The following is a 72,089-nucleotide window of genomic DNA, read 5'->3' as shown; positions in this document are numbered from 1 at the left end:
TTTGCAGAAAGATCTATGAGGGGGGGATATGTTTTTCACGGGGATTGCGACAACTGATCCAACTGGGCAGAACTCTGCTGATGGTGTAAAGTCCAATTCTCTATTTCTGGACATGAGCACACTGTAGCCCTCGATAATGTCTCACTATAGTTTACCACGTGGCTTTTAAAAATAGATTAAAAGTCCTCTCTCTCTAGAAATCCCCGACATTTATACTGTTGAGGAAAATAGTCCCCAAGGATGGGTTTTTGAAATTGACGGTCACATATCATTGGAAGTCCACGAAAATGTAAAAGATTTTGCTTTTCCGTGCGTAAACAGACCGGTGGCCAAGGATTCTTTGAGCCCATACAATCGGTCTTTGGTTGAGAATATGGGAATGCATTGGACCCCCTCCAAGTAGAAACTAATTGCAGATTTTGACCCTAATCAGAATTTATGTTTTTCACCACGTGTTATTGCGGTGGATGGTGACCAATGGTTTCAGGGACACAAACATACACAGGGTCCTTAAATTTGATCAGAAAACCAACTTAAAAAAATTTACTGACACCTTTCTCGGTAAACGCTCACTGGTAAAAAGTAAAGTTGAACCAGAAATTAATAAGCTCAATTTAAATCCAGCTTTTGGAAAAACGAGGGAAAGTATGCGAAATAGATTGCGTTGTGACGTTGTAACATGCCCCGAAGAATGTGCACGAATTGTCGCTGACCCTAACTTTACAAATTTCACGACCATAGACTCGAATATGGTTCTGCTACACAGAAAAAAGAGAAATGTTGTTCTGAATAAGAAAATCGCGGGGAGGGGGTTCAGTACTTGAAATTTCCAAGACACTCATGTTGTCCTTCTTTTACAATGTATGCAAGGTACAATGGCCAAGGGAGGGGGAGGTTCAAGTTTACAATGGGGACATAGATTCTCTGTTGTTAAAAGTTAAAACTGAGAATTTATTGGACGATTTGGAAAATGATGTTCACATTGCCCCGCTGATGTATTACACGAATTGGAGTGAGAGCATCTATCCCGAGTTGGTGAAACGCCAGGCCCCCAATCAACTATTAATTTTAAAGTCGGAGACGGGGAGCGATTTAATATCCACTGGGGTGTTCCCCGGCCCAAAAGTATAATGTGTGGAAATACACGGTAAGGATGTAAAACAAGCGTGGAAAGGGGTGCCTACACACTTTGTAAAAAATAATTTCCACATGAGTGTCTACAGAAACTGTGCGGAGAACTGTCTAGTGCCAAAAGCAAAGGTACTGGCAATTCGCTCTCTACAATACAGGAAATATACTGTTAGAGTGAAAAAAATGCCATGTCTTGCATATACGACAATGTCTATGTACTCAAGGATGGTTTAAGGGTACTCCCCCATGGACTCTATCGAACTTCAGATCGAGTTGAATGATGGACTATCGAAAACAACTCGGTTTAGATAAATTAACTTAAATTAAAAAAAAAACAGTACTTGGTGGGTGGGAGAAAACAACAATTTCTGAATATAATCTTCATTCCATTGCCATCATCATCTTCATCGTCATCATTTACTGCAGCAGCAGCTATTGTACACAGAGTTGGTTTCCTGCCGCAGCGGGCAACCCTTTCCGGCCCCGCAGCCACCGACCTTTGCCCCCGGGGGGTGGGGGGTCCCGCCAACGGTCGGCCTTCGGCCCCGGCCCAGCCTTCGGCCCGGGAGGAGGGGGGCCGTGGGGGGGGGGCTCTCATCTTTTAAATGTTGTAAATTGTGTTTTTTCATATTTTAGTCTACAAATATGTTCAACTGTGCTGCTGCTATTGTCGCCTGTTCTTGCTGTATTTTAAGTTGCTTTTTTGTCAATTAATGAAAAAATATTGTTCTTGTTGTTGTTCTGTTATTGTTGCTGATGTTGTCGTTGCACAAAAAGTTTTGTTAATAAAAGAAAAAAAATGTTTTTGTTGTTGCCATTGAATAACGTACTAGGTAGATCTAAGGGAAAATTATTATTATTATTTATGCATTAGACAAGTATGGTTTACATTTGGTTGTAGTCCGACTGTTGTCTACAGCAGTAGTAGTATGTATCAATGTAAGGCACCATTCAAATCGTTTCTCTGTGGCCCGTCAATGTCGGGGAAAACGACACTTTTAGCTAAAATAATTAAAAACTGTAATAAAATGTTTTTTGAAAAACCAAAGAAAACTTGCTATTGCAAATATCAAAATAGTATTTGGCAGGAGTACTATGATCAAATAAAAGCTATTGCCACTGCCACGTCCATGCCAATACAATTAATACGGGGACTTGACGTTTTCAATAGTATTGAGCCAAACTCATGGCTGGTTATTGATGATTTAGCTGAATCGATTGAACAGTTCTCACAGGAACGGCTACAGCTGTTTACTGTTCGCTCTCATCATAATCAGATTTTCATAACCCTAGTTCTACAAAATCTGTTTCATCAGAGCAAGTGTATGAGGACCCTTACTTTGAACTGCACCATCTATATTATCTGCCGAGTTGTTCGTGACTCAAGTTCTGTAATAACTCTCAATAAACAAACATATCCCGGTGCCCCCAAATTTCTAATTTCAGCGTACAGTCAGGCGACAAATAAGCCCTACGGTTAAATTTTGCTAGATCTTTATCAGAATATACCCGAGGATTTGCGTGCAGTCACAGATATTTTCGACAAAGAAATTACTATATATATTCCAGTGAACAGTAGAAAGGCTATTAGTTGCCATCATGACACAGAACAAACTACACGAAAATAGACACTTTCCGTTCTAAGCACTTCCAAACCCCCACTCAGGAAGGCCATACTCAAACATGGTGTTAACAAAGAATTTATTAATCTAATATCTTAACTTTGTCTAAATTTAACTGAGGGCTATGTACACTTGCCAGAAGGTTTTAGATAACAGACAAAGCAACATCGTTCCACTGTACATGCCTTAGCTTGCAAAAACAAAGGAAAAAATTTTGAAAGGAAAACGACCGCTTCAAGCAGGTTGTAGCTTTTTTACACTTTTACTACTGATAGTCACGGGAATTATAAACAGTGTTATCGAGATTGGCACACTCTACAAATTGATTCCAATAGAACTTGTCCTTTCACCAGTTGAACACTTTGAAGACAATCTAAGCAAATTCATTATTGATGAAAATATTGCCAATGGTAAAAAGCTAGTTTTACTTCAAGATTCACTGCGTCGTGTGGACAAATATAGACCTTATCGTGAGAGACCCGTCGTCGTCACAGATCCCCACCCCCCAAACAGGAAACATCTCCTCAAGATTTTCCAGCAATAGCAACACAATCAAAGGAGAAGGAATTGAATTCAACAGGGACATTAATTGGAAACCTATTGCCATTGACCTATCGGGAACAGAGTAAAAGAGTATTAACATATCTCATGTTGGAGAGTGATGATTATGAACAAGTTCAAGTCGATAGCACTGGGAAACGAATTATAATTCAGGGAAAAAGTAATAATCTACTCGATTTAATTTGTGATATGGTTACAAATCGTAAAGGACTTTTATCATTTGACAATAATCTATACAACTCTCTAAATACATCAAACTTCCCCAAAAGTTTTATTGGAAATAAGCAAATTTTAAAGAAATTAAGGAAATATAGTAGAGGTGCCAGCCCTCTAAAAACACTAAGATTTAAAAAAGAAGAAGAAGAAGAAGAAAAAGAGGAATTTAAATCAATCTTGGAAAATACTAGCACTCCTAGCAGCAGCAGCAGCAATGATTTGACCACACCAATGATGACGGCTAGACAAAAGTAAAGACGTATTGATATCAACTCACCGTCACAAGCACCACCCTCCAGTGTGCAAAAGGGGAGTGGGCATTACACTACGTGTTTGCGTTCAAAATGGATGAAATTTTAAAACATTAATATCAAAATATTGGTGAAGTGGGAAATCTAAGTACCCCTACAACAGTTTCTAAAGCTACCTCTGACGTTGGTGGTAGCACTTAAAAATGCAAAAGAGTATCTAGAAAATGATCCGAGTTACACTCTGCATCGGAATCGTAGGCTTCGTGGCAAACAATATCGACAAACTAAAGCCTTTTTCCCTCTGCATATAATGCAAACAGATATTTTAACTCTAGATGTGATTCAAAGACGTCACAATACACCCTACAAATATATTCTAGTAGCAGTCAGTGTCTTTAGTCGCTATGCATATGCCATTCCATTGCAATCAAAGAGAGGTGTTGAAGTTGCTAGGCTTTTTAAAGTATTCTTGAACAAGATTGCTATAGAAAAACTCAAAGTGACCGCGGTAGCGAATTTGTTAATCCTCATGTGCAAAAGTTTCTATTGAAATATAATACATAGCTCTATCATAGTCACAGTCCGATAAAGGCTGCATTGGCTGAACGATTGATAATAACGATTCGTCTATTAATTTCAAGATATTGCACGCTGAAAAATACTGCTACTTTTATTCATGATTTAGAAAAAATCATGCAAATATATAACCAACAACCACATCGATCTCTGTCCGGTGTTAGCCCTCCGGCAGTTCATTGCAGTCAAAATAGATTTGACGCTTTTCTTAAACAATATTCCAGTGAAAAAACAACATAAAAAATGTGAAGAAAAAATTCAATGATGGCGATACCGTTCGAATTGATAGAACCACCAATTTTTTGAGAAGGGGAATTATTTATGGAGCACTGAACTTTTTAAAGTGTCCAAAATCCTAGACACAGAACCCACGACATATCGGTTGCGAGACAACAAAGATGATGAGATCCCCGGCAGTTTTTATGAATATGAACTTCAAAAAGTTAGAAACAGTATTGAAATTTATCAAATAGCAAAGTTATTAATGAGCCGTACTTACAGGGGCAAGAGACAGTTGCTTGTTCGTTGGCTTGGATACAACTCTGATTTTGATTCTTGGGTTGCAGTTGAAGACATTAACAATGCCCAATGATTTGAATAAAACAAGTGATTTTTGGACGAAACTCTCTCCCACTATCAAATTCGATGGCACGTATGAAGTGGCTCTTGTCGACTGTATTCTCAAAAATACCTATGATATCCTGAGAAAATATCGCAAATATGATATAAAAATTAGACCCTATGATTGGCCACCACCACCCGATAGCATAAAATTCAAATGACCAATTGAATGGATTATCCTTATGTTGAATTACGATATTAAGAACTCACTTGTATGAATTATATATTTCCTTTTATTAATAAAACAATCTCCGCTCGCAAGAAAGGGAGCCTTTTATTTTAACTAGACAAAGATACAGAAGAAGTTCTACATTAGTTCACCCATCGTCAGTTGACACGTTTTTTTCAATGATAATCTAAAAGATGTTCTTGGCTTTGAACTCAATATAATCAATGGTAAAAGTGCCGGGAACACTAACGATATTTTGCTGACTACCCGCCAGCCATCTCAACGGACACTTGTATATTTCTCTATGCTTCATTTGTTGAAACATCCAGAGTTGGCAATAGCAATGTCCCCCTCCTACGAGTTCTTGAACGAAAAACCAGTCAAGATCATATTCATCATTACAATATAAAGCATATTCAGTACATTCTCGTAAACACTTCCAATTTGGAACTCTGCCAGTTAACACTAAGAACTGACTTAGGTGATCCCCTAGAAATATCAAGGTTTGGCTGTGATTACATGCCATTTTTGACCCATCGTTGTCAGTGTTCAAAACAAACAAGATGTCTAATAGAAAAGTGTTATTCATTTGTACCCATATTGACTGCTATGTTAATACTCTTGGGCCAAGACAACTGGGCAATGGAATGGACTATTACATAGGTCGTTCATCAATGTCTGGTTATGGTCTTGTCAGTTGGTTGGCTAAGCTCTTTTGCTCTGCACTACCTCTGGCTAGAAAATATATTGTACCGGCTGCGACAGATTTGCATCCTCTACACTATACGGTTGGAGCTATGGCAAGGATTTTAAAAAAAATGCTTCGGACAATCTTAGGTACAGTGTGCGAACCCTTGGCGACCAATTGGAATCTCAACAAAATGGAAAAGGTTTAAAAAGGTCGAGAAACAGTGCACCACTCACCAGTCTCTACTCAGGTCAGAAAAGAAAGACATCGCCCCTGTCAAAGAAAAGAAGTAAAATGACGTCACGTACAGTACACAGAAGAAGAAGCCCCAGGAAGAGAATTGTTAGATCGAAACTGGATTTCTTTTCATAGACTGAACAATGGCATACCTGCCACAAAGGAATTACCATCCTTGAAGAACTTCATCTTTAAATCTATTCAATGCAAAAAATGTTGATGTGAGTGTAAAACATGGATACTATGAACAACACCCCTCCCCGATAATATCCACTTTCAAATTTATTCCAATGAGGAGTACCTTATAGACATGTCTTCAACATTTATAGATTTACATATGAAAGGACAAAAATCCGACAATGGAATGCCAATTCGAGCTGATGGAATATCCTATGAAAATTGTATATTACATAATTTATTTCGTCAAATTAGTGTCTACATAAATGGCAGAAGCAACAATCTCTCAAATTATACAAGCTATATGCAGTTCTTGCTGATGACACCCAAGTCATACAAGGAATTGAGAGGCACATCCAATGGATATGAATATATTACAGATACTAATAGTACAGATGCACTTAAAATGGTACAACTAGTGAATTGCATCTAGTTGGAAAAATATATCATGGAATATTTAATATACCCCAATGGCTACCACCCAATATAAACGTGGATATAAAATTGACGCTTGCTCCATCCAATTTGATTTTACGAAAAGAACTTGCTGCCAATCCTGATGTAAATCTCTCACTCACCTCGGAAATACTACAAGTACGCAAACAGCAGGTTATGAGTTCTGTTGCTTAGGCAGTGAAAAAACTGAGAGCCAGTGGAAATAATATTAAACTACTTGTTCCTCATATAATCACCAATCAACGTCATATTGCCACAGGCTCACGTACCTTCACCGACTCATCCTTTATCCGTGGCGAAATTCCGTCAAAATTAGCCTTGGCATTTGTAAAAAGCGCTAGTGCAATAGGATCGTGGACTGGATGCCCACATAAATTCGAGATGTTTGGGATTTCATCTCTTGTCTGCAATGTAAAAGGTATACCACTCTACAACCTGTCTTTTGATAAATCCTGTAGGAAATTGTATGAGTTGACAATGCAAACCCTAGATCATGATTTACAACTATTTGAAAATGGTATAACCGAAGAAATGTTCACTAAAACACATGGTCTTATTGTACTAGACCTGTCTGGCACTCAAGATATGAGTATAGTACGAACGCGGAGTTTGCGTTTAGAGTGTACATTTGCCGACCCATTACCTAAGAGTATTGCACTAATCTCATTAAATAAATTTGAAACCTATTGGGAAATCACTCCCGAAGGCAGTGTTCTACTAGACCTTGCACCTTGAACACCAGTCAAATAATCAATGTATTTAATATAGATCCCTACATGTCCAAATACAGATCCTATTGTCTACCCTCGGACTTCCTTGGAAAAATTCAAAGTGCAAACAACTCCCTAATCATTGTTAATAGCAGTCCGTCGACTGTGAATGCTGGTCATTGGTTGTGCATCTTTCAAACAATGAAGACGATTGAATTGTTTTGATCCTCTCGGCCTACCCTATATATTCTACACTCCACACATCAACAACTATTTGAAAGCAGTGAGAAAACTATTATTCAAAATCGAAAGAGAGTGAATCTGACGACTAACAGTTGCGGTTTCCATGCGCTACTATATTCCGTGTTGAGATGTCGCAGTTATACTTACAACTAGTTTCTCAACATTTACGTAGACAATCCACGTCTGAATGACTTTTTGGTATAAAAGATCCTCGCAGACCTGTATAATATTGATTTTAGTGCCATAAGAGTGAAGTGCTTTAAAAATGTACGTAAAATTGCTTATTAATAAAAAAAAATATATATACAACAACAATGTCTTTATTCTTCACTTTAGATTTCTTCTTCTTCGGTGTATAGGCAACTGTCAAGTACCACTAATCCTGGTAGATCATTTGAATTCACTGTATATTGATCTTTATTGGCTCCAAAGTTAGGGTCATATTTTCTACAGTACAATGTAACTTCACTCTTGTCATATCTTTTTGTTATAGTCAATGATACTGTTTGCATTAATATTGTAAAATTTACGTGTTTCAATTTGTCTATTTAAAGCAATATCACATATAGTGTTTTCAAGTGGTGAATCACATTCGGTAACAGCTAAATAAATATCACTAGGCTTATAGTCATAATAGGCAGTGTTGTCACAACGATGACGTAGAAACCAAATTGTCTTTTTACCCCAACAGTTGAATCGTAGACCTGATTCTTCCTCCCAAAATACACGACGATACCAATCTCGTAGAAATAAACTAAAATCCCGTTTAGGGTTCTTTCCAATCATACCAGGATAAGTATTCTCCCACTGATCACATTTGTCATAATGGTATTTTGAGCATAGTTGCTCTCTAGGGTGACAGTCAAAAATCTCTTTAAGACATGAATTACAGTCTTTAATTTGTACTGCGTATCCTCTATGTAATTTACAGGGATTGTATAATTTGCACTTTTCATTATATTCATCAATAATGTTACAATTCTCTCATGATGACCAATTGCCAAGACCGTACATACATAGCGGACATATATAGAACATTTTTTTTTGGTTTCCGGAGTCAACTCTCTCACAGCTAAAAAGAAACTGATCCATGTTCGATAAATTAAGAGGGGGATAGGAAAGGAGTAACTGTGTGACGTTACGTAACCTGTTTTGATGGGAGAGTCGTCTACAAAGAATCTATGGCAATGTTTTCAAAAGTATATCCACGATATTATTCTGCTTTGTTTCAATTAATAGTTAAATAAATTGAGTAAATGAATTTGAGTTACATCTTAAAAGTTTTAAAAAGTAATCCAATGGGGAGAATCATTCCCCATATATTGTCAAGTGTTCCCTGAGAAAATACCTTCCGTTGAACAGACAACTCGAGACAATCGTCATCCAGAATCAAATGTTTTTCCATAATCACAAGATTCGACCTAATTCTCTCTTTCTTAAATTTATTCATTTTTCAATCCTAACACTATCACTGCTGACTCTAGACTAACCACGATTCGTTCTAATTCAAGAATATTCGATAAGCTAAAAAAAAATCTAACAAAAGAGAAAGGGGACATTTTTGATTTCAAAACAATTTTATTGTGCGTGATCATAAATACAACAATAATATATATTACACATATACAATTACCGATATAGCTTATTGTCCTCTATATATTTCACTATGCTAACATAACATTATGGCATTCCTCTGATAATATTATGGCTATACAACTTGGTCACCTTGTATTTATAAATGTATATCATCTCTGCGATCAGAAACGTCTAGCTTCACTTACCAAGTTTTCTAATACCCGCTCATCCCTTAAAACTCTGTTATGCAATATTGAAAAGCGTGGATATTGTTGGCTATTGATAGGTGACTTCAATTGTGATGTTCATAGCTCCTCTACTCGTGCCAACTTAGTTTTAGATTCGTTGCCTATTGGTTACTGCATAGTACCCAAAGCTCTTAATTACAGTTATATTCATAATAGTGGTACTGTGACCAATGCTGATCATTGTATTCGCTCTACTGATGTTCCCTGTTCTGTCGTTAATGTTGACGAAGACCCCGTGATTTTGACCGCCTTCCCCTTTCCCTTCCTGTGACATTAACCGCTGATCCATCTAATCATCCTTGTGCTGCCAATAAAAAATGGTGAATGAAACGAGAGTGGAGCAAAGCCAATTGGCCTTTATATATTTCTACCCTAACAGCTCTGTTGTCCTGCGTCAAGATCCCTTTTAATCTATTGTGCACGAGTGTTATTTCGTCACAAGCCAGAGTACAACTGAATGTTTATTATCTTCACTTAGTTTAGTGCATGAAACAAGCTGAGAATGTGGCTGTTCTCCTTGTCCGGGTTAAACTCAAAACTCGAAGTCCAATTTGGAAAGAAGAACTGGGTCTTAAAGCCGTCAAAAATCGTGCTAAACTCTGGCTTCGCATCTGGATTGCGTGTGGGCAGCCCTTGTGAGGCCAAGTGTTTGATATAAAGAGTAAGACAAAAGTGGAGTTTAAACGATATCTTCGTTTGGTTCGAAATAATGGCGCTGAGTTCCCTAAAAGTGCAGCACAATGGAAAGAAATCATTAAAACGTTTAAATTTGATTCAATAGTGACCAGTGATGTTATCCCAGATTCGTCTTTGCTTAGGCATTATAAAAATATTTATTATCAGATTGAGTATAGTGTTCATTATCATTTTCAGTGCTTAATTTCTAAATTTTTCCCACCTAAAGTTTTGCAACGTCATGTTATTCCCGTCTCAACTAAAAGTATTGTTAATCGTTTGCTTAACCTTAAGTCTAAATCAAATGATCTTGATGGGATTAGCGCTCACCATTTACGTTGTGATTGTCCGGCACTAGTCGCTCAGCTCCAGTTACTTTTTCAGTTCTGTTTATCTTTGTCAGTGGTGCCTGATTCCTTCCCTTGCGGAACGGTAGCTTCGATTCTTAAACGCGGAAGAGACCCTTTTGATTGCAGTTCATATAGGTCCATCACTGTTGCTTGCAATATTAGTAAGGTTTTTGAATATGTTCTGCTCCCATATACTATTGAACGAACTGCGAAAGACTCTAACCAATTTGGATTTCAACCTCGTATTGGGTGTCAACATGCGCATAAGGTTATAGCTTCAACTCTTTATGATGCCCAGTCTAAAGGTTATCAATTACATGTTTGCGCTTTGGATTTATCTAAAGCCTTCGATAGTACTTGCCATGCACAAATATGACACTCTTTGTCAGAGTTTGGGATGAACCATTCTGTCATACATGTACTTAAATTTTGGTATAGTAATTCGTTTCTTCGTTTAAAATCTGGTACAGGGTACTGTAGTAATACACCAGTTCCTTCTAGGGTATGACGGTGTTGGATGTTATCCGCTTAGCTATTTAATGCTTGCATTCAAAATATGTTATTAGGAATCAAGCCTTCGTATTTTTATAATTTATTTGATGTGTCTTATATTGCGTATGCGGACGACCTGCTAGTTTTAAGCCGAACCAAGTCTATTTTGGCATTATTGGTGCAACGTATTTCTATGATGTTTCGGGATGTTGGTCTGTTTTTGAATTTTGATAAATGCGAATATTTAGTTTTCAATCCCAAATCATCAGCTCATAATTTGTCCTGTGGATCCTCAGTAATTCGCAATGTTACGAGTTTACGGTGGTTAGAAATTAGTATTTGTTCTACACTCACTTTTTTGCGACTTCAAGTTCTGAGAGATGTTAAAGAAAAGTTGAAGATCGGATATGCGAAAATTGTACCTAACCGTGGAAATTTTCACGCCGAGCTTTAGCTAAAAGTATTCCGCATATTGTGACCATTCTGTCTTGTTTTTAAGTGGAATGAATTCGTTATTGAACAAAAATGACTTGCGAAAGATCCGTATCGCTTATTTTAGATATTGTAAATTTTTATTGTACCTTCCCACTTCATATTGTAATAGACGTGTTATTGAGAAGTATGTTGCTACCGTCATTATCCGATCGTTTGAATTGCTTAGTAATAATTTGACAAGAAATGCCTTTGTGTCCCTAGGTCCAAACCATATTACTATCCATGTGTTTTTGTCAGTGATTAAGGTTTAAGTTATCTTTGTTTCTGTGTATTTGATTGATTCTTTTTCCTTTTTAGTGTGCTTTACTCCGCTTGTTTTGTATAAAAGTGGGTTATAAATAAATTAGTATTATTATTATTATTATGCATTTAAAGCACTTTGAAGTCGAAGCAGCGAAGCATAATTGGTCCTCCAATTTAAATTTGCTCAATGATAACACATATCTTGCATATACTTCATCCCATTCAAGACAAAGCCGTGATCCTCTCGTGATTTCTACCGCACTATTTGGTGCTCTTTTATCATTGCTGCTGCTACCAACTTCTAATAGTGTAAAAATTCCACTCATTATTAAAAATATATCTCAATGAATAAATATATGAGTAAAGTCAAATTGTTCTCTTCTCGAATTCTATTCTCACATTAATAACAACTATACTGAAAATCCATACTTATATTCGTTGTGTTACTCCCGTTAGCATTTTTGACTCTGTGATTGGTCTAGCAGAGGCACGTGATCTTGTTCGTACGCAGATTATAGTCCTCTGATTGGCTGTCATCTTGTACTGGTTGTATTCTAGCTCATTGGAGGTCAATGATCTTGTACTAGTAGCGGTAATACCTCTCCCCCTACTTTAGTGCTTAATTGAATGGTTGGTAGTGGTCAAGGCCGTACCTAGAGGGGGGCTAGAGGGGTTTGAACCCCTCCCGAAATGTTTTTTTTGACTCGTAAACACGTAAAAAAAATGGATATAAACAAACTTTGTATGCATTTGTTGAGTTTTTTTCTGTGTGTAAACCCCCCACCCCCCGGAAAAAAAATCTTTGAGTAAAACCCGCTCCGAAAAAAAAAATCCTGGGTAAGGCCTTGGTAGTGGTAGTAGCAGTAGCAGATAAGCAGTAAAACTACATTAAATGAAAAATGACTAATTTCAAATGGATCAATTGACAAAGTGAGGAAAATACGCAGAGGCCTAGGTCTCGAAGTAAAGATCTTTTTACCGTCTCTTTTTCACCCAGGAGAACACCATTGCAGTGCGTGGCACCGCCAATGCCTCAAGCCCTGACGAGAGTAACAGCTTTTTTTTCAGATGATGGCAACTTTCACCACAACTCATTTTAATCTCAGCTGTATGGCTTATAATACCGCAAGCCGCTGTTAAACGGTCTTGGTTCACAAACCGAAATCGATCGTCTCGGTCAGGCCAACGGTTTATTTTTATTTTATTCTCTTTTATTTTTTTTATCTTTTATTTATATTAAATTTGATCTACGGTTTATTTATATTTTAACAAATGCTAGCCAAAGATTCTTACAGCCAATTACGAAATGAGGATGTTTTCGTTGAAAAAAAAAACAAAAAACAACTTGTCCTATTCTTATCCTTGTCCTATAAATTTGTCATACGTTTACCTAAAAATGGGATTATGTCTGGAAGATTTAAAATGGGTAATGTCTGTAAGGGGGAATTTCACGCCTCTTGGAAAAGGAAGGAAATATTTAAGGGAGGCTAGATTGAGGGATGATCCATACAGTTCCCTGTGTATAGAGAGGATGAAACTTTGTATGATTTTTTAGGGGAATGTAACGAATGGAGGGAATTGCAGGTGGAAGTTTTCGGTAGGGAAGTCGGGGAGAGAGGTTGGATTTTGGAAATCTTGATAAGTAGGTGTTTTTTTAGATATAATATATTTTTGAAGATCCTTCCGGGCAGGTGTGAAGCATCGTGAAGATTTTCTTGAACATTAAATTCTAGTGTTTTTCCAGTTTATGTTTTGATGTTATATATTTTTTCTTGTTTGTTGTGTGTCACCATGTCCCAATAGGGTTTTCGTGTGAACAAAAATATAACAATCTATCTATACATGGGATAGATAAATAGCTTCTGAGTGTCTAAAAAGCTAAAGTGGTCATAGTTACTGCGAACGAATAAGACGGCCACTACGATAGGAGTGCTGGTATTAGTTTTGGCTTATCCATGATACGCATAAATGTACTTTTTTGTCTTTAAAAAAAGGTTTTTTTAATTTCTTTCTCTTGGTGCCTACTCGTGCTCTATTGATATAGATGGATAGATAGATATATTTCTCATTTATTGATAGATATATATATATATATATATATTTCTATATTTAGCAGAAGTTGACTTATCTACACATCAGAAGTTAGATGCATTTTATCCCTTAGGGAAAGCATGACTCAGTTGTAATCGTTATTTTCAAATTCATAGTGTTATTATTTATATGTTCCTTAAATATAATCAGTGAATTACATAGGATTGTTCACGTGGCCTGTTTTTCAGCGGCACTGCTAGTCTGCCCAAACGGGAAGTTGTGCGGTTGTAACTCCTGTCACCACAATTGTATAATCTTGTTGTTGAGTTGTTGCTGCTACTTTAGCAAATGTGATTGCTTGTTTAGGTGAATTTGATTCGCCGTCTTACGATATAAATAAATCTTTACAACCCAGTTGAAGACTGACGTTATAACTCATCACTTTTGACCATGTCTGTTTAAAATAAATTTTGCCGGCATAGAGCAGGACAGAGCGGCTCCGTCGCAAGTAAGTTAAGTACGTATAACAAAATATCCTCAACCTCTTTGGTATGACGTTTTAGGTGATGTAGTAAATTGTGTTTAGCGCCAAAGAAGGTCCAAATCCAGGGGAAAATTAAATTCGAATATATGTATGTTTGTCTTTAAATCAGTCATCTCAGGTACAAAATTAATGGAAACACACAACCAGACAAATTCCAGATTATTCTGTGAATCAGCTAAAAAAGAGATGCAGTAAACATTGTTTAATTTTAAACTGGACATTTCGTGTTTAGATGGGAAGTTTCATATTTCCTGGAAAAATGAATAAACTATCACTCAAAATTAAAAGAGAAAAAGTGTTCCAACGAAAAATGAATATTCCATTATGTTCTTAGATGTTGGAAAGCAAAATATCCAAGAATTAAAACTTGAAGACCCCACATTATGTTTGCTGGTGATTGGATGCCAAGTTTCTTCGCCTTTCTGTAAGCAAGCAAAGCTTCAATTATGTGGGCCATTACTGCGAATGCGGCACTGGAAATTGGAAAGAAGAAGAACTTTATTGAGTTGCCGGTAAACACCAACATGGTATTTAATACTAGAAAAGTCAGAAAAGCAGACAAAATAGTAGTTAATTCTCTTGTTCATAGTATAATCAGAAATGAAAGATCTGGTAAAATTCGAAAGAAACTGGTTTTGGGTGATCTAAATTAGAAAAAGTTGAAAATAGAAGCTGGTATTAAATACAACTATATGAAAAGATAACAGAATAAATTTAAATAAGTGCAGTTCCAAATTTGAATGGTGTCGCACAAGTACTACAGTTATATTTCACGTCATAGTAAATTAAAATCAATTCATAGACTTATTCCACCTAATCTTGGATTTTTTTAAAGCTTTAGACTTAAACCTTTCATCTCGGGTAATTTTTATGAGTAAAATCTTCTATATTTTCAATTCAGACATAATAAAGAGTATAATTAAAAAAGTAAAGAAAAAAAATAATAAAAAATAAACGGTAAAGATTATGATTTTCTTAAACTATATCAGCTACTATTTATATTTTTTTAACTACGCGCAACGTTGTTCGGCTAATATTGGGAAGAACTCATTCAAAGAAACACTACCTCAGATTAACAACATAATCACATCCCCCAAATACTTCGGTTAATTCTTTTGCTTCGTTTTTTGGAGGCACTGGTGTATAATCTACTCTAGGCCCTAAAGTAGCTGGTATAGAGCTCCGGGCCCCGTATTGCCACGCAGAGATCGATCCACTGTGCCACCACAGATATATGACGTCATGGTGGCATCAGTGTGAACTTTTCACAAGTTTTCCGAACCCAAACCAAGACTGCTAACAGGGCTGTGGAGGGGCCTTTAAGAGTGTTGCCCCTCGATAGAACTATAGCCTAGTAAACGGCACAGCATTTGCAAGGGATTCTTCCTAGCTAAGTTGCCTCGCCGTAGATAATAGGCTTGTGATTGTCTGTGCAGGATTTCCATTCTTGTTGATTGAAGAGGATCACCAAGTGAAGAATTCAATGTTGTGATCAAGATGAACCCAGAATTGCACAAAGCCTCCATTCAACTGGGGTTCCCAATGACTTCTTGCTGTTCGGTTCTAAGCCGGCTTAAGCGCTTAATGTAGATGTGTTAGTACCCGTTCTGCACAGGTTCTGGGACCATTGCTTATCCTGAGGCTACAATAATTTCAATGATTTAAAGAATATGAAAATCCCTGCAATTTGGAATGTTACAACATTAAAAAACAACTATCGTATCCAGGGCCGTATCCAGGATTTTTTTTTTTGGGGGGGAGGGGGTTAAAAGAAGATTTTTTCGGAGAGGAGGAAGGGTTACAAAAAAACTTAAAAAACGCATAAAAAGTTTGTTAATATTCACTTCTGTTCCGATTTTACGAGTCAGACAAACATTTCGGGGGGGGGGGGAGGTTAAAACCCCCTGACCCCTCTCCCTGGATACGGTCTTAATCGTACCGACATTTTAGCTGAGGAATTCAGACGGTTCGAACTGGACTTATTAGGAATTTCAGAAAATCCTATCCCAGGGGTAGGAAAAACATGAAATTAGGTAAAATAGAATATATTTACTCAGGTACGAAGGGTGGATTGCATAGGCAGGGACTAGGGCTTATGACGAATAAGAAAGCTGCTAAGTCTTGTTTAAATTGAGAAGGTAGATGCTAGTTGGTCATTTTATGACTATATAGTGTTAGGTATCAGTCATAGTAGTATATGGCCCTGCAGAACCGACTGAAGGAGATACTAGTGACTCAGATAAATTTTACTTACAGTTACAGGAGCAAATAGACAAGGTCCAAGGTAGAAATATGGTATTCTTATTAGGGTATTTTATTGCCCAGGTTGGTAGAAGTAGAGATAGATAGTATCCTAGGCTAGGTAAATTTGGTATAGAAAAAAAATAGTAACAGTTACAGACTGCTGTAATTTTGTAGGTATTACAATCTAGTTATAACCAATACTGTATCTGGTCATAAAATAGCCCATAAGTTAGTATGGTATTCACATGATGGTAAGACAGCTAACCTTATTGATTATGTTATTGTAAACCGAAGACTGGCATGATCAACACAAGATACGAGGGTACATAGGAGTGCTGTTAACAATGCTAAAAGTAAAAATCACCATCTAGTGGTGCCTAGAGTTAATCTAAAGTTGAAATTTAGGAAGGACAACTACCTTCCGGGGAGCTATGATTCCAGAATAAGAGTTTGAGAGACGCTTTCCAGGAACTGTTGAATACTAAACTTCAGAGCTTAAAATTTTACAATGTCAAATTTTGGAGAAGATGGATGGCATAATTTTAGGAAAATACTTTTTGAAGTTGCTGTTGATGTGCAAGGAAAATAAGGTTGAACGCAACTAGGAAAAGCTGAAATTTAGGAAGGGTAACTACCTTCCGGGAAGCTATGACTTCAGGATGAGAATTTGAGAGACACTTTCCAGGAACAATTGAATACTAAACTTCAGAGCTTAAAATTTTACATGTCAAATTTTGGAGAAGATGGATGGCATAATTTTAGGAAAATACTTTTTGAAGTTGCTGTTGATGTGCAAGGAAAATAAGGTTGAACGCAACTAGGAAAAGCTGAAATTTAGGAAGGGTAACTACCTTCCGGGAAGCTATGACTTCAGGATGAGAATTTGAGAGACACTTTCCAGGAACAATTGAATACTAAACTTCAGAGCTTAAAATTTTACAATGTCAAATTTTGGAGAAGATGGATGGCATAATTTTAGGAAAATACTTTTTGAAGTTGCTGTTGATGTGCAAGGAAAATAAGGTTGAACGCAACTAGGAAAAGCTGAAATTTAGGAAGGGTAACTACCTTCCGGGAAGCTATGACTTCAGGATGAGAATTTGAGAGACACTTTCCAGGAACAATTGAATACTAAACTTCAGAGCTTAAAATTTTACAATGTCAAATTTTGAAGAAGATGGATGGCATAATTTTAGGAAAATACTTTTTGAAGTTGCTGTTGATGTGCAAGGAAAATAAGGTTGAACGCAACTAGGAAAAGCAGAAATTTAGGAAGGGTAACTACCTTCCGGCAAGCTATGACTTCAGGATGAGAATTTGAGAGACACTTTCCAGGAACAATTGAATACTACACTTCAGAGCTTAAAATTTTACAATGTCAAATTTTGGAGAAGATGGATGGCATAATTTTAGGAAAATACTTTTTGAAGTTGCTGTTGATGTGCAAGGAAAATAAGGTTGAACGCAACTAGGAAAAGCCGAAATTTAAGAAGAGTAACTATCTTCCGGGAAGCTATGACTTCAGGATGAGAATTTGAGAGACACTTTCCAGGAACAATTGAATGCTAAACTTCAGAGCTTAAAATTTTACAATGTCAAATTTTGGAGAAGATAGATAGCATAATTTTAGGAAAATACTTTTTGAAGTTGCTGTTGATGTATAAGAGAAGAAAGGTAGAAACGCAGCTAGGAATATTAGTGAAAATGCTTTATGTTTAATAGAGAGTACGAGGGACTTGTAGAAGAATTATTTAAGTGATAGATCATATAAACATAAGAAGAATGTGAACAGTGGCGTAATTTCGTCAAAATCCTCAAGAGGGGGGAGGGGGCGACAAAGTTCGAGCCAATTTTCCCAAATCAAGTAAAAATGACAGTTAAAACTGAAAAATGATCCATTTATTACCATACAGGCAAAGATATAACTAAAGAAAACTTACCTGTTTCTCTGGATACTTGAATTATGCAGGCTTATCTTACTTTTGACAAGATTTTTTTGCAGAAACTAAATTTCAGCTGGAGGGCAATTTGAGGTGTGGGGGGGCTTAGGTCTGGAGGGAGCAGTTGCCCCCTGCCCCATAGTAAATTGCGCCCCTGAATGTGGAGAAAGTGGAGAAAGGGTTAAAACTTGAATTAAGGAGAAGTCAATTAGAGGTCATGGATAAAATTGCTGAAGATCTGGAAGATACAGCCATACGGCATAATAGTAAAATTTTGTACTGGCAGTTTTTTTTTTGGAGGAAGAATCAGTAAGAATACTAAAAAATAATAAGACCCCGTGGACTGATAGTATGGTAAATGAGATTTATAAATATGGTGGTTTTGAAGCTAGAGTTATGAAGTTACGTTGTTATGAAGATTATGAATATGATTTTTTTAAAAGGGGAAGTACTTAGTGATATTAGGAAAACTCTAATTAAACTCCTCCATAAGAACGGTGATAAGAGTGAGCGTGGTAACTATAGAGGTATAATCTTCGTTTCTGTAGGAAGTAAATTACTTATTATGATGATACTTTTTAGACTTAGAGATACTGTAGATAAAGTTTTAAGAGAATAACAATGCAGTTTTAGGAGGGAAGAGGATGTGCCGACAAAATTTTCCCTTTTGGATTAATAATTGAGAAGTGTCTGAGTCATCAAACCCCTTTAGTCCTCAGTTTTATAAATTAAACTGATAAAAGAGCTTTAGCGAGTTTCCTATTTTTGTATGCTATACAGGTAAATAGATTAAAGTAATAAGTGGCATGTACGAGAATAACATTGTTGCGGTTAAGGTTAGTAGCTGGTTTCGTATTAAATAAGAATTTAGGCCGGGTTGCGTCCTATCCTCATTGACATGGGTCGTTATGATGGACTTTATCCTAAGGAGCAGAGCAAATGCAATGCGAGAACATGTAACTAATTGGGGAAGTAAAACTCATAGACTTAGATTATGCTGATGATTTAATTATCCTAGATGAAAATTTTAGCAAAAAGAATTTATCTTTTAGAGGTTTTGCGAGTTCAGGATGCAAGAATAGGTATGAAAATTGATGTTAAGAAGACTAGACCGCTAAAACTATAGGAATAAATGAAGATGAAGGGGTGATTTTGGGTAATGAGAAGATCGACCAAGTGGACAGCTTCACTCACCTAGGTAGTATTGTTAGTGTTAAATGAAAAGAAACAAGTCTTTTCAACTAAAAGCAAGGAGCAACATTAAAATTTAAAAACAGCAAAAATTACCGTGTTACATACAAGGAGCTTGCCCATCAAAAGCATTGTTATTGCACCTTTGAACTATGCTGAAACAAAATAGTTGTCACGAACTTTTGATCTGACGAATTTGGGGGAGGGAGAGGGGGGCTAGCCTGCAATCATTTTCGTCACTTACAAACGGCACTAGCTTTAATTTCTGTTCATATAAGTCCTCTACCGATATTCTAGGACCATTAGTTCGATGTGTTCGTCCCTGGGAAAACACCCCAAAAAATATAAACACACATCCGTGATCTTTCTTTTGGCAAAAAAATGCAAATTCTTAAACAGTGCAAAAAAATGCTAGCCCTTAAACAGTTCTTGAAGATGGGAGCTTGAAACTTCTACAGCAGGATTCTCTAATTCACTTCATTTGATTGTGCGATTTTCATTAAGATTCCTTGACTTTTAGGGGGTGTTTCCCTCCACTTTTGGAAAATAGGCTACTATTCTCAGGCTCGTAGCCTTTGATGAATAAAATTAAACTTGATGAATCTCGCATATTTGGAATCAGCATAATAGGCTGATTCTTGTGATAAATCTATTGATATAAAAATTCTGTGTCTTAGATTTTCGGTTACTATTGAACCATGTCGCTCCTTCATTATAGTTCGTTACCACGAATTGTTTGAAAGACGGCGGGTGCAGTGAAGATGTTAAAAGTAGAGTAGCCATGGCCCAGGGTGTTTTTTTTACAGTTGAAGAAAGTTTGCAAGAATAGGAAGATGTGACTGCGACCCAAGATTAGATAAATATAGTAATGACAATGGTCAATCATGGTCCTGAAGCTTGGGCGTTCCGAAAAACGGGAGATGATTTGCTAAATGTTTGCCAGAGAAATCGGCTACGGTTTGTTTTAGATGTCCGTCGGACTGACCGTATCTCGAAGAGTAAGCTGTGCCAAAAATCTGGTTCGATCCCGCGTTCTTGGGCTATAATAAGAAAAAGGTCGATATGGCTAGGACCGGTTCTGTGTATGAAAGATATCAGATTGCCAAAGATCGTCCTTGTCGGCAAACCGTCTAGGGCCAAACGAAAAGTAGGTCGTTCCCGAATGAGGTGGGAGGGTGCCACAAGGAAAGATTCAAGGGAAACGTGACCTTTTTATAAGGGTGTAAAGAGGGGAGCTTTGATTAGATTGGCATGCAGTAGGAGTTGCAGTCAGTTGTTAGTAGTATTACCAGATAACATGCCCCGAAATTGTATTTATAATATAGTTGTATATTTTTTTTGCGGGGGGGGGGGTCTCTAGAACAATTCATGGAAGAGAATGCACAAACCCAACTTCAAACGAAGCCACGCTAGGGTTGGAGACCCACGTACTACCTTAAGGTAACAAGGACCATTTGTGAGGGCCAATTTATAAATAAAATATAAATTAAAACATAAGAATGTATAAAGAAAGACCATATTTGATGTGCGTCTTTTACGTAATATATTGCTACGGTAAAAGATATAAATAAGACTAAATAAGTTTTTAAAACTTATGTAAAACTAAATGAAACTTACATCAGTTTCATCGCTCCTCCAAAGTTTGTTCCAAGGTATGTTGTTAAATTGTTAAGCGGTAGATACCGTGGAACTGAAGTGGGCGCAAAACCAGCCATCTAAAATAAGAAAACGAAGCTGAAACTTAGAGGTATGATCCAAGGGTAAGGAAATTAGGTAATGGTACACGGACCTGATAGAAACAATACACAAGACGCAGAATAGAAACACGGTACTTTTGTTAGGGAGCTTTAATGCTTAGAATGACACAAATAAAGATAAATAATATTTTAACTAAGGTCTATATAGCCTTAGAAGAAAATTACTAATGATAGTTGACTGCCACAATTTTGTAGGCATGAAGATCTAAAAAAAACAAATACTGTAATTGGCCATAGAGTGGCCCATATTTCAACATTGTATTGCCGTGGTGATTAGTTATTAGAAATAGGCAAATAACAGGGTTATTACAGGATATTAAGGCATGCAGGGTTCCGCCAAAATTCTATAGGCATAAAGATTTAGTAAAAACAAATACTATGATTGGCCATACAGTGGCCACCGTTTCAACACCGTATTCACGTGGTGAGAGAAATAGGCGAATAATAAGTTAATACACGACATTAAGGCATGCAGGGATCCCCTATTGAACAAGAATTATTTGTGGCGGGCAGGGATGCCACCCAGTGAGAAACAAAACACTAGATTTTAGCGATTCTTTGGTTGATTTAGTGATTTTCTTCAATAGTTTAATGGTCTATGTGCAGATTCATTTTTATATTGCCTCAACCAAAAATCACTAGAAATAGCGATAAATTACTAAAGGTGACAGTCCTGGTGGCAGGGCAATAGAGGACGTCAATGCGCATCGATGTTTAGCTTTGTACGTACCCACTAGTCTTGGCAATTTAAAAGTTATTCAGCCTTAATTGTAAATTTAACCTCCAAGTTAAAGGGCTTGTTTCAGGTCAGGCTTTAAGTGAGCATCAATGAGTCAGCTCCCATTTTATGAGTTTCATACAAGAATAAAAGTTAGTACTTACTTTTTAATTTTAGTTCTTCCAATAAGCTTTCAAAATCAATCTCTATAGATTAATAAGGTCATCTATAATAACAGATATTATTAATGATATTAGCATTAATAGATATTTAGAAAAAATAACGTCATCATTGATAAGGTCGTAAAACAATCAGCATGTGGCGAGACTTGACATTTTTTCAAGCTTTGTAAACGTTTTTTTTTGTCAAGAACTGAGATCAGACACTTATCACTACACTAATTTTAGAACCCAAAATCAATTATTCATATTATTATATTGAAAAATTACAAGTGTCGCCCAACGTTAGATGGCGTTGATGATTATTTTTGCTGACGCTAGCGCCGCTTCCCATTTTTGTAAGTTATTCTTTGACGCTGAACTAATCTTTATTTATGATTTGGTAAATAGAACGTTCTTTATATTCAAAGCTAGAAACTTTTCGCAAAGTTTTATTTTCAAAACACAAGGAATAATTTTCTTTTTCCTTCGGATAAAGAGAGAGACCCCTTACTTTTGTTTTTAGAGTCTCTCTTCATTCTTTGCTTCATTGGACCCACAAAGCTGAAGTCCCCTAAGACATGTAAAGAACTTGGAATTGGTACTTTGCAAGTACGGTTATAAGCCATTTTTGTGAACCAGAATTAATTCTATAAAGTAATTTCTATAAGTCCCTCATCTATCCCTGCATCTATCTCTTAAAAGTCCCTGCATCTATCTCTTAAAAAGAAATTACAAGCAAAAGTGAATTGTAAATCATTTTTTTTTGTAAGCCAAAGGGTTCGTCTTACAGCAGGTTTTTAAGCGATATTTCCCGCTGATATTACTTTCCGTGAGTCTCCTGCTGGTCCACATGAACCTTGGTTGCAGTTTTTAACCCCCCCCCCCCAACCTTCACACGTAACCGGTATCGGCCATATTTTTCTGATACATTCCTCTAGTTAAGGGTGTTTTCTGGTTTAACGGTTTAAAATTATGATAGAACCTAACTTCTAATCCTTTGTTTAAGTTCGAAGTCTCGTAATTACTACGTATTGGCTGTTACTAGCACAATACTTCTATGCAATATAGTTGCTTTAGTGTAAACCTTACACTGATTTATAAGTTTCTTATATCTTAAAAAATCTTGAAAAATCTTTAAAAAAATCTTTAAAAATCTAAAAAATATTAAAATCTTAAAAAATCTTAATTATCTTGAAAAAAGGGTCCTTTAAAAAACGGTCCTTTTGCCTGCCTTTAAAAAAAGGGGAGAACCCCCAAAAAGTCAAGCTATCCTAAGGAGCATATCAAAGAGCCATACTTTACAGGCATCAAGCCATATATACAAAAATGTGGAAATAAAAAAAATTCCGTATAAGATTGGGAGAACTCACGCGAACGGAAATGAAAAGCTCCAGTTTTATTTTTAAGTGATACCACACACAGGAAAAAACCTTCAGATTTTTCTTAGCTAGATATAATAAAGAACAGACCCCAGTTGTAACTGACATCATCATATAGTTTTACTATAACATCATTTATGGTTGTAAGCTATGATTATGACGTTATTCATCATCTTGTACACGAAGATACAGTTAAAAATAATGTATTTGTTTTTTAACGTTGTGTTTTGTTAATTAGAAAAGTATGTAGATGTAAAATAAGCCCTTTAAAATGCGCCCTTAAACAGTTCTCTATGATGTTCCAGTGTCCCACTAGCAGTGAAGAAGGGAAGAAAGAGGACGCATATCAGTCTACCCATACAAAAACTGGTTTTCCTTGTTGTTCTTTACGATGTTTTGTAACTTTTAAAAATGTTTCTTATTCTAATTAAATAACCATTGTGTTTTAGGAATCATTCTTAAGGAATTAGAACAAAGAGTCAAACCTTACCATTAAGAGCGAGGTATTGAGGAGGGGCAACCCCCCTCATATACGAAACAGTTTTTGCTCGTTTCAATTTTTAATGTTGCACCTTACTTCAAGTCGAAAAAACTTGTAAAGCGCTAGTTATTCAGAATTCTACAGACATTTGAATTTATTTGAATTTTTAAAAACTGTCAAAGAATTTTCAATAATTTTCCAAAAATGTGTTGCATAAACTATGAGACTATAATTTTCGGCTCAACTTCGCTCTTTACTTTCATGAGAAAAATTTCGTTTTAAATAAACAATTTTTAATATTATATATTAATATTGGCTTATGAATTGATTCTTCCTCAAATTATTTACGAGTCAAAATCTTTTCTGTAAACCAAAGTCACTATTAAATCCGTCTCTAAAAAAATAAAATAAATTTATAAAGAAAAATATATTTTAAGCAATCTTTATTTTACTACAAAAAGTAAAAACTGCCAAAATATTTGCCAAATTCCCGACAGATTTATAAGAGAACATTAGTGAGTTTTCTGTTGGTTCACACGACCATTGGCTGTTATTTTCACATTTCAATTTTACTTTGTTATTCCAACAGTAGAGATTGCAATTGAGATGTAACTTCGTATATGGTTTACAAAAAAAAAATTAAATTTTGCTCCAATGGATGGACAGCAGCCCCCTTCCGCTGCTTTCTTTCCTAAGATTATTGTAATTATAAATCAATTATGATTTTAGTCTCCCCATAAATAGCAATCGAACCTATATGGATAAAGAAAAAAACATATGACTAAAACTATAAGAAATTCTTCATCTCCAAGTACACTAGAGTAAAAAAAAAAAAAATTGTGCTGCTACCTAGAAAATTTGAATTTTTATAAGACAAAAAAAAAAAAAACTGATTTTTCAATTTTGAATTTTTAATACATCTGGAGATAAAAACGTTTTGAAAAGCGTTTTGTTTTTAATAATGTCAATTTGCTCATTTGTAGTCTTTGGTAAATCTTTTACGGCAGAAAATTAGATCTCTTAGGGCAGGCGACTCGTTCTTTATACTAATAAAATCTAACTTGTAAAACTCCATGCCAAGACTGCGTTTATTGCTATTTCAACACACAGCGTTACTTTGTAACCGCGACAGTGTTACTTTTATAAGATGAATGCCAGCCATGTAAAAGGATAAATGAAGATTTGATCCTTGACGTGTCCACCTTTGAAGACTTGGTCCCCTGAACAGGTAAATCAAATACCAGCGTTTAAAGACAACAAGGGAAATGAAGGATCGTCCCTTCCAGGGGAAAACAACAGGTGGAATAAATTACACTAAAGGAAGATGGATAAAAGACAAAGTATAAATCCAGATTCTCCAGAATCATTGATGCATCCCCTAGAAGACTCCGGGAGTTGTCGAGAATTCATCAGATTTTTTGAACTTGTTGTACATGTCCTCAACGATTTTGACGATCTTGAGACACCGTAGTGTTTTAGAATATGCCAAAGACCTTTCCTCCATATTAGGTCAAAGACCTGTCAGATATTAATGAATAATTGATATGGCGCACAGGGCCTCCACAATTTGGACGTTTTAATTACCGTGTTGCAAGCCACCAGACCTTCAGATAGCAGGGATCAAACCCCAGACCCAGTGTTGCCAAGCAGTGACCAATCTACTATGCAGCCACAGGTTTAAAGGATGGTGAAACGAAAGGTGAAAGAAGGTGAAAACGAGGTGAAACGATAATATGAATCCATAGGCCCATTTGTTCTGAGCAATCAATGGGTATTTACACACAAACAAATACGCATTGTCAGGTAAAAACGATTATTCTAACCTGGGAAGAACTTGGCACTAAGAAGACAACTATTTTGCCATTGTACCACGAACTGACTAGAGATATAAAAAATTTTTGGAGACAGAAGGCAGTTAATTATATTGTTTTGTTCAATATATACACTTATTAATCTTGACCTGGCCTGACTTCAATTAATTTACGGATACTCTGTTGGCTTTTGGCTGCTTTCCAATTTTTTTTTTCAATCATGCAATGGTGCACCAAAGATCCTTTATTATTAGATTCCAAAAGCCGGTGAAATCAAATCAGGAAATAGAAACAGGTTAAATCTTCCGTGGATGACAAGTACAACAAAGAAAATATTGAAGAATTCACCCAAAAAGTAGATGGACAAAGATCACTTGATATAGCATAATCTGGTGTCTCTTAATTTGCTGTAACGAATAATATTGATTATATAAGACATTTTACCCTGACGAAGATAAACTAGGCATAAAAGACTGGAGCTGTTCCGGTGATGCTGAATGGATGTGAGTCGCTGCTCTATCATAAGCTTCATCTCTATAAACAAATCATGCTTACGTGGCGTTATAGAGGCGTTGGGGTGGACGTACCACGAGTTGGCCAAACACTAACCGTGATTGCAAAAAGCCATGCAAGGTGAATTTGAGGATATCGTGCCTCTTGAAGAAACTACAGCCTAAGTAACGACGCTGCATGGCATTATATTTGGATCAATGGATAGTTTGTTCGGGTTTGTTTTTGCTGTTATTGAGATTAAAACTAAAGATAGTCACCTAGTATTTTTTAGAGTCAATTTAAAGCTGAAATTTAGGAAGGGCAATTACTTACCAATTATTTATTTGTTGAAAATTTGAAAATATGTTGAAAATGTGAAAATTTGAGAGGCAGGATCCAAGGAAAATAGAGTATGGTATTGAAAGAATTTTGAAATTTCATAATGTACAAGGTGGGTGGAAGGATGTTTGAAAAGACATTTCACTAAGGCCAGTTAGGAAAACAGCTAGTAACTTTAGCGAAAAGGATGCAAGTTTAGTAGAAGAACAAATCTCCTATTCAGGGCATTTTAACAGTATTCATCCTAGCAATTTTGTCTTTAAACTGGTAAAATATTTTTTTAAATTGGTCTATGAGAATAGGTCAATTAACAGACCGCTTAACTGGTCTATGAAAATAGATATGCTAAGTTATTATCAATAATGCCTCTCCTAGCCTCCAAAAGTAACCTCCAAATGTAACCAACCAAGTACTTCTAAATGCAAAATTAGTGGTTATAATTTTAAAGTGCTTCTTCTTGTGATTTTGTTTGAAATACTTTTTTTTCCTGTTTTAGCCGCTTAATTCGTCTATTAGAATAATGTTACGAATTTATTATAAACACACCAAAGCAGAAGGTTGATTGCGCAATTTCCAGCAATACCTCTTTCGTCCAAAAAATTTATTTCAGTCTTTCACAGCAATCAAATTCTTTGCCAAACTATTTCGCAGCTGATCTCCAAAAATCAAAGATTGCTAAACTAACAAACCGTTGCAAAAAACCTACGTTCGTTCGATTGAGCAATATTAAAGATGAAGTAAAAATTCGGTCAAATAATTTGTCAATTATAAATAATATGTTTTTCAAGATTGATACCAGGCAAAAACACATATATCTATTTCGAAGATGAATTTTAACCACAATATCAATAAATAAGTGAAGTATAGGTACCGTGTAGAACATTTCAAACAGTTCGCGGTAACGAACTGTAAGTAAGGAGCGATGTGGCTCAATACTAACCGAAACTCTAAGAAAAACAGTTTTGATAACAATGGATACATGAAAAGAATTGAATTTTTATATTTATTACAAATATATAAAATTCATCAAGCTTAATGCTACCCATCAAAAGTTGCAATGCTCCCCCCCCCCCCCGTTTTTAACCATCAAAAAGGGGGGACACAACCATAACATCAAGTGATCTTAATGAAAATCACACCAGATTCAGCATATCAAAGAACCGTACTGTAGAAGTACGGTTCTTTCGAGCACCTTTATACAAAAATGTGGAATTTTGCATTTTTTGCCGGAAGCAAGATCACGGATGAGAGTTTATTTGTTTTTGTTTTTTCCCCAGGGATCATCATATCGAACCAATGATCCTGGAAAATCGGGAGTGGGCTCGTTGATCAGAAATCAAAATTTCTAGTCCCTGTTTTAAGTGACCAAGACTATTGGAGGGCAGCTAGCCCCCCTCCCTCGCCCTTTTTTCCCGAAGTCATCGGATCAAATTTTTCAGATAGTCATTTTGTTCAGCATAGTCAAAAGATCTAATAACTATGTCTTTGAGGATGACTTGACCCCCACAGGCCCCAAGGGAAGGGCTGCAAGCCCTGAACTTTGTCCATTGTTTACATATATCATTGACTGTTGGGAAGTATACATATATTTTTCCGGGTTTTTTTTTATGGCAGGGACGGGAGGGTATGTGGGAGGATCCTTCCATGGAGGAATTTTTCGTGGAGGAAGGGAATTTTCCATGGACGGGGATCTGATCACCCGTCATTATTTAAAAACGATCAGAAAAAACTGAAAGTAGGCTAAGGAGCAACATTAGAACTTAAAACCAACAGAAATAATGTATATGAGATGGGTTGCCCCCTCCTCAATACTTAACTCTTTGCGCTAATTTTTTTAAAGCTTTTAAAAAAGCTCATTATTCTAATTAAATGGACCTTGTGCAATAGCAGTCATTCTTAATTAATTGGAACAGAAAGTCAAACTTTAGCTTAAAGAGCGAGGTTTTGAGGAGGGGACACCCTCCTCATATACGTAATAATTTCTGTCTGTTTTAAGTTTTAATGTTTCTCCTTACTTTTAGTTGGAAAAACTAGTTTTTTTTATTTCATTATAAAAAAAAAATATGAAAGTCTTGAGGTCTCAAGAAGCGAGGCAGATCTTGAACTATTGCTCAATCCTCTAAGTATCCTCTTCGGTCCTCAGAAAAAAACTAAAATCTAACCTTTTGAAGTAATCCTCACAAGAGGAAAAACACACTGAATCAAAATAGCGAGGTTTACTTCAAAAGATTAGACTTTAGTTTTTTTATTTCTTTTTTTTTCTGAGCATCGAAGGCGACTTGGCGGAGGTCCTTGTCGAAATATCTGCTAATTTTCACTTCGTATTGTTCCACTGCCTGACAACTACCCTCTTTTTTTCGGCTATTCTATTTTATTTTTCATTTGTTATTTTTTCTTCATTCTTTCATACATCATATGACCAAGTCGTCCGGCCCAGATAACATCCAAAAATTTTTTTCTGAAATAGTGCTATACTGAGCTAGCCAGTTCGTCTTCGCTGGCACCTATAGTGAGCTAGCACCCTAGTTCGGACTGTGCCCTCCCTCTGGATCCCTTGCTGTTCATATTCTAAGCCTTGAGAGGGCTTAAACGATTATAGGCTCAGTTAGGGCTTTACGGTTTTTGTTCAATTGGAAAAGTGAATGAGAACTTTTGCAACACAAAACTTGATAAGCGTCTTGAATAAAACATGGTAAATGCTGGACTGCCTGATGGCTCAGCATCGGAATTGGAAGGAGTTTCTGGCACAAGGATATGACCTAACTTTAAGCATTACTATCTTCCACATTTCTACTGTCTGTCAACTGCCTTACTGTTGTGATCGCGATCTTTAAACATTTGAAGGGCTTTTGATGTAGTTTTTCATCGTAGTTTTTCCTTTTGTTCGACGTAATTCTCCATTGAGTCCCTCCTTTTGTATACAAGTCCAGTCGACATTGTCCGTCCAGGGCACAGTTTATAGACAGTAAGCTTATCGCAGATCATTTCTGGTCATCGTGAACAAAAAGCTCCTCCCACTTCTTTCTGCCTTAGCTTGTTTAGCCTGTTTCTGAATATACCAGTAAGCTTAACGCAGATCATTTCTGGTCATCGTGAACAAAAAGCTCCTCCCACTTCTTTCTGCCTTAGCTTGTTTAGCCTGTTTCTTTCCACTCGCACCCCTGTCCGGGTTTTTATAATGGGAGAGATAGAGAATGATCATACTGCTATATTCTGTCTACTGTGGTCCAGGGGCTGTCCCCTCCTCGCTCTTTACGCCAAAGTTTTTTATTGTTTAAAAAAATAAAGTTGCAAGACAGAGCCAAACTTTAGCGTAAGGAGCGAAGCGTTGAGGAGGGGACAGCCCCTTTCATATACGGAATAATTTCTGTTCGTTTTAAGTTTTAATGTCGCTCCTTACTTTCACTTAGAAAACTTGTTTTTTATTTATTTAATATACCTCAGGTACAATCTTTTGAGTGTCTGTTCTCCTCTAGTTAAGTATATTTCGAAAGGCTGGATTTTCTTGTTTTTTTTTTTCTTAGCACTAAGGACGACTTGGCGGAGGTCCTTGTCGAAATTAAATAAAAAAAACAAGTTTTTTTTAACTGAAAGTAAGGAGCGACATCAAAACTTAAAACGAACAGAAATTATTCCGTATATGAAAGGGGCTGTCCCCTCCTCAACGCCTCGCTCTTTACGTTTAAGTCTTTTATTGTTTAAAAAAATAAAGTTGTGTGACAGAGTCAAACTTTAGCGTAAAGAGCGAGGCGTTGAGGAGGGGACAGCCCCTTTCATATACGGAATAATTTCTGTTCGTTTTAAGTTTTAATGTCGCTCCTTACTTTCACTTAGAAAACTTGTTTTTTATTTATTTAATATACCTCAGGTACAATCTTTTGAGTGTCTGTTCTCCTCTAGTTAAGTATATTTCGAAAGGCTGGATTTTCTTGTTTTTTTTTTCTTAGCACTAAGGACGACTTGGCGGAGGTCCTTGTCGAAATTAAATAAAAAAACAAGTTTTTTTTAACTGAAAGTAAGGAGCGACATCAAAACTTAAAACGAACAGAAATTATTCCGTATATGAAAGGGGCTGTCCCCTCCTCAACGCCTCGCTCTTTACGTTTAAGTCTTTTATTGTTTAAAAAAATAAAGTTGTGTGACAGAGTCAAACTTTAGCGTAAAGAGCGAGGCGTTGAGGAGGGGACAGCCCCTTTCATATACGGAATAATTTCTGTTCGTTTTAAGTTTTAATGTCGCTCCTTACTTTCACTTAAAAAACTTGTTTTTTATTTATTTAATATACCTCAGGTACAATCTTTTGAGTGTCTGTTCTCCTCTAGTTAAGTATATTTCGAAAGGCTGGATTTTCTTGTTTTTTTTTTATTATCACTAAGGACGACTTGGCGGAGGTCCTTGTCGAAATTAAATAAAAAAAAACAAGTTTTTTTTAACTGAAAGTAAGGAGCGACATCAAAACTTAAAACGAACAGAAATTATTCCGTATATGAAAGGGGCTGTCCCCTCCTCAACGCCTCGCTCTTTACGTTTAAGTCTTTTATTGTTTAAAAAAATAAAGTTGTGTGACAGAGTCAAACTTTAGCGTAAAGAGCGAAGCGTTGAGGAGGGGACAGCCCCTTTCATATACGGAATAATTTCTGTTCGTTTTAAGTTTTAATGTCGCTCCTTACTTTCACTTAGAAAACTTGTTTTTTATTTATTTAATATACCTCAGGTACAATCTTTTGAGTGTCTGTTCTCCTCTAGTTAAGTATATTTCGAAAGGCTGGATTTTCTTGTTTTTTTTTCTTAGCACTAAGGACGACTTGGCGGAGGTCCTTGTCGAAATTAAATAAAAAAAACAAGTTTTTTTAACTGAAAGTAAGGAGCGACATCAAAACTTAAAACGAACAGAAATTATTCCGTATATGAAAGGGGCTGTCCCCTCCTCAACGCCTCGCTCTTTACGTTTAAGTCTTTTATTGTTTAAAAAAATAAAGTTGTGTGACAGAGTCAAACTTTAGCGTAAAGAGCGAGGCGTTGAGGAGGGGACAGCCCCTTTCATATACGGAATAATTTCTGTTCGTTTTAAGTTTTAATGTCGCTCCTTACTTTCACTTAAAAAACTTGTTTTTTATTTATTTAATATACCTCAGGTACAATCTTTTGAGTGTCTGTTCTCCTCTAGTTAAGTATATTTCGAAAGGCTGGATTTTCTTGTTTTTTTTTTTCTTAGCACTAAGGACGACTTGGCGGAGGTCCTTGTCGAAATTAAATAAAAAAAACAAGTTTTTTTTAACTGAAAGTAAGGAGCGACATCAAAACTTAAAACGAACAGAAATTATTCCGTATATGAAAGGGGCTGTCCCCTCCTCAACGCCTCGCTCTTTACGTTTAAGTCTTTTATTGTTTAAAAAAATAAAGTTGTGTGACAGAGTCAAACTTTAGCGTAAAGAGCGAGGCGTTGAGGAGGGGACAGCCCCTTTCATATACGGAATAATTTCTGTTCGTTTTAAGTTTTAATGTCGCTCCTTACTTTCACTTAAAAAACTTGTTTTTTATTTATTTAATATACCTCAGGTACAATCTTTTGAGTGTCTGTTCTCCTCTAGTTAAGTATATTTCGAAAGGCTGGATTTTCTTTTTTTTTTTTTTTTATTAGCACTAAGGACGACTTGGCGGTGGTCCTTGTCGAAATTAAATAAAAAAAAAAAAGTTTTTTTTAACTGAAAGTAAGGAGCGACATCAAAACTTAAAACGAACAGAAATTATTCCGTATATGAAAGGGCTGTCCCCTCCTCAACGCCTCGCTCTTTACGTTTAAGTCTTTTATTGTTTAAAAAAATAAAGTTGTGTGACAGAGTCAAACTTTAGCGTAAAGAGCGAGGCGTTGAGGAGGGGACAGCCCCTTACATATATGGAATAATTTCAGTTCGTTTTAAGTTTTAATGTCGCTCCTTACTTTCACTTAGAAAACTTGTTTTTTATTTATTTAATATACCTCAGGTACAATCTTTTGAGTGTCTGTTCTCCTCTAGTTAAGTATATTTCGAAAGGCTGGATTTTCTTGTTTTTTTTTTCTTAGCACTAAGGACGACTTGGCGGAAGTCCTTGTCGAAATTAAATAAAAAAAACAAGTTTTTTTTAACTGAAAGTAAGGAGCGACATCAAAACTTAAAACGAACAGAAATTATTCCGTATATGAAAAGGGCTGTCCCCTCCTCAACGCCTCGCTCTTTACGTTTAAGTCTTTTATTGTTTAAAAAAATAAAGTTGTGTGACAGAGTCAAACTTTAGCGTAAAGAGCGAGGCGTTGAGGAGGGGACAGCCCCTTTCATATACGGAATAATTTCTGTTCGTTTTAAGTTTTAATGTCGCTCCTTACTTTCACTTAAAAAACTTGTTTTTTATTTATTTAATATACCTCAGGTACAATCTTTTGAGTGTCTGTTCTCCTCTAGTTAAGTATATTTCGAAAGGCTGGATTTTCTTGTTTTTTTTTCTTAGCACTAAGGACGACTTGGCGGAGGTCCTTGTCGAAATTAAATAAACAAAGCAAGTTTTTTTTAACTGAAAGTAAGGAGCGACATCAAAACTTAAGACGAGCAGAAATTATTCCGTATATTAAAGGGCCTGTGCCCTCCTCAACGCCTCGCTCTTTACGCTAAAGTTTTTTATTGTTTTAAAAAATAAAGTTGTGTGACAGAGTCAAACTTTAGCGTAAAGAGCGAGGCATTGAGGAGGGAACAGCCCCTTTTATATACGGAATAATTTCTGTTCGTTTTAAGTTTTAATGTCGCTCCTTATTTTCAGTTAAAAAAATTGTTTTTTATTTATTTAATATACCTCAGGTACAATCTTTTGAGTGTCTGTTCTCCTCTAGTTAAGTATATTTCGAAAGGCTGGATTTTCTTGTTTTTTTTTTTCTTAGCACTAAGGACGACTTGGCGGAGGTCCTTGTCGAAATTAAATAAAAAAACAAGTTTTTTTTAACTGAAAGTAAGGAGCGACATCAAAACTTAAAACGAACAGAAATTATTCCGTATATGAAAGGGGCTGTCCCCTCCTCAACGCCTCGCTCTTTACGTTTAAGTCTTTTATTGTTTAAAAAAATAAAGTTGTGTGACAGAGTCAAACTTTAGCGTAAAGAGCGAGGCGTTGAGGAGGGGACAGCCCCTTTCATATACAGAATAATTTCTGTTCGTTTTAAGTTTTAATGTCGCTCCTTACTTTCACTTAGAAAACTTGTTTTTTATTTATTTAATATACCTCAGGTACAATCTTTTGAGTGTCTGTTCTCCTCTAGTTAAGTATATTTCGAAAGGCTGGATTTTCTTGTTTTTTTTTTTCTTAGCACTAAGGACGACTTGGCGGAGGTCCTTGTCGAAATTAAATAAAAAAAACAAGTTTTTTTAACTGAAAGTAAGGAGCGACATCAAAATTTAAAACGAACAGAAATTATTCCGTATATGAAAGGGGCTGTCCCCTCCTCAACGCCTCGCTCTTTACGTTTAAGTCTTTTATTGTTTAAAAAAATAAAGTTGTGTGACAGAGTCAAACTTTAGCGTAAAGAGCGAGGCGTTGAGGAGGGGACAGCCCCTTTCATATACGGAATAATTTCTGTTCGTTTTAAGTTTTAATGTCGCTCCTTACTTTCACTTAAAAAACTTGTTTTTTATTTATTTAATATACCTCAGGTACAATCTTTTGAGTGTCTGTTCTCCTCTAGTTAAGTATATTTCGAAAGGCTGGATTTTCTTGTTTTTTTTTTTCTTAGCACTAAGGACGACTTGGCGGAGGTCCTTGTCGAAATTAAATAAAAAAAACAAGTTTTTTTTAACTGAAAGTAAGGAGCGACATCAAAACTTAAAACGAACAGAAATTATTCCGTATATGAAAGGGGCTGTCCCCTCCTCAACGCCTCGCTCTTTACGTTTAAGTCTTTTATTGTTTAAAAAAATAAAGTTGTGTGACAGAGTCAAACTTTAGCGTAAAGAGCGAGGCGTTGAGGAGGGGACAGCCCCTTTCATATACGGAATAATTTCAGTTCGTTTTAAGTTTTAATGTCGCTCCTTACTTTCACTTAAAAAACTTGTTTTTTATTTATTTAATATACCTCAGGTACAATCTTTTGAGTGTCTGTTCTCCTCTAGTTAAGTATATTTCGAAAGGCTGGATTTTCTTGTTTTTTTTTCTTAGCACTAAGGACGACTTGGCGGAGGTCCTTGTCGAAATTAAATAAAAAAAACAAGTTTTTTTAACTGAAAGTAAGGAGCGACATCAAAACTTAAAACGAACAGAAATTATTCCGTATATGAAAGGGGCTGTCCCCTCCTCAACGCCTCGCTCTTTACGTTTAAGTCTTTTATTGTTTAAAAAAATAAAGTTGTGTGACAGAGTCAAACTTTAGCGTAAAGAGCGAGGCGTTGAGGAGGGGACAGCCCCTTACATATATGGAATAATTTCAGTTCGTTTTAAGTTTTAATGTCGCTCCTTACTTTCACTTAAAAAACTTGTTTTTTATTTATTTAATATACCTCAGGTACAATCTTTTGAGTGTCTGTTCTCCTCTAGTTAAGTATATTTCGAAAGGCTGGATTTTCTTGTTTTTTTTTTTTCTTAGCACTAAGGACGACTTGGCGGAAGTCCTTGTCGAAATTAAATAAAAAAAACAAGTTTTTTTTAACTGAAAGTAAGGAGCGACATCAAAACTTAAAACGAACAGAAATTATTCCGTATATGAAAGGGGCTGTCCCCTCCTCAACGCCTCGCTCTTTACGTTTAAGTCTTTTATTGTTTAAAAAAATAAAGTTGTGTGACAGAGTCAAACTTTAGCGTAAAGAGCGGGGCGTTGAGGAGGGGAAAGCGCCTTTCTTATACGGAATAATTTCTGTTCATTTTAAGTTTTAATGTCGCTCCTTACTTTAACTTAAAAATCTTGTTTTTTATTTATTTAATTTCTGAGCATTTTTGAATTAATGCAGCTTTGATTTTGGCTCACCGTACATGAATAATTAGATGTTTGGTTTCTTGGTTTCTTACGTTTTCTACCTTAGTTTTGCCCTATATATGAGATTGTCCTGTGAATAGCTGAAAATTTTGAGATTTAAGACTATGAAAAAAATATATATTGAGCTTTCCAGTTATATTGGAAGTAATGCCGCACGGTGGCACATTCGTTCCTGAAAAGTTACGAAGTCTATACAAAATAAATGCTCAAAATGGAAATTTATATTAATGCTTGATTTAACATAGTTGATTCCGTTGATTTTTCATGGAATTATGTTTAGTGACGTACAATTGCGCATCAGCTATTATGAAGGAGAGGTCGTGGATAATTGTGTATGCGGGGGAGGGGCTTTAATGCCTCAACGAGTGAATTTTACAGCCCCAAAGTCCTAATTATCATTGAACCCTCATTTAAATAAAGAATGAGTTTTGGAGAAGAGTAGAAATTGATATCTAATCCCTCTTGATTCCCGGGAATACTTTTGGTCTATGCTTTTATTATTGGTTTTGAGGAGTGGGGGGAGTATTGGTGTAACTCTAATTGCGACAATATTTTTCTATGTAGCATATAATATTAACTTCACGTGCCTACGGGCACCAAGGGGGGAAAAAGCCAGGAAAGGGTATCATAAGCATCACCGGAATTTTTTTTTGCTGGCGGGGGGGGGGGGGAGGGCGGACAAGAATTACCAGGATATTTATTTTCAGCAATTTTAAATGGTTATATTTTTATTTTCCTATTTATATAACGTTTCAATGTATTTAAATATATACGTAATATTTATTCAAATATAAAAGAACCCTATTGTAGAGGTCACCATGGTTTCAGCAGCGCAGAAGAATACCCCTTTCTATACGCCCGAAAATTCTGCAGTGGAAACATTGTTAAGAACTTATTCAATAAAAGTACTTTTGATCCAAAATTTTGACCCAATATTCAAATTTTGACCAAAATTTTAAATACAATCCAGCATTTTAATTCCCAATGAGAAAAACTGAAAAAGCTTGACGCTACCAATCAATTTACAATTATTGATATTTACAATTTACCAGCCAGAAATCAGGGGTTAATGAGGCCGGTACCGCATATTATACCTTAGTTAGGCCTGGGCAGGATTTGAAAAACACTCATAAATTAAATAAAAAAGCATTTTTACAACTGAAAGAAAAGAGCAACATTAAAAATTAAAACGGAGAGAAATTATTCCATGTATGAGGGAGGCTACCCCCTCATATACCCCTCGCTCTTTACGATGAAGTTGTAATTTTGTGTCCCAATTCTTTAAGAACGATTTCTGAAACACGATGGTCGTTGAATTGAAATAAGAATTAACTGAAATTTTTTTAAAGGACTAAAGAAGTTTAGCGTGACGAGCGAGAGGCTGAGGAGGGACAGCCTCCTCATATACGGAATAATTTCCGGCAGTCTTAAGTTTTAATGTTCCTCCTTACTTCCAGTAGACGAAACTTGTTTGTGTTTTTTATTATTCAATTTTAAGACATAAAAAGGTCTAGTGATATTTTAAGGTAAAAAAAAGAATCCATGCTACAAAAAAGTCGTTGAGATTTTTACCAAAAAATTTGGCCAGGATTGTCAATTTTTTTTGGGGGGGGGGGACATGGAAGGGATAGTTGGTCCCCTTAAGTTTTATCATCCTATATTTTGAAAAATACAACCCCACCCCTGTATTTTCGTGAATTGACACCCCTGAAGTTTGCCTAAATAGGACCAAAAGGTTATTGAGCGAGTATGCTAATAGCCAACCGATTAGTACTATAAAAAAAAAATTGTATGGAGCCTGCAAGTTTCTGGGCACATGGTATCAATTTCACAGAATGTTATTTGTAAACTTCTTTTGTCATATTTTTTAAACTTAATTCATTTACGCGCAGCATTGCCGATCACTCACTATTAAGTGAGGGAGGGGGTCAGAAGGATTTCGCTGTTGGTGGAGTTGTTTCAAGCGTAACAATTTTAAGCGGATCATTTTACGCAATATTCTACAACTTTCGAAGAGAAATACTTCATATTAATATGGAGGGGTGAGAGGCAATTTACCCAATAAACTCCCTTCACTGAAGGAATATATTGTTAAAAAGCTCACAATATTAATTGTTGATTATTTAGGTGGTAGCAGCTCCCACCGTGTTGGATAAAGATTTCAACCTTAAAAAGAAGACAAAAAGCAGAGAGTTGATGAGTATTATCAGTATCCTGGTTGCAGCGGTAGCTAGCAACCTAGTAAGAGACGATCACGTCCAATACTAAGAAACGTAATAACCCTTAGCTCCTGAGAATAGTGCCAGATCAAAACAAGAAGTACACTATTAGAACCGCCTTGTCCGAAACCCCTGTTTAGGAAACTTTGCGTCCCTTGGCTTGAACAACAAGGAAAATCTATCGGCTTGGAAAAACAAGAAAACTACGATACTCTGTATTAAAGGCATCTTTTTTATTTCCGATATTTCTGCTTGTTCATATATAGAATGGTTCCTATTCGTTATTGGTTTGAACAATGCTCTTTATTTTCACGTCAAAATAACCAATTGTTTGTCATGAAAATGTTATAAATATTTCGTGCGGCTCAATAGTAACCGAAACTGTAAGAAACAGAGTCTTAATAATAACGGATATATCAAAAGAATTGAATTTTGATGCTTATTCAAAATATATAAAATTCATGAAATTTAATGTTGCCCATTAAGAGCCTGAGAAATATTGCCCAATTTTTGAAAAAGGGGGTAAATGTTATAAATGCCCGTATTTCATGTAAATATTACTCACTTTCTTCCTAAGCAAAGGAAAAGACAACTAAGGTTATGACTTACGATAACAAGAAACATCCCATATGGAATCAAAATCCACCATGTGATGTGAGGTGTAACAAAATAATCTGGTTTGACTTTCCTAGACTTTTCGCTTTCTACCTTCATTCCAAAACGAGCTTTCTTTTATCTGCAAAAAAGACTTTGTTTCTGAACTTAAATAACTGCCTAGGTTAAATATAGTCAATAAAAACAAACATAAAGCTATATGTTTATAGACATAAAGCTTTAAACATAATGCTTTAAACATAGACATATAGCTTTAAACATAAAGCTATATATATATATATAAACGCCCACGTTACCAAAACTTTACAATCAAGGGACGACAAGTTATCTCTTGTAAATGTAAGCAACTGTATCTCTGAAGCTGCAACTAGTTTAGTATCCTTGCCTCCAGTCAAGCGTACATACAACGAAAGTTCATGAAATAGTGAAACACAAACATTCTACTTTAATAAACTTTAAAAGCAATCAGCAAAGAGTCCAGGTGGTATCCAGCACCAAATTTGAAACGATCTGAGGAAAAGTGGTAAGCAAAATGGCTTTAAACATGAACAATTTTAAGCTGGAAATTCCTTGAAACTGGAAGAGTTTGTTCTCGCTAAGGAGTGAGAATGGGACACATCTTAATAAACGTGGCTTGCATTCACGGCTACCAAGAATCTAGTTGAGACAAACATTTGAGACACTTTGCTCTATGAAGGCCGTTCCTATCGTTGGTGGTGCCCGGGGAAAAATTAATCACAACCACCCTCCCAACTCAAATATAAGCAAAAAAGCCGAATCAAAGTGAAAAATTTGATCAAAGTGGACAGCCCCCAGCCTTGGTACCCAAGCCAGCTGCCCGATTGCCCCCCCCCCCCTCTTTGAACGGCTGTGGCCCCATACACCCTTCCGCTGGATCTATACCTGCCCTTAAGTCTAAAGAACATCTATTGAAACACATACGCACAGAAATTGGTCTTATTTTAAAATATTTACCACTTTCAAGGTTATATAATCCACTGTATAACCAAAATATCGAAGTTTAATTGATAAAATTCTTATTTACTTGGAAAACAATCCTCCTCCGTTCGAAATTTGATTTTTTCCATTTGTAAAGGCGGGATGCTAACAAAACCAATTACGTGAGTGTCTCAAAAGGTAAGAATTTCTTTTATTGGGATATCGAGCCAGGATTTCAGACAGTTGCAATTAGCTATCATTAACGAAAAGCTTTTATTTTAAGCCAACCATCTATAAATTGCAGTGCACAGAGAAGGCAGTATTCAATTAGTAGCGGAAAGGTTGAAGGCTGTTCAAGCACTTTTACGTACATGGACGCCAGCTGAGGCGTCCACGGCCTTTGTTTGGCTTTTAAGGATAACCAAGAGAATATCGGAAGGAGTCATACGAATATAAAAGGGAGCAATACAAATCTTAACCCATTTATGATAACAATGACAGCTCTAGAAGACTCCTTTGTCCTCAGAGGATCCAATATTAAAAAAGGAAACTTTGCCTCGGTTTCAAATCTGATACGGTGACTGCAATATGCAAATTCATGGTCAAAAATTTAATAAGAGATATATGAAGTCCAATTAGCCGGAGTAAACAGTGCAATTTTCAAATATTATTATTTGTAATTCTCGTTTTCGCACAGTGTCAGTAAGACACTATAAAACATTTTTCGACGATAGTCGGTCAAAGTAGATGAAGTATCAACTCCGTCAACTAGCCGAAGGGCGTTTATCCAAGTTTTTATTAAACGTCTTGCCGTTTTTAGCCAGCCAATCAGATCATGTGATTTTTTTTTATTCTTTCCTCGTAATCATCTTTGTAGCCCTTTGGGTTTGAAAAATAACTATAAAAAATGATTTTTCGCAGTCGATATCTCACGACGGTCTAGATCGTTTATCAAGCAGGTACGAGAAACTAATATTTTTAAGTCTTGTGAAACTAATTTTGCGAACTGATCAAAATCACGAGTCCTAAAGTATCGATGAAGCTTAAATAAGGAAGCAATATTGTACAACAAGCAACTTATTGCACTCAAGTGATTGATTGAGTGATTGATCAAGTATTGATTCCGAAGATTATGTTTTAGAAGATTATGTTAAAAAGAAAAAGGTAGCTTTCCATCAGTTTCGTTGCTAAGAGAATACTCTAGTATAAATGCTGCGTATTTAAGATGAAATTTCAAAAAGAAACACAAGAGTTCAAGCGGTGTCACCATTAGAATCTGATGTGACGCTTTTAGCTGGCAAAGGGCAGGGACGCTATCCCCTGAGTAGTAGGTTATGGTCCACTACCGTTACCCTCGAAATTATGCAAGTAAAGTCCTAATTTTGTCATAAATACAAACTTCTGTTTCGATTTTGTTTTATATGTTTTTAAGCTAGTTTGAACACACTGTGTATTTTCGGTTGGGTGTCTTACTATTATCGCTGCTGCTACTAACAACCAATACTAATACTAACTAAAACTAATATAATTAAAACTAATACCAACTTGTTGCAGCAAAAGCCACCCGAGACCAACACAGTTGTGCACACTTCTTTCCACCCCAATACAGGACAATACTGCGTCCACAGTACAGAGAATATAATCTCTCTACTGTGACTACGCCGTTTACTAATATATAATTCCCCCACAGACTTTAAAGTCATAAGCTAAGCACGGAATTCGACTCAGAAAGGTCAGCCTGTGAACTTTGATCCAGTAAAACCTAATAACTCTTCTAAATGAGGCATATATGTGGATGTTTTATCCAAAATAGTTATATCATAATTTAACTGATCATAGGCATGGCTTCTTGATTTGAACTCTAGACTTAGCTCATGATCTTTCAAACAAAGCTAGCAAAGTTTTTCATAACACGGTACATGTCAACTATGTAAAATCAAAATCCATGTGACCAAAACAAGCGGTAAGGTACAAATAGTCACTAATTTGGACTCTAAGACCAAATAGATTTGCTGAAAGGATGGTTCAAGTCTGGTACTTAGAAAAACTGTGTTTCCTTCATGTTCAAAAGGAGCACTATATATGCTGTGTAAAATTCAGGGTTATTTGGAGGGGGTGGAGGAATTTCAAACCTTCCCTCTCAACTGACTTGTTAATCCTAATACCCATATATTAACAAATCTTCACATATTTTTGTAAACGAGTAAAGTAAACGTTAAAGAATTAAATGATAAAACGTTAATAGGGTGGATGCATTAAAGAATTTTTTCTATAGAGAAGGGTGAAAATCTAACTCAAAGAAAAAAAAAAGAAGTACTCAAAGAAACGATGCAGTTACGTTACGGGCTCTCTGAAATACCTCAATAATGCCTAAAAATTTGCACCTAATATCAATATTACCCTCTGGAAATGATTGCTTGGGGGGGGGTGGGGGGTATTTTGTCACGATGGGGTGAAATATTCATAGTCTTGGCTCAAAGAAACACTTTTATAACACACTTTAAATGGCGACTGTAGATACAGCATGAAATTCATTACTTTTCGAAGGAAGAAAGGGGGGGGGGATCAAAATCTCCTCTATCGGCATTCTGAACCTAATATTCATATTACAGATCTTATCATATTATAATGTAAAATAAAATCGTTTTCATCGAGGATGATCCTTCCGGAGGGACCTTCGAGATTTCCACACCTGTGGTTATATTTTCAATTTAGTTGCAGTTCATTTAAATATATATATATATATCATATATATATATATATATATATATATATATATATATATATATATATATATATATATATATATATATATATATATATATATATATATATATATATATATATATATATATATATATATATATATATATATATATATATATATATATATATATATATATATATATATATATATATATATATATATATATATATATATATATATATATATATATATATATATATATATATATATATATATAAATCCTAACGAAAAGTAACAAAACATGGTAATAAAATAATACTTTAGAAACATTATGGAAACCTAACTCAGCCTAGCGTAGTCTAACCCCACCCCCACCCCTAATGTGCAAATATATAGCCCAAATTATACATGTCTAATGCATTCTGTCTAAGTCCAATGCATTGTATCATCCATCACTTGTTTTTGTAGCTATGAAACCGGTTTTCTGAGATGTAACCTAACTGTAATTCTTGAATGTGTTTCCAATAACCGATAAGTACCAAAAAAATTTAGACCAATTAATTATACTATTTAGCTCTACAGATAGCATGATAAACATAAATCAGTCCTTTATTTATATCGAAGAAAACAAAAATTGCCGTTGTCCAACTTTCCGCCTGATTTCACATTTTTCCCTATTTTACATCAATCGTTGATAAATTACCAGGAATTTGAATAGTAATGGGAACAAAGGTCGTGGTAAAAAAAAGAAAATAGCAAACAAAACTTAAAAAGCCATGACGTTAGAAAGCAACATGATCTTCATCAGAGGAAAAACAATAGATTCTTCAGACACCTTTTTTAAATCATAGTTATCTAGTTAACAGACGTAAAGTATTTTCGAATTTCCATTGCTAAAAATGAGGAAAAAATTAAAATCTTTATTTTTATATTAATACAGCTGAAAAATACGGAGAATCTGATTCAGATGATTCTGAAAACTGGTTTTATTCAATTCAGAACAGGAAGGCTTTGCAAAAAAGGCCCGCCACTGAAAGTAGTATTGCGCATCTGAAGCAAATTTAAAATACTACCCACAATATAAGAGTGATTTTCAACAATATTTCCCCCATATTACTGAATTTATTTTTCCTCCAATAGCGTAGTGTTCAACGTCTTTATGTGCAGAGTACAATGTCCTGAACTCCTACTGAATCCTGTAAGCAAAACCTTACAAATAATTTCACCCAAAGGAAGTCGTTTTTCTAACAGCTTTTGATTTACCAACCTAAAAGCCAAATTATGCAATCCACGTGATTTAAATTCGAAACATTACATGCAACTGAGAAATTTTCTCCAGACAAAGAATATCAAGCCACCTTTGGCCTTTGGCAAGAAATCTAGAAAAGATAAAAGAAATTAATCCTTAGTTTATATGAAGGAAAAGCATATTATAGTACTAACATTTAGTTTATAATTAATAAGAGCGAACCACGTTAAATAAAGGCAGAAATCTGAGGTACAGCCGAAGCAAGTTAGAAATATCCCAAGAAGCTAGTATTAGATACCTTGATATGCACCAGAGGGGTGGTCATAGAACCAGACGTTGGCTCGGATCCATAAACTTGACTTACTTAGACTTAGGTCTCCTGCCGGGCACTGCTAAGCATAGTGACGCCTGCTTCCTCCATCCGATTCGGTCCATTGCAAGCGTTTGTGCTTCGCTCGGTCTGATGTTTGCAATCGCCATAAATTCGGACAGACTGTCGGACCATAGTTTCTTCGGTCTACCGCAAGGTTGCTTCCAATCGGCTTTCGTAGGGTCGTCTTTGCAGGTAAACGCAGGGACATTCAAAGTAGGTGTCCAAACCGTCGTAAGGTACGCTCGGCTGCTAGGGCCGAAAAACTGAGAGTGATAAATAAAAGTTCAAATAGGGATAAAATCCTTTTAATAGACAGTGATGATGATAACAGTTATAGAAATTCACAAAAATACCAGATATTTCGGTCACATATACAGTGACCGTAATAAGTAGTAAAACTAAAATAAAATAATTTAAAACTAAAGTTTATATACTAAATCAAATAACACTACATATTATTTGAATCTCTAATTCTTTTCAAAGCAAAGGCGGAAGCTATTCTCTTTGACCTTCTTGGATTCGGTTCATTAGCGTTCAATGATATAACATTTGGACAAAGGTCAACTACATTGGGTGAATTGAACTTTACTCTGTCAGATTTTAATAAATTATCAGATCCCATGTACTTGTGGAAGCTCATATGTGGGACGTACTAACCAGAGTTTGGAAATGAAATTATTACAACACAAAGATTCTATTTCTTCGGCTTTAAAGCAAGATTCTAAGTCTGAAGATTTTACATCAGCCCTTTCAGAACATATTTTCAATTTTCCAGACCATTTTATTTTGTTCGAGAATGTCTCTTTGATTTTCTAGGGACCGGGGTTTAACGCAAAATTTTCGTGAAATTCTTGAAATAAAGAAAATCTTATTCAAGAATATTGCTTTGAATCGGGATACAGGTGAATATTGGCTGAACTCTATCTATGATAATTTATTAAAATCTGACAGAGTAAAGTTCAATTCACCCAATGTAGTTGACCTTTGTCCAAATGTTATATCATTGAACGCTAATGAACCGAATCCAAGAAGGTCAAAGAGAATAGCTTCCGCCTTTGCTTTGAAAAGAATTAGAGATTCAAACAATATGTAGTGTTATTTGATTTAGTATATAAACTTTTTTTTAAATTGTTTTATTTTAGTTTTACTACTGATGACGGTCACTGTATATGTGACCGAAATATCTGGTATTTTTGTGAATTTCTATCACTGTTATCATCATCACTGTCTATTAAAAGGATTTTATCCCTATTTGAACTTTTATTTATCGTCATGGAAAGGCAGTGTGGTCTCCGAAATTAACTGAGAGTGCTTGGTGAGCTGCAGCAGATTTTCGTTAATTACGAAGTCAAACCACTGCACATCTTTGATCCTTCTCAGGCAAAAAAGACTACGTAGGTCTTTTCCCACGGGGTAAAAAGGGAAGCATATTACATATATAGCTTTTGGCCTTTTGGCGTATAAAGATCAAACACTTATTGGGAGAATTTAAGGTGATTTCATAGATGTTGCATCTAATATACCTGAATGCATCAAAATACAAAAGCTCCATAAGGATCTCCTGCGAATGTCAACCGATTTTTTTAACATGCTGTGATCTGTAAAAATGGATATTAGGGTCATAGGTTAGAAGAGGAGGTTTGATCTCCTCCTCCTGCCCGAGAAAGATAATGAAATCTATGTTGCATCGTTTAAAGAATGAATTAGATATAGTCATCATTTAAAGCATAGTTTTGTTTTTTTGATGAATGTTTGTCGAAAAACCACACTAAGTTATGCAAAATGTAGATATTTGGGTGAGTACGTCGGCAGAGAAGAGAGGTTACAAGCTCCTTCCTTCCCTCAAAAATAATCATGAATTTCACGCAGTGTCTATACCATTCCTTTAAACCAAATCTGTTTGCTCTTCGACAAACTCACCCCATCCCCCACTGAAATATTTGTCTGCAAGAGTGCCTTGTTACGACCTAAGAAACACCGTTTCTCTGGAAGAAACACCAACATCTTGTCATCTTTCTGGTCCTTGGAGTCCAACTTATTCACCTTATAGAAATTTCATACTATTCGAAATGCCTTAGTGCCAAAATTGTGAGGTTTACTCACGACAACTTAAGAAAATTTCTTTGTTTTTGTGTCAGACGTGCCGCTTTTTTGTGTCACATCGCATTTAGCATACCTGTTCCGCATGCCTATCAAAATGTCTCTCCGGTTAAGTTATATCTTGATCCCATATTTTTATTTCGTGACTCATCCGGAGTAGCATTCCTCCTTGAATTATTCTTAGGTGTACCTTTAAAATCAGTTCAAATTTTTGTAAGTTCTGAGTTCTTTATTTAACAATAAAAATCATAAACAAAAAACTGCCTCAACAAAATCTCCCCCATAAGACTCCATGGCCAGGAAAGAACAGGGGAGAAACAAAAATACTAACACAAAAAAATATAAACAAAATCCAAAAGAATCCAGTCGCCCACCTTAATAATCCCCAAAATGATAAGCTAGGCAGGGGGTCGCGCATGATGTCACCAACTCAAATACATATCCAACTCAATCCAGAGACATCAACTCCAAGGAAAACCGGAAAAAAACTTAATTACTACCTAGAAAATCTCTTACATAATTTTTGAACATACCAAACGAGTGGCAGCTTCGTGCAGACACAGGGAGCGTGCTCCAAATCCTGTTGCAAGTTGTTAGAGGGTTGAAGTCAGACCTCACTGATGGAGTATGAAGAATCTGTAAATTGCTGGAAATGCGGAGATGATAAGTCGATTGATCAGAAACAAAAGATATGTTATTACATAGAGCTTTAGGAAGATGGCCGTGCGACTGTAAAAAAAAAGAAGGAAGAAGAACAAGAAAGAAAATAGAGAGATTTCAAATCAAGCAAGGGTTTAAGTGAAGATCGGTTAGTTTCCTTAATAAGAGTCCTTGCTTTATTATAAAGTTTTGAAAGTGGCATCAGAGACGAGGGAAAAGCTGACATCCAAATAACAGAAAAATATGAAACATAAGGCTGAACTAGGCTATAGAACAAGATTCTAAGAATAGACCCTGGAAATATGTGTTTGAGCTTTCTAAGGATTCCAAGACTTCTGGAGACTTTCATTTTATTCAGGTCAATATGATGCTTGAAGGAAAGATTTTCGTCAAGCAAGACGCCTAGGAATCGAACGTAACGATCCATAGGTCTACTTTGAGAACCTCTTGATACGTGTATTCCATTTAAGTCAGGGCAAGCCTTTGTGACTCTGGAGAAAATGAGAAAAATGACTTCCCGACATTTACATCAAACCATTGGATAACTCTTTGAAAAAGAGCTTTCATCTTTGAACGAAGATCAGACTCAGTTCTACCAGCTGTGCCAAGAGTACTGTCATCAGCAAAAGCAATAAGTGCATCCGGTAAGGAAAAACTCCTGTCACAGATAGTGACGGATGCTGGTTGACAAAGACAACAGCAAATGGTAGGTTTTGAATTTTGAACCGCATTAATAAGGTCATTGACGTAGATTAAAAAGAGTATCGGTCCAATGATAGATCCTTGTGGAACGCCAAACTATATTCCAGAAGGGTTAGAAAATTGAAGATAAACTGAGATAGAATAACCGGATAGACATGATGGAAACCAGGAAGAAGCATTCTGTCTTATTCCAACAAGGGACCGTCTCCTAAAAAGGTCATTGTGCATTAATGATTCGATTATTGTTTACACATAAAGAAAAAGAGAAGAAGGTGCCAGACCAGGGTCAAGAACTGAATGGAAATAATTCAAGAGAGTTGCGCATGCATACTCAGTTAAGTGCTTCGCCCTAAAACTAAACTGAAAATCATGAAAAAACTGTTTAGAATTAAGAAAATCAAGAATCGAGAAAGCATAGCTTTTTTCAAATATTTTACTAAATACTGATAAAAGGGATATGGGACGATAATTTGCAGGATCATTCCTTGTTCCACCTGTAAAAAGAATAATAACACGAGCACGCTGTAAAGCACTTGGGAAAACACCATTTTCAAAGGAAAGATTGATAAGTCTCGTGAGGGCAGAAACGATGACAGGAAGAACAAGCTTGACAACCTTAGTCGGAATACGGTCTGGGCCAGAAGATGAAAAACCCCTCAAATCATTGACAATTCCGGCTATTTCAGCTTCAGAGGCAGGTTCCAATGCTATTGATTTAGGACAAGGCGGTCCAAGGTAAGACCTAAAGTCAAGAAGAAAAGAAAAAGGAGTCACAGAAGAGGCTGTAGTTTTGCCGATATTAGCAAAATAGCCCTATCTCGTCCATTTTAAACTTCTAATATGATTGGGCGGTCTTGCCATAACCTGGATATCTTGGATCCAAATAAATGATTGACGACTAAAAGCCGACAACTACTTTGCCGGAAATCTTAGGAAAACCATTTAGCTTCTCGTGCTTTGTGCCGGAGATGGAGATATTCAGTTTTAATGAAACTCAAATTATCAGAAAGTTTTAATTTTTTTTTCGATTAAATGGAGCAGAGCTTTGTTTTTAAAGTCTCTCAAAATGTTCTGGCATACTTGCTAGGAAAACACTTGAAATTACCTTAAAGGAATTATCATTTGAGCAATTTGGCCACTTTGTGAGTTCCCTGTGGTGTCAATAACTTGGATTGACAGACTCACCGACAAAGGAGATGTAAAATTCACCGTCTATTCGTCAAAATTCAGTCAAACTTCAAATTCTCGACAATTCACGATGATTGTTAGTCCCCAGGGAGAGTTTGCTAATGGGTGCTTTATCTTTGTGACGATCAGCCGACGCCCATGGTTGCAAAATGATTTTAAGCTTCCGCATGGCGTTAATAAAACGGTGTGCTAATTCCCAATAGAACTCATCTCTGTTTAGTGTATTAAATAAAAAAAAAAAACAAATTTCTTCAACTGAAACTAAGGAGCAATTTTAAAACTTAAAACGGACAGAAATTATTACGCATAAAAGGGGGGTTGCCCCCGTGCAACATATTACAGTAGTCAACACCGCACTCTTCACGCTAAAGTTTTCGACATTTAAAAAAAAGTTATTTATTGTTGTAATTAAACGACCCTTGTGTTTCAGGAGTCGTTTTTAAAGAATCGGGACAAACTTTAAACTTTAACGTAAAGAGCAACGTGCCAAGGAGGGGGCAAACCCCCTCATATACTAATAATTTCTGTTCGTTTTAAGTTTTGATATTGCTCCTTACTAACAGTAGAAAAAACCTGTCCCTTTATTTAATTCCTGATCGTTTGTTAAATAACGCCAGGAAATCTGTCTCCGCCACCACGGGAAAATCTCCCTCCCCACGGAAATATCCTCTGGACAATTCAATTCTGGTGGAAATATACCCCGGACAATTACCCTTAACACCTCCACACGTAAAATTGAGTCGGTAAAGAGACATCAAGACATATAAAGAGATTTCGTATAGGAATTCTGGCAAATTCCACCAGTATACAATTTCCCCTGGAAAGTTCTCCCCCTGGAGAATTCCCTCTCCATGGAAAATTCTCCCCGTGAAAAGTACCTCCAGAAAAAAATTTGTCCTACTCCTCTCCACCCAAAAAATGTATGCATGCTTTAAAAAGAGGCGTGGGAGGGGGCCTAGTTGCCCTCCATTTTTTTGTCACTTAAAATGGCACTAGAACTTTTAGTTTCCGTTAGAGTGAGCCCTTTCTCGATGTTCTAGGCCCACTGGGTCGATACGATCAACCCTAGAAAAAAAACAAATAAATACACATCCGTGATCTTTAATCTGGCAAAAAGTACAAAATTCCACATTTTTGCAGATAGGAGCTTGAAACCTCTACAGTAGGGTTTTCTGATGCACTGAATCTCATCGCTGATGCGCTGATGGTGTGATTTCCATTAAGAATCTATTAATTGGGGGGGGGGGGTATTTTCACCTTTTTTGAAAATCAGGCGACTTTTCTCAGGCTCGTTACCTTTGATTGGTAAGACTAAACTTTATAAAACTTATATATTTAAAATCAACAAAAAAAACAAAAACAAACAATTCTATTGATATATCTATTGGTATCAAATTCCGTTTTTTTAAGTTTCGGTTACTACTGAGCCAGGTCACTCCTTACTTACAGTTCGTTACTACGAACTGTATGATTAAGGCATGAGCGTGTATTGATTTTGACAAATGGCTTGTCTGACTGAGTGACTCAAGTCCCAGCTGCCGGTTCATCGTAGAACAATAGCTTGGTCTAAACGTGAATTAAAACATGTAATTTGCAGTACGTTTATTTGAACTTTAGCCTACATTAAATTAGCCGAGGAGCCCACCTGACAGACTTTTAGTTTGCAAAGAAACAGAGCATGGTGGATCGACAGGATCACACATGAAAACCGAATTGTATTTGAAACACAATTATAAATATCACCTGCCAAATTTGTTATTAATGACACGCAAGCTGACAACAAAATCGTCAATCGTCTGATTAACAGGAGTTTTGTGTAACTAGCTTGTATTAAAAACCATGTCTCACCTTTATGTGAACATATTGTAATGAAGTCAGGCGCACATGCGGGTGAGAAGGGTTGGGCCTGCACCCCCCCCCCCCAGAAATCTTAAGGTGCAGAAAAAATTTCCTCCTAATTTCTTGCATTTTCATGTGATCTGTATATTGAATTTCGGATTCCCCTCCCTCTCAAAAAAGATTCCCGTGTTTGCGCCAGTAAGAAATAAACAAGCATAATAGTCAAATCTAGAAACGTGACAACTGTATACAAGCCGTCATATGATGGAAAAAAAGCCCAGCAAAACTACGTTAGGAATTCGAAGATATCACAAAGGTGGCGCCAAAAACGGAGAGGAATAATCTAAACTTATAGCAAATTTGACAGAATAGGCAATCACCTGGCCAGGAGATTCTTTGGAGTCCAACAACGAATAACAGAAGAAAAAGAAGAACAAGTTGTGCTTTGTGGGATGGATCGCATTTCAACAGTGACACCAATTCACATAGGTGTAAGGAGGGGGGGGGGGCAAAATTTATTTTGAAAAATCTAGGGGGAGGATAATATTGTTTTTTTCTGATTTTTTTCCGCTATGAAAATATAAAAAAGGGTTTTTTTCCAATAAAAATACCAAACAAGGCGTTTTTTAAATCTAGGGGCAATTGGCCGAATTGATGCCACTGTGTCTGTGAGGATAGCATTTTGTAATCTGTCCCTTGGTTAATAGTTTCTTTTGTTCCAGCTTTTGCTTTTTGTTCCTTTTCCCCCTGGAAATAATTTTTTTTATATTTAGAGCCTATTTTCAATGGTCTCAGTGTTCACTTTGTTTAGGATGTGGCATTGGATCTTCATTGAAAATGGTTGTGATCTCTTTGAATGTACTTCCATTCTGTCTGATACTCTTTAGAAAGACCTTTAGACAGCCTGTTTGGAGAGATCAGTATAATCAGAAAAGGACACCCAAAAGACATATGCTCGAATTATACAAAGTCTGGGTACAAACAAATTTAGTATTTATTTAATTATGTTATTTTCAATTCCCAGATCGACTGATGGCTCTGCCTGAAGAAGAAAAAACCAAGTTGGTAATCTTAAGTTGAGAGGGACTTTTGAAGGGGTGGGATTTTCCGGGTAAAATTTTGCACTGGGGGAATTTTCCAGAATTCCTATACGAAGTTCTTTTATTTCTCTTATTTTGCCGACTCAATTTTGTCCGTGGACATGTTAAGGATAATTATCCAGGGGAAAGTTCCACCGGGTTGTAATTGTCTAGAGGATCTATCTGTGGGGGGAAGGCGGATTTTCCATACGAGAAATTTTCCATGGGAGAATTTTTCGTGGGACAAATTCTCCATGGGAAAAGTTCATGCCGGGGCAACTTTCCACTGGTGGGGATTTCCGGAAAAATTTTCCTTGGAGGGGATTTCCGGCATGCTCTGAAAAACATTCAGAAATTAAGGACCATTTAATTAGAACAATACATAAGGGCCATTTACGCCTAGTTGGAACAATAGTAAGCTTTTTAAAAAGCACTAAAAAATTTCAGCATGAAGAGCAAGGTATTGAGGAGGGGGCTACCTTTTTCATATATTGAATAATTTCTCTTCGTTTTAATGTTGTTCCATACTTTCGGTTGAATTTTTTTTTTTTTTTAATTTAACCATCAAATAAAATTTGTATGAACCCAGACTTTGTGGACACCCTGTATATTTAATCACTTTTTCTGATATGACATTTGCCCTTCATTGCAAATGGTTAGGACCTCTTTGCAAATGTTTCTGTTCTGTCAAACTTTAAAAAAAAAGAACTACAGGCATACTTTAGTAAGTGACTTACAAAAGATATAGGTAGCCAAATTATATATATATATATTTTTTTCAAATATGTGAAACATTTGCAAAGATTGCTAGAAAGACTGCTTTTTGTTTTGAATTTTATATAGAAGTTTTTGATAAACATTTTCTGATTGTTTCTGTTTGTGTTATTGATAAAAATGATATAAATGTTTTTCTACACACATGTCATGTCATGTTTGATCATGTGAAGTTCGAACTAATATTTCAAGTTGTCAAATATACCATAGTGAAGGTTGCATTTCTATTCGTCATAACCTTTCCCTTTCATTTAAACTGAAGGCGATTTCCAAAGGAGAGACAAAAGTATTTTTTCTTCTCAGTCCAGCATAATTTCTTATGACAGTGGGGAGAGGGCTATACCTAAGTTTTATGTGACAGCCCTTATACATTGTCATATTTTTAAATCTGCACGGCAAAGTAGTCCAAAGAAGATATAGAACCTTCACAACCCTAGAGAAAATAATAAAAGAATCCAGAAAATTAAGCTTTAGAAGCCAAAAAGTGGGTTAGATGTTCATTAAATTACAAAAATTACTTGTAACAAAGGTGTACATCGTCAAAAAACCTCTCAAATTCTCCCATAGGTTTAGTGCAAACGCCATTCAAGGGCCACGTGGGTGCCTAGAATTTAAATGACCACTCCTTCCCATAGCAGTTTTAGGCCTCATAATCTGGGGGGAGGCCATAGGAGTGTAACATAAAAATAATGGAATTTAAGGTACTTATGTGTTATATAATACACACTCAAGAAGTGAAGTTTGGTGAATGGTAATGAAAAAAAAATATGATGAAAATACATTACTTTAGTAACAAAATTATGAAAACTACAACACAGAATTATGGAGGGGGAGGGGGTCCAGAGCGCATTATATTAAATACGTAACCTAAACTAACCTAACCAAAATACCAACTAAATATTCAATTAAAATATAGCTATAATGTAGTTTCCCACCGAGCCAAAGCTAATTGTCTGGTATAAACACCGTGAAAACCTGGTATTGTCTCATGTTCAAGATACTAGTTCTCGAGTGTGTATTATATAACACACAAGTACCGAATTTAATGTTAGATGTCATAAAAATGGGGTATCTGTCCCCCCTTCCTCTGTCCAGGCTTAAAACCGTCACTGCTCATCCGTCTTTGTAAGAGTAACCATATATTAAAGTCAACATTTGTTGGAATATACGAAGATGAAAAGTAGGCTTCGATTGACCTAGTTCTGGTGAAAAAGACTGCAAATAAAACATTGTAAGTAATTGACGGTCAACAATTGAAAGGTTTTAGTCCTTAGGGCCGATAGGAGTGGGTTCCTCAAAACTTTTCAGAATAAACTTTTTTTTCTTGCAAGTTCCAAGTATGTAATATTTTATTATACACTATTTGAAAATATGAAGCTACTACCGTCACCTCCCAAGTGAGATATGTGCGCTCAAAACGATCCCCACACACGGTTGCGCCCCTGACAATTCATGTTATATGCCCCCCCCCCCAAGACCAATGAACATAAAGAAAATTATCCGCAAAATACATGGTTTTCAACATGATGATCTGACGTGGGTTTGGTAAACCTTTCACTCACTAAGTAACTAAATGAAAAATTGTCAACTGATGTACAAAACCCGAGTATATCTGACATCCATAATGGCTGGTCCCGCCGGCAACTGGTTTTTAAATTTACCACTCGACAGCGGCAATGATTACGTTTAAGAAAGAAAAAGGGTAACGGAACAAATAAGGCCATCTACTACGTTAATAGAGAAAAAACTGTACAGGATTCTTATAGACATAGACTGTATAGCGAAAAATTATATATGTTTTTTACTGGTCAAATGGAAAAAACAGCGCAAAGACCTGAGCAATACCCATTCTATCTAAAGTCTATCATAAATGAATGCGACAATGGAAGGTAAGGACAACCAAAAATAAAGAAAGGAGAAAAAGGTTTATAAGTCAAAAATTAGTTATCTATGCCATATTTCAGGTCAGCCATTCTTCAAGTCAGCCCACTGGCGGATCCAGAGGGCCGGGGGGACCCCGGGCTGCCCAAAGTTATTTCTGGCACCCTCATTCCTTGTTTTTTTTTCGGTTTTTCTCTCTTTTTTTTTAAAATAAATTTGTCAATTCAGTCAATTATTGGCGCCTTTGACAAATTGACACCCCCCAAGATTTTGCTTATTGGTGCCTTGTCACATTGGGCACCCAATATTTTGCTCTAGATCCGCCCCTGGATTCAGCCTTCTTTTGTTGACCCAAAGCCAACCGCTGCAGAGGAAGAGCCTACAACACTCTTTCGTATGTACAACAATGACGTACGACACTTTCAAGATCCCTTAGAAACGAGGTGGGAGGACAAAGTCGCAGCCAGGAAGTACAGAGACGACTGGGGACTTCTTGGACAAAGGAACTAAGGAACTAAGAACTACGTTCTAGAACTAACTTCTAGGAACTAAGGAGGCACATAAGTACAGGTGCCCACAGTCGAAGGAAATTAAAACTATTCATTTTGCCGACGGCTGGAAACATTTCCAGAAGAAACGACCGGCGTCTCATGAAAAGAAAAAGGGAGAAAAAATAATTAAAGCAATAAGCCAAGAGCTAAAGGTCCTACATTACATCTAAAACTATGGGTACCCGTAGAGATCTATTTCTAAGAGGGAGAGGAGGAATAGCCAATAAAAAAATCTTTGCAGAGGATAACCATATATCACTTGGATTAACCATGGGGGGGGGGGGGAGCCGAAATCGTCAAAATAGGAAAAAAGGTGGCTTATGTGAAAATTATAGGAATTTATTAAAAAGTTCATAGGATTCGAGAAACTTTAAAACAGGAGGGGTGTCCTCTTGCTCATCCAGTTTTTAAAGGGGTACTAGATCTGGTTTTAGCCACCCATTCCTAGTGATTTTGATTTTCATCAATCTTCAAATGCATTTGCACACTTTTTATACAATTCGCCTGTTTGGAGACCATTCCCCCTTCCCAAAGCATATACCGTCACAAGACAAACATCGGCCTATGGAACTGATTGCGCGATTCAAAGCTAAAAAAAGAAGTTTTTTTTAGTCAAAGTCAATCTGGCCTAATTTGTATATGTTTATTATACTTATTTCCTTTTGTCGAAATATAGATGTTATTTCCGAATGGTATTTCAATTTATTCTAAAAATTGAATATGCAATCATTAAAAAAAAAACGAGTAAAGAAAATACACTAGCGACTAGCCTATGAAAGGTAAAAATCGGAAGTGGGTCAGAGGAATAGTAAAAACTCGTCTTGTGAACTTCAAAAATTCGTAACATCAAAAGAAGATACCAGCTTCCATCAAATTACACATTTGTTTTACTTACACTTTCTCCGTAAACTTTGCTAATACTTTTTAAAACACAAAAAATTAAAGAAGGTCAAGGCGAAAGCGCAGATGAAGAAGGTTTTCCAAAGGAGGCCAAGCCTCCTTTGGAATCTCTCCCCCCCCCCGCCAAAAAAAATAAGCGTGTATGCCTGTTAAAGCAGGATCGAAAATGAGGCATCAAATTTATCATGTCTAAGAATTCGATACGTTCATCATTCGCTTCAGCTCTCACGAGCTTCGCTCGGCACCTAACTGAATAAACCTTTCCCTGAGAAGGAAAGGAAAAACTACAGTCTTTTATCAGGAAAATTTATAACTAAAGCAGAATGTTTCAATAGTTTACAATTTCCCTGAATTCTTGAATTAAAATCAGGTATTTTGCAGACATCAAGACATGGCTAATTGTAGAAAAAACCAAGACAGATAGTCCGAGAGATCGAGAGGGCCATGGGGCCACTTTCCAAAGGGGCCGCTGACACAGTTTGGCATCTGTTGTATACATCCAGGATTTCTCAGTCTTTGCCACTCGTGTCAGTTTACTGCATTATACAACAAGTGTTTTTATTTTTGCACTTGATACTCAATATGTTTATACTCTTTTGCAAAAACTAAATACCCAAAAAACAATTTTTTTAGATTTTTAATATGATATAATAGACATAAAATACATTATCTCATTGTAAATATACACCATGATACTTGTGCATATATTTTGGGTAGGATAAGATTTAATAATCATAATAACAATAAAAAAAACAAAGAACAAAACATCCAACATCAAATACCCTCACAGGGCTTTATGGCCCGGAATGCAGGGAGAATATCTGTTAAATACACACTTTCAATAAATATATGTATAAACAAAAGTACTTAATTAAAAAAATTACACTCGGTGTATGTATTTTATTTATAGAATAAGTCTTAGTAGACATAAATTCTATCCTAAAATTACAGTAAGTGAACACATTTATTTTCCTTACCTTGAGAAACAGCTACCTAAAGGAACTTAAATAGCAGAAGAATTGCCTACTGAACACTCTTTTATAGCTTCCACGTGAGTCCACACTGGTTATGAGGCTTTATCTGCTCTTTGCACACACTAAGTTTATGGTACCAGGTCTTTTTTACCTCAAAAATTGGGCGAAAATATTCTCTAAATAAGAACATGTCTAAAATTAAATCATTGAATTAAATGAGCCTTGCTCAGAGCCAGGTCATCCAAAGCTTAAGCACATTCCCAGAAAAAAATAAGTTTCGACCTCTTACAGTTAAAGTTATGGTGAAATTTATTTTACTGGTTTATTTTTGTAACGTGATTTCTGAAGCCACCACGCTATTTCTTAGAGGTATGTCAGAACGAGAGGCCAAATAGTTGATCAAATAGTTAAAATCAAGTTGCCATCAATCCATGGCTAATTGGAGAAAAAGCCAAGACAGATAGCCTGAGTGAGAGGCACAGCTGGCATAAGCCTTTTTCAGGAGTGTATATACTTGTTGCTACTATATCAAATTTTGAGGTAGTGAAAAGAGCACGAATCCTGAATGTTGTTTTAGCGTGAGAAATGTAAGCCAGTAAAAGGAATAAAGCGTTTTTGAGCCGCAAAAATTTTTTAAAAGTGAACTCTCTGTTTCTCCGAGATGTTAGTATATGCGCCATAAATGAAACAATTTCTCAGAAATAAATTCAAAAGAGAAGTATCTAATGTTTTATATCTCATCCCCAAGAGAATCCTGTCCCTACCATCGTATTTCTTAAACGTAACCCAGGCTTGGACCGTTATACTTATATCTATTTACAACCTATACAAAAGATTATGGAAAACTTTTGAGTGAAACTGGCGCTAGTGCCGAAAAGAAAAATTTCCAACGCCATCTACTGTTGGCGACTTTGTACAGCCCGAATTGGTTGCGTACTTGTTGATTCAGGTACTATAGAATACATGGGAAGATAAGGAAGTTAAAATCCTGTCTCTAGTAGGCCTACCAGCTTAAAGTCGACTAACCTGCTTAACCTGGCAAGATTTTCCCAAGCTAACATAGAACTACTTTTTGCTGACTGAATTTCGAGTTTAAATGTCTCTTGAAAAAAAGCCGATTTTAGTTTTAATCCTACAGTATTGTAGATTAATTATATCAATTCCCATTTTTTTTTTTAAATTTGTTACTTTTTTAATGAAATCACCAGACGCTTTACGGTCAGTGGTGCTAGTAGTTTTAATCCCCATCTTCGAAGATCCAATGTACCACCTCACAAAAGATCTTACCTTCTAAGGATGAAGCTAAAAGGGTGGTAAAACTTATTCATATGATGAAAATGGGTGCATTGAAGCCTTTGAGGTATGCTCATCAAAATTACCTTTTTAAAATCCAAATCGAAGCAAATAGAAATCAATAGAGTTACGTGTTAGGTACTTTGGCATGGGCGTTCCGAAGAATTAAAAGCGACTAGTGTTACTAGCAGTATATTGTTGCCCAGTTGAGAAAATTTAAATTTAGAAAATTGAAAATAAAAGTTCACAAAAAAAACTTTATAAAATGCTTCAAAATTTGTTTATTTTCATTTTTTACGTTTTTACGAGTCGGACAAACATTTCGGGGGGGGGGGGGTCAAAACCCCCACGGCCTTGAGTGTCACTGAGAGTGTAGCGCTACCCAGTTTATTAAAATTAAAATTTGTTAATGCCATAAGCAGTAGACCTACGTAAAAAACCTGAAGTGTAGAGGATTTTCCGGAGAAAAAAAAAAAAAAAAAAAAAATCATCGAAGATCCCACTCTTATAAGTTTTTATGTAAAAAGGCAAAGACAAAACTAAATACATTTTTATCATCTATTTACTAATATTTCTTATAATAACCGAAATAAACAACAATAACAACCGAAATAACAACCTCAAATCTAAAAACACCGAAAAAAAACATAAAATTTAAAAGTATTGGAAGAAAAAAAAATACTTAAAAGGCACATATAATAGCCTACATAAATTTTATTTTGGCAGGTTAAAAAGCAAAGGGAGTAATGATCACGGTTGGCATGCTTGACTTGCAGTCCTATTTCTTTCGGGAGGGAGGATCGAGTCTTTGGTCGCCTGGGGTGGGGTCAGTGATGTAACGCTACAAGCTCAGCCACGATGAGTATGCGGGCTTAGGGTTAAAGAAACTCCTAAGTAACATCTGAAATTCAGATGCCACGTGAGGCATCGTGAGGCTTGTCCATTGTTTTCAAATAAGTACTTGTCTTTCTTTTAAGCCATTAAATAAAAAAAACAAGTTTTTTTTAACTGAAAGTAAGGAACGACATTGAAACTTAAAACGAACAGAAATTATTCCGTATATGAAAGGGGCTGTCCCCTCCTCAACGCCTCGCTCTTTGCGCTAAAGTTTTTCATTGTTTAAAAAAAATAGAGTTGTGAGAAAGTCAAACTTTACCGTAAAGAGCGTTTAATTTCCGTTTCAATGAGCCCTGCCAAGATATCCTAGGACTACTGGGTCGATACGACCACCCCTGGAAAAAAAAAAAAAAAAAAAAAAAAAAAAAAAAAAAACGCATCCGTGATTTTTCTTCTGGCAAAAAATGCAAAATTTCACATTTTTGAAGATAGGAGCTTGAAACCTCTGCAGTAGGGATCTCTGATACGCTGAATATGATGGTGTGATTTTCATCAAGGTTTTATAGATTTTAGGGGGTGTTTCCCCCTTTTTTCGAAAATCGGACAAGTTTTCTCAGGTGCTTAACTTGTGATAGGTATGATTAGATTTGATGAAACTTATATATTTGAGATTAGCATAAAAATATGATTCTTTTTATGTATCTATTGGTATCAAAATTCCATTTTCTAGAGTTTCGGTTACTATTGAGCCGGGTCGCTCCTTACTTACAGTTCGTTACCACGAACTGTTTGATTTAGAGAAAATGAGGAGACTAGTTGAAAGTTTGAAAGTTTTCCTGTTGAAAGTTGAAAGTTGAAAGTTGAAAGTTTTCCTGTTTGATTTAGAGGAGACTAGTTGAGGAGACTAGCTTTATTGATCGATTATTTTCTACGAAGATGACCGGGGAGAGAACAGAATCACACAACCTTCATTTGGAATAATGTTGTTCAAGGTTTAAATTTGTCACTCAAAAATAAGTGGAACGATTCCAAAATCCAAAATTGGGCTGGTTCGTAGAACATCAAGCGCTGTTGCCATACACTTTGCGGCTTCTTCGAAATCTCTTTCGGCTTCCAGTACTTCTCCCAGATAATACCTGCAATGCGGAAAGATTAGACTAATAACCTGCATTTGGCTTCGTTTCCTTTCCCATCTCCAACAAGAAACAAATCCAGAGATCCAAGCGTGACGTTCCGAATTCTGGGAACAATAGCACTTGAATGTAAGGTTTAAATTGTCATTTATTTATACTCAGGCGGAGACTTTAGATTCTAAAAGAAACTATAACATTATGTTAAAACGAAAGAAAAAAAAAGATCATTGTCAAATACTTCTGTGCTTAAAAAGTGATAATTAAATTGTTTTTTTCTGTGGCGTAATTTCGTAAGCAAATCATATCAGTTTGATACAGATTATATTCAGATATGTAGTCATATATAAAATTTTGAGTTAAAAAAAAAGAAAAAAAAGACTGATTTATGAACAATTTTTAGTCACTAAATTATTTAAAGATTATTAATAAATTATTTAAACTCTGTTTCGCTTCACTATAGTTGAACAAAGTAAAAAAAAAATGTTTGTCAGGAAAAACAAAGGTAAATGATTCGGCACTAAACTCTATAGTCCGAACAGGTACCGCTGATCTTCGTTTCAGGGATAAGCCAGAAATTGCAATGGGGGGGTTAGGGGCCTGCCATCATGCAAATTGTCAGGAAGTAGATGTCATCCTCTGTTGGCCAGGAAAGATGGTAGTCACTTTTTACAAGCCTAATGAGCCAGATTATAAATTCTAAGAAATTCATTGGCATTTTTAGAAGGAATTATATTGCAATTTCTACAAACATATCTATATCCAAAGAGCACTTGAATTCAGATTTCTACTCCTACCTGTTACGTTATAAATTAATTTTCTCTTAAATAGCACAGGAAAGGCAATGGAGACCACGGAATCAAGTGAGGAAAAAAATTCTACTGAACTTCGATTCTGCTGATGATTTAAGCATCCTAGATGAAAATGTGAACGAAATGAATGAAGGCTCGGAATAAGTGAAGATGAAAAGGTGACGTTGGGTACCGAAAAGATTGATCAGGTGGACAGCTTCACTTACCTTGGCAGTATTATTAGTAAAGACGGTGGGAGCAGTGAAGATGTTAAAAGTAGAAAAGTAGAATACCCAAGGTTCAGGGTGTTTTTCACAGTTCAAACAAATTTGGAGGAGAGGTAAAAGTAGTCTGCAAACTAAGATTAAAACATGGGAAGCTATAATGATCACAGTGGTCAAGTATGGCTCTGAAGCATGGGTGCTCTGAAAAACGGTTGAAGATTTGCTAGATTTTTCCAGAGAAATTGCCTAGGGATTGTTCTGGGTACCTGGCTGGCCGTATTTCAAACAGTAGGCTGTACGAAAAGTGTGGTTAAATTTGCTTTTTAGGGCTATAATGAGAGAAAGGTTGCGATGGCTAGGGCAGGTCCTACGAATGAAGGATGACATAGTGCCGAAAATTATCCTTTTCGGCTAGCCCTATAGGGCTAAACGGAAAGCAGTTCATCCTTTATTGGGATAAGAGGATATCATAAGGTATGATTGAAAGGAAATGGGAACTTCCTGGGAGGGTGTAAAGAGGGAGGCTTTGAATAGACTGGGATGGAGGAGGAGCGTGCGTAGCTGTGTTGGCCTGAGGCAGCTTGGTGCTGCAGTGAATGTTAGTAGTAGTAGTAGTACTAATTTTGCCGCGGTAAATTAATCCTTGGTTTTGAAAAATCCCCCTAGTTCATCACCATGATTATTAATCAAACTACTATTACTACTAACAACTCACCGCTGCACAAACCGCCAGAGGCCAACACAGCTACGCACGCTCCTATTCCACCCCAATCTAAACAAAGCCTTCCTATTTACACCCTCCCAGGAAGTTCCGTTTCCCTTAAATCTTTTTTTATGACATCCTCCCACCCTAATCGCGGACGACTGCGATTAATCGAAGATTTTTAGAAAAAAAATGTGTAATTCACCGCAAGTAATAATAAGAAAGTTCATTTGTGTTAAAGTCGCTTTCTATCCTGATCTTTATGGCCAATCCACAAAATACTCTAACTTGTGCACAATTACAGACTCAATAATGAGTCTGACTTGCGCACAATTAAAATTAGACTTGCGCACAATTACAGCGTCAATAATGCAGCTCGTACATAATTTGATGCGTCAAGATGATCTAGTGATCAAATAAAAAGTGATCTACCAACCTAGTGTCAATTAGAAAAATGTCTTAAGCAGTATACAATTTTACCATGAATTTCCTTATTGAAAATAAGCTACCCCCGAGCTTCACAGAAAATAAGTTATGTTTAATTTTCGAGCATAACCCATATTTTTTACCAATACACCTTTCCACAGATTCTCGAATTGGCTGTTATTTTTAAGAAGAAAAATAAATCGTTGTGGAATTGGGTCAGGAGATGCTGAGAAATTTCACCTGACATTAAATTTTAATTATTTTGGATTTTATTGAAAGAAATTTGAACAATAGCAGTCACATCATTGAACAAGTATTCAAGGCTCCGGCCAAAACGGCCCATTACCTCCACAACCTATAAAAATTACAAGAAAAAAAAATGCAAAAAAGTTATTTTCAAATTTTAGACCACTATAGACTATGCTTCTTCTAAAAAAACAACCATAAATTTCAAGAGCATTTTAGAATCTGTGAAAAAGTTTATCAGAGTAAAGACACAAAAACATAATGTTAGTGAACACTATTTGTTAACAAATTAGTGATGATAAAGCCTTTTGAACTACTTTTAAATCATTATAATTCTCCACTTCTGTAGTACAAGTGCAGCGTTCAAAACAAGAAGAATCAAATATTAATCATCATTTTAATTTTATTTAGTCAAATTCTTTTTTATCAACAGGTATGACTACACTGTAGTTCGAGGATTATAAGTTTTCAAGAATCATAAATCGTTGTAAAATTCAGCTAGAAAATGCTAAACATTCCAATTTTTCATTAGATTCTAATTATTTTGAATATTATTGAAAAAAAAATTTGGTCATCTTTTGAATAATAGCAGTTCCATTGAATCACGGGTATTGATTAGTATTAATGCTATGGGGAAACTCACTAAACGAGTCGAGACTCAGGTCAAAGTGGCCCCATTCCAAAAAAAGGGAAAAAGATCAGGTGGCAAAGTATCATTTTCAGATTTTACTACTCCTACTACTACTAACAACTCACCGTAGCACCAAGCCACCCGAGGAGAAGACAGTTACGCACACTCCTCCTCCATCCTAATCTATGAAAAGCCACCCTCTTTACACCCTCACAAGAAGTTCCAATTTCCTTTAAATCTTTCTTTACATCCTCCCACCCCAACCACACACGACCTGCTTTCCGTTTAGTCCACGACAGTTGGCCGAAAAGAACAATCTTCGGCAATCTGTCATTCTTCATCCGCAAAACATACCCTAACCATCTCAACCTTTCCCTCATTATAGCCACAGAAAGCAGGATTGAATCACACTTTGACCTCAATAAACTATGCCTCTTCTTAAAGACTACCATAAATTTGAAGGGCATTTTAAAATTTGCGAAAAGGTTTATCAGAGTGAAGACCTAAGGCATAATTTTTGGAAATTACAAGCTTAGAGCAGCAATTTTCCTGTCTGATGACGAATCTGGGAAAAGGCACAAACACGCAATGTTAGTGAACACTATTTCTTAAGAAATTAATGATGGAAAAACAGAATAAACCCTGTTTAATCTACTTATTTGCCATTGTAATTGTCCACTTTTAGAGAAATCTAGAGAAATTTCATATCATGTTTTTTTTTTTTTTTTTTTTTTTTTTTTTTTTTTTAATATGTAAAAAATAAAGTTGTAAAAATTACAAAATAAAGCTAAGTCTGTAAAAGATGGGTGAAAAAGAATAAGTAATGTAAAATCCACAAGGAGTTGCCGATTAGGAGTGTGACCAGTCGCGTTAAATTACTAAGGGTGCGTTCCAGAAGCTAATTATGATGAATGACACTTTATTATTTTATTATATTTACAAAATAACGAAAGCTTTAACATACAAAACTTAAATTTATAAAAAATAATATGAGCTAACCAGCATAGTGCGACTGATCAGGAATATGAACAGTCGTGTTATATTACTAAGGATCTGTTCAAGAAGCCAATCATGATGAATAATAATAAATTATTTTATTATATTTCCAAGATAGTAAAACGTCAATATGCAAAATATAAATTGATGAAAATCTGTAAGATTTTCTGTTAAGAAATCTGTAGAAGATATTAAAAAAAAATGAATTACTTATGAAATGTATGATACCACTGATGATGTGGAGGAAAATAGGGATAATATGAGCTATGATGCATGGTGGTGCTGGTCGAGAATGTGGACAATTTTTTCATATTACAACGGTTACGTTTCTAGAAACCAATTTCGATGAAAGATAAATAATCAATTATCATTTATTTTGAAAGATACTAGAAAATGTGATCAATTCTCACTGTTGTAAGCGTAGAAGGGAATTCAATGTTAGCCCATTTAACTACACATGAGCGAAAACTTATTGTTATACACAAAAGTGTGTAGCCGTATTTATTGTTATCCACCTAACTGTGAAGCTGAATTTATTGTTATCCACCTTAAATGTGAAGCTGAATTTATTTTTATCCACCTAAAGGAGAAGCTGAATTTATTGCTATCCACCTAAATGTGAAGTTGAATTTACTGCTATCCACATAAATATGAAGCTGAATTTATTGTTATGCACCTAAATGTGAAGCTGAATTTATTGTTATCCACCTAAATGTGAAGCTGAATTTATTGTTATCCACCTAAATGTGTAGCTGAATTTATTGTTATCCACCTAAATGTGTAGCTGAATTTATTGCTATCCACCTAAATGTGAAGCTGAATTTACTGCTATCCACATTAATATGAAGCTTAATTTATTGTTATGCACCTAAATGTGAAGCTGAATTTATTGCTATCCGCCTAAATATGAAGCCGACTTTACTGTTTTCCACCTAAATGTGAAGCTGAATTTATTGTTATCCACCTAAATGCGAAGCTGAATTTATTGTTATCCACCTAAATGTGAAGCTGAATTTATTGTTATCCACCTAAATGTGTAGCTGAATTTATTGTTATCCACCTAAATGTGTAGCTGAATTTATTGTTATCCACCTAAATGCGAAGCTGAATTTATTGTTATCCACCTAAATGTAAGCTGAATTTACTGCTATCCACATAAATATGAAGCTGAATTTATTGTTATGCTCCTAAATGTGAAGCTGAATTTATTGCTATCCGCCTAAATATGAAGCCGACTTTATTGTTTTCCACCTAAATGTGAAGCTGAATTTATTGTTATCCACCTAAATGTGAAGCTGAATTTATTGTTATCCACCTAAATGTGAAGCTGAATTTATTGTTATCCACCTAAATGTGAAGCTGAATTTATTGTTATCCACCTAAATGTGAAGCTGAATTTATTGTTATCCAACTAAATGTGTAGGTGAATTTATTGTTATCCACCTAAATGTGAAGCTGAATTTATTGTTATCCACCTAAATGTGAAGCTGAATTTATTGTTATCCACCTAAATGTGAAGCTGAATTTATTTTTATCCACCTAAAGGAGAAGCTGAATTTATTGCTATCCACCTAAATGTGAAGCTGAATTTACTGCTATCCACATAAATATGAAGCTGAATTTATTGTTATGCAGCTAAATGTGAAGCTGAATTTATTACTATCCGCCTAAATATGAAGCCGACTTTATTGTTTTCCACCTAAATGTGAAGTTGAATTTATTGTTATCCACCTAAATGTGAAGCTGAATTCATTGTTATACACCTAAATGTGAAGCTGAGTTTATTGTTATCCACCTAAATGTGTAGCTGAATTTATTGTCATCCCCCTTAATGTGTAGCTGAATTTATTGTTATCCACCTAAATATGTATCTGGATTTATTGTTATCCACCTAAATATGTAGCTGAATTTAATGTTATCCACCTAAATGTGTAGCTGCATTTATTGTTATCCACCATTTTAGGATGACGGTAATAGCAAATAATAATCAGCCAATAACGATAATTGACTTCTGGAACGAACCCTAAGAAGGTTCTATCGTTTGCTATCATCGAGCTTTTCGTTTTCATGAACATAAAACAAGCAATCTCAAAAGAAAATTGGTCCTAATCAGATACCAATGTTATCCCCGTTAGCAAAAAGCAGATGCAACGTCTTTAATTAAATGTAGTCTTTGATTAGAAGTGTTCCTATTGGAACATATCCTCGAAGCAACGGTTACTCTGCTGGGAGAGGTCTCCCCAAGAAAATAACCTTTAAAACGGATTCGTAACCAGTATCTTAGGTGTCAATCTATTCCGCCATCTCGAAAAAAACTTGGCCCATTTCTTCGTTATTTTTATGGCAGAAAGGCATTGTAGCTTTCCCAATAATTTAAATAATAAAACAAAACAATTGAAAACAAGAATAGTCCTATTGACGATTGACATAAGTATAAGCTGTCCCTGGAGCCGGACGCTCACAGAGGCTTGATGCAATTTTTTCATTGATACGGAAATTTTTTATTAAAGTTCAATAGGTTATTATTTAATTCATGATTGTAATGTTTTTATTTAATTTTTTCTATGGATCCTCCTTTTTATTAAATAGACAACTGAAAGTTAAAAGGAGGGTCTTGTCAAAACATTTGAGAAAACTTGCAATTTAGTAGGCAACACGTAAAGACAAGTACAGGATAGGCTAAAGTCAATATCGTGTGGATTTCTTTGCTTCCAATACCCAGGTCCACTACTATGACCTGACATGCTCATTTAGTTTAGAAATGTACTGTTATTAAAACAAGTAGGGAAGCGACACGAAGAAATCCATCCCAGGGGGCTTGTTCTTGGATTTCGAAGACCCGTTGTACTTTTGGCCATTCCCTTTTGTCCTCTCCCAACTTCCTCAGAGCGGTTGTGTTGAAAGAGACATAATTATTTTACAGTTCTTACAAAGAAGGAGGGAGGGAGTGGATTAAAGAAAGACGAACAAAAAGAAGGAGTGGAACAAAGAAGGAGTGAGGATTAAAGAATATTCTAAGGCAAAAAATGTTAAAAAGATTCACAAGAATCATTTTTCATGTTATATAAAGTGTCTTATATCGAAGAGCCAATATGGTTACACTTGAGGAAAGGAGAACAAAAACTTCTTTACGTTTCGCAATAGTACTCTACCTCTTTCCTGGAGAAATTCGCTTTTGCCAAGACATCCCCTCCTCTTAGACCAAGCCTTCCTCTGAGGCGATTCAACAAACTGATTCAGCAAACACTCCCATTGTTACCTTCATAAATTTTTCCCAAGAAAGATATTGAAGAATTGGTACTTGTTAAGAATCCGATTAAAACGCGAGAAGTGAAATTTCATTAATGCTAGTGAAATAAAACAAAATAGGATAAAAATATGATAGTTTATGAACAAATTTGAGCTATATATTTGCACTTTAGGGGGTGGTGGTGGTAAAGCATAGCATATATTAGATACGTAACCTAACCTAACCTAGGTACCTTTTTTTGCCCCATTAACCCCAAAAAACTAAAGTTTAAACCTTTGTCTCGGTGTGAGCAATACCTCACTATGCAGCAAAAACCTGTTTTTCATTAGGATCTTTGACATTCTATATGCGATTCTTCTCACGTTTATCGGATTCTTAACAAGTACCGAAGAATTTTACCATTACATAACTGATATGATAGATAAGTGCTCCTCTTTCCTCCTTTACCCCCCGTTATTTTTTTTTATTAATCTGGGACATTCTATTTGTGTAGTCATTTTATACATGGCCTATTTCGTTTGTAATTAGTTTTGAAGGGTTATTTGTTGCTCATTGTTGACATAAGAAGCGAATTTGGCTCTGTCAGTGCTAGTGTTAGACTTTCCGAAATAAGAATTATCTTATCTTTGTCTTATGCTATATTTATTCAGAAATCATTAAAATTATTCTTGATTTTTAAACTCTTCTTCTAAAAAGGGACAAACCCCTTTTAGTAAACCAGTTGTTAAACATAGGTGTGGTAAATTAAAAAAAAATGGTAGTGGAAAGAGCCATAGTCAATAACATATTTATACACAGTTGTTTGTCTTGGGTTGAGCTTGCTAGGAGTGTATATTAAAGAAGAACAAAAGGAAAGTCAGCTTTCTATTTTTCAACAAGGAACAGGATGTAATTAAAAAAAAAAGGCTGATAAAAATAAATAGAAATAATTCAGGTTAAAGAAGTGTAGATTAGTATAGAGTGTAGATTAAAGAAGACCAAAAGGAAAATCAGCTTTCTATTTTTCAACAAGGAACAGGATGATAAAAAAAAGGCTGATAAAAATAAACAGAAATAATTCAGGCTAAAGAAGTGTAGATTAGTGTAGAGTGAAGATTAAAGAAGACAGAAAGGAAAATCAGCTTTCTATTTTTCAACAAGAAACAGGATGTAATTAAAAAAGGCTGATAAAAATAAATAGAAATAATTCACGTCAAAGAAGTGTAGATTAGTGTAGAGTGTAGATTAAAGAAGACCAAAAGGAAAATCAGCTTTCTATTTTTCAACAAGGAACAGGATGTAATTAAAAAGGCTGATAAAAATAAATAGAAATAATTCAGGTTAAAGAAGTGTAGATTAGTGTAGAGTGTAGATTAAAGAAGACCAAAAGGAAAATCAGCTTTCTATTTTCTAACAAGGAACAGAATGATAAAAAAAATGATAAAGAAAGAAGTATTAAAAGCAGGATAAAGATAAAGTTTTAAAGAAATTTGAGAAGTATTGAAAGTAGGATAATGATAATGTTTTAATGAGGATTGAGCAGCCAAAAAGGAAATGAAAGATGAGTAATAAGGGTAAAGGAAATGAAGCAGAAAGATAATGAAAGATTCTACCTATTGGTTTTTGTTTGTAAAGGTGGAGTATTTCATTTCTTTCTTACTTTATTTATTTATTTTTTTGTTTTTTTTTGTTTTTTTTTATTTTTTTATATTCTTATTTTGGGGGACAGGGGTAAAAGTGAATTATATATCGGGGGAAATAGAGGTTGATGAAAAAGATTATGAAAAGTGTAATTTAAGGTCACGATGGAAGGGATGCCCTAAGGGGGAAGGGCAGCCTGAGATATCGGATGAACCTAAAAGGTATAAGAAAATTTAAATGTAGTATACCTCTATTTTTATACCCTGGTATATTTTGGAATGCTCAATTTTTATATAATATTAATAAATTGAATTTTTTGAAGAAGTTATTTTTATTAAGAAAAGAGTAGGTGACATTAAATAAATTATGAGATATTTTTAAAGAAAATTCGAAAGTCACCGAGAGGAGAGGAGGTGAAAAAAAAAAAAAAAAAAAAAAAAAAAAAAAAAAAAAAAAAAAAAAAAAAACAAGGAACAGGATGTAATTAAAAAAAGCTGATAACAATAACTAGAAATAATTCAGTCCAGGTCCCATATTTCCTTGAAATGTCTCTGCCCCGGCCTTCATGAGAATAATCCGTTATTTGCTCTGATAACGCTCGATTGGACTCCCGTCATGCCGTCATATGCCTTTCTCAGACGAATTTGGCAGCGTGATGTCAAAATGTATAACCAATCAAAGTGCAACCAATTAGGGTGGTGCTCAAAAGGCGAAACATGCACATTTGAAGCGCTATTTTTAACGGATAAGTCAAATCCGGTGACCGGAAAGTCGTTTTCACTCGGCTGACTTCGTCTGAAAAAGTCATAACGAAGATAGAACTAAACAACTAAAAAAAATGGTTCCAAGCGTGCATGCTTAATGCTACATCATCTACATTACTAAAAATGTAAGCGGAACCCATTGAAAAATATATTGTAAAATTTGCACATTATTTAACGCCATTAACATCATCATTGTGTCAAAAAGCTAGTGTAAGAGACCAGTTTCCGTCGTAAGCCTCTAATTCTTGGAACGTTCTTCTTCTGTTTTCAACGCTAACGTTACATGTAGTCCCTCTACAGTGCATTGATTTGGAAGTGCCATAGCGTCAATTCACAAAAATGTGGGGGGAATCTAGGAGGGAATAAACCCCCCCCCATTGATGACCCCGTGGTAGAGCATATCTACCACGTATCTCTATATACCAGGAAACTACAAATAGTAAAAGTAGTGTTCCAACAAAGTTGAATTTTTTGCTCAACGTTTCCGTAGAAATTCCCCCTAGAACATTCTCAGCAGGGTCACTAGCGTTTCAGCAACTTGCATTCTGGTGTCGTATAATATGGTTTAAATAGGTATATGGTTACGCACAGAGGAATCACTGGATAGAATGATTAGAGAATAAATCATATTCTAAACTTATGAATAAGTTGCGTTTGTTTATTAAGTTATTAATGTTAAATTTTATCACTTGAAACTTTTTATAGGGAATCCTGCCCATTTTCATGGGTCTGCTATTATCATAAGATAGAGGTGAATGTGGCCATCTGTAAAAGGGCGCTGCACACAGAGAAGAAATTTTAGTCCAAAAGCTTAGGACTTACTACTAAACAGTGCAGCCTAGGTACATTTACATCGAGCTTTTAAGAAAGATATATTCCTAAAATTACATATTATAATGTTTATTTTCCAGAATAACATACTTCAATCCAATTATCTTCTGAACGGTTTGTCTTTTTTTTGTTTTAAGAGTTATCTTTTGTTTTAAGTATTTTAACCTTTAACCGGGAAGGTTTCCTTAGAAAAATGCTAAAATCTGTCATACTACATAAATTTTGCAAGCCCCTCCCCCCAAAAATCAGGTAATTACGATTGCTCGGAGAAAAAATAGTTCCAGAAAGAAATGGTGATTTTTGAACTTTCTTTGACGTTACAGCTTTATATGTCAATCCTGAAATACAATGAAAATACGGAAATTCCGGAATCTGGAAAAGCTATGAAAAATAACCTTTGACACCCAAATACTATGCTTGAGGATGCAAGAATTTGTTTTTCTCCATTTAAATCGAAAGCTAAAAAAAAACTTCCGAACTAAAATTCCCAGGAACTTCAGCTAATTAAACTTGCTCAAAGGAAAATAAATCTCCAACAGAAAAGTAGATTCTTATAGTTTATTTGACGCTGAAACTGTATATGGCAACCAAAATGACTTTATTACATGCCGTTGTCAGACACCAGTTTCTCCGAACCGAGCCATTCATTTTTTATTACCAGTAACAGGGATCCCATTTCCCAAGATGAATATAATACGCCTATGCAACTTTAAGCTGTCTCTCATAGGTCTTATTTCCAAAGATTTAAATACAGAAAACCCATCGACAAGCATCCAAAATGAGACTTTTGTACGCTGATATTCCTCCGTCCTTAATAATAAGTAGCAGAGCGGATTCAGTTGGCAATCGTGGATCCAAGGTAAGAGACCGACAAGATTACTTACTTAGCTCCCGACCATCCTCGTTGGACGTTTTGGGGCCGCTTCTCCAGCTAGCTCATGTGCAAGGACTCGGTACATTATTTTATTAGGTGCAATACTTAGGGATAACTAGGCTAACTTGACGTTCTCGAAATCCAAGCTATCTATCCATCGCTTTCGTGGTCTGCTTCGTGGACAAAGTGTAATGCAGAAATACTTCAAGTGGGATTTTTGGGAGGCTGATCGGCTCCATTCGCTTAACATGGCCAAACCAGCACAGTTGCTGTTTCTTGATGTTACTGAAAATGGTTTCAGGGTACTAAACTGTTGAATAGATGGTTACTGGATAGGTTAGGTGTTAGATAGCTGGTTACTTTTCCAGAGGTTTGCTAGTCTCCGGAAGCTATAGCTAGCAAGTGTAAGTCGATGTTTCACGTCAAAGCTATGGCAGTTAGCATAAGAGAGTAGGCTATCAAGGTACTACAAGTGGTTAACCATTTCAATCTGTCTCCCCCCTATGGTGATAATAGATGGGTTATCTGGCTCATATCTCGTAGCTATCACAGCTCTGGTTTTGCTGACATTGATCTTCATACTCATCCCGAACGGCTTAGTGGCGTCATAGAATTTGTTAGCTTGTGCCTGCAGTTCTTTGGCTAGCATATCAAAATCATCAGCGTAGGCAATTTTGTCTATCAGCAGTCCTCCAATAGTAGCGCTATATTCCGAATGCATAAGTGACAGAACGGCATTTAGAAAGAGGTTGAAGAGGTATGGTAATAAGATGCAACCCAGAAGCACTCCTGACGAAGCTTTGAACTCTTCTGCAGTTATTACTTGGCATTTACACTGGTAATACAGACTCTTGATCATCTGGACTATCTCATAAGGGAAATTATAGTGAAGGAGGATATGCCAGAATCC

The 72,089-nt window shown here is 35.8% G+C and overlaps 2 protein-coding genes across 5 annotated transcripts in view; both read right to left on the bottom strand.

Annotated features, from left to right (window-relative positions):
• Positions 1-14,498: 14,498 nt before the first annotated feature.
• Positions 14,499-43,628, bottom strand: LOC148949797 (uncharacterized). Of its 2 annotated transcripts, none has more exons than XM_089093099.1 (4): positions 43,561-43,628; positions 38,642-38,780; positions 21,304-21,401; positions 14,499-14,784 (listed from the first exon to the last, which is right to left on the bottom strand). In XM_089093099.1, exons 2-4 carry the CDS (start codon positions 38,744-38,746, stop codon positions 14,634-14,636), a joined length of 354 nt encoding a protein of 117 aa, XP_088949225.1. In that variant the 5' UTR covers positions 38,747-38,780; positions 43,561-43,628; the 3' UTR covers positions 14,499-14,633. The 2 variants fall into 2 exon arrangements, with proteins under 2 accessions (XP_088949225.1, XP_088949224.1); XM_089093098.1 differs by having other exon boundaries at positions 38,642-38,768; positions 43,561-43,627.
• Positions 43,629-59,387: 15,759 nt separating this feature from the next.
• Positions 59,388-72,089, bottom strand: part of Ttc7 (tetratricopeptide repeat domain 7) — a 322,742-nt gene continuing 310,040 nt past the window's right edge. For all 3 annotated transcript variants that reach the window (XM_089093750.1, XM_089093749.1, XM_089093751.1), the window contains exon 12: positions 59,388-59,829. In XM_089093750.1, the coding sequence (XP_088949876.1) occupies positions 59,697-59,829 (133 nt within the window). In that variant the 3' untranslated portion in view covers positions 59,388-59,696. The remainder of the gene's footprint in view (positions 59,830-72,089) is intronic.

This window comes from Artemia sp. Qi Xiang Cuo, chromosome 8, assembly GCF_049724085.1.
Source record: "Artemia sp. Qi Xiang Cuo chromosome 8, ASM4972408v1, whole genome shotgun sequence".
Lineage (NCBI taxonomy): Eukaryota > Metazoa > Arthropoda > Branchiopoda > Anostraca > Artemiidae > Artemia > Artemia sp. Qi Xiang Cuo.
Note: the sequence above shows the minus strand (reverse complement) of the source record. Positions and strands in the feature narration are given on the sequence as shown.

Bases quoted from the DNA above. Each gene is read 5' to 3' on its own strand.
- LOC148949797 (XM_089093099.1), bottom strand. From the start codon at position 38,746: ATGAAGGTAGAAAGCGAAAAGTCTAGGAAAGTCAAACCAGATTATTTT. The intron at 21,402-38,641 runs GTAAGTCATAAC...TTCTTATTTTAG, and splicing joins ATGGGATGTTTCTTGTTATC to ATGGCTGGTTTTGCGCCCAC. The intron at 14,785-21,303 runs GTAAGTTTCATT...TCCAATTTCCAG, and splicing joins GGAGGAGCGATGAAACTGAT to TGCCGCATTCGCAGTAATGG.